The following is a 72,089-nucleotide window of genomic DNA, read 5'->3' as shown; positions in this document are numbered from 1 at the left end:
TACAACGTAGGCTTTAAACCTAGGATCGAGCACGGTGGCCAAAATGTAGTGCTCTGATTTCAACAGATTGACCACCCGTGAATCCTGGTTAAGCGAATGAAGGGCTCCATCCACAAGTCCCACATGCCTAGCGGAATCGCTCCATTTTAGCTCCTCCTTCAATCTCTCCAGCTTCTTCTGCAAAAGCCTGATGAGGGGAATGACCTGACTCAGGCTGGCAGTGTCTGAACTGACTTCACGTGTGGCAAGTTCAAAGGGTTGCAGAACCTTGCACAATGTTGAAATCATTCTCCACTGCGCTTGAGTCAGGTGCATTCCCCCTCCTTTGCCTATATCGTAGGCAGATGTATAGGCTTGAATGGCCTTTTGCTGCTCCTCCATCCTCTGAAGCATATAGAGGGTTGAATTCCACCTCGTTACCACCTATTGCTTCAGATGATGGCGGGGCAGGTTCAGGAGTGTTTGCTGGTGCTCCAGTCTTCGGCACGCGGTGGCTAAATGCCAAAAGTGGCCCGCAATTCTTCGGGCCACCAACAGCATCTCTTGCACGCCCCTGTCGTTTTTTTTAAAATTCTGCACTACCAAATTCTATGTATGTGCAAAACATGGGACGTGCTGGAATTTGCCCACATTTAATGCACGCACAATATTGGTGGCGTTGTCCGATGTCACAAATCCCCAGGAGAGTCCAATTGGGGTAAGCCATTCTACGATGATGTTCCTCAGTTTCCGTAAGAGGTTGTCAGCTGTGTGCCTCTTATGGAAAGCGGTGATACAAAGCCTAAATCACTTTTCTTTCCTAAACATATCCAAGGCCCTTTCATTGAAAGTTTTGGTGCCATGGTCCTTGGAGATTTGGAAAAACTCCAGATTAAATCAAAGAAGCCCCAGAATTTTTCTTTTAAAGAAAGAAAGGCTCTACAGGAGTTAAAACAATTGAAAGAAGTAGTTATTAAACCTTCGGACAAGGGGGGGGGGGAGTAGTACTGATGGATTTAGTCAACTATGAGAATGAAGTCCTGCAACAATTGAACGATGAAGGAACATATAAAAAACTTAGGAGTGATCCCTCTAGCACCATATTATCTAAATTGAAAATCTATATTGACAAATATGAAAAAATGGGCACCATTAGTTCCATAGAGGCTAAGTTCAGTATGATTGATGAACCTATGGTACCAGTTATGTATATACTGCCTAAAGTACATAAAAGTATCACCAATCCTCCAGGACGACCGATAATATTGGGGGTACAATCTGTGTCATCGAATCTGTCCAGATTTATTGACCATCTTCTACAGCCCCTGGTGACAAAGAATAAATCCCATCTTAAGGATACCAAGGATTTCCTTAGACTCCTGGAATCCATACAATGGGAGGAAGGGGATGTTTTGGTGACCGCGGACGTGGGCTCCCTCTACACCATCATCAATCATGATGATGGTGTGGAGACAATTACTCATTTCTTGGATGGATCTGACTACACTAAAGATCTCAAGGATATGGTAATAGAGGGCATAAGGTTCATTCTTAATAATATTTTTTTTTCTTTTTCAGGATCAGTTTTTTATCCAGAAAACTGGCACAGCTATGGGCACCAGATTCGCTCCTAGTTATGCGAACTTGTTCCTCGGATTGTGGGAACTTAATACCATCTGGTCCAACAATCCGTATGGAGCGAATCTGGTGTCCTATGCTCGGTACATAGACGACATTTTCTTCCTTTGGAGGGGGATGTCGTCATGCTTGATATGTTCTGTGCCTTATTAAATACAAATGACAAAAATATTGTTTTGACGTTCGAAAAAAGCACAGAAACTATTAATTTTTTGGATATAACAGTCTACATAAAAGAAGGTAAATTACATACTAAAACCTATTCCAAACCGATCGACTCGGGATCTTACATAGAAGCGAGCAGTTGCCATCATAACAACTGGCTTGACTCAATTCCAATGAGCCAACTAAAAAGGGTAAAAAGGAATTGTACTGAACAAGATGTTTTCGAGTCGCAAGCTCAAGAAATGAGCGAAAAATTTACGGCATGTGGATACAGTAAGAATACAGTCGAAAGAGCTCTAGTGGAAGCCAAAACAATTGAACGCAGTGATCTTTTAAATAAGATGCCAGGGGAAAAAAAAAATAAAAATGGTTATGAGTGGGCGTTCATCACTGAATTTAATCAACATCATCGAGAAATCGAAAATATCCTTAGAAAACACTGGGATTTAGTGAAGAAAGATCCGATTATTGGATCTTTGGTTCCCAACAAGCCCATCCATATTTATCGGAAAGCCCCTAATTTGAAAAACAAATTGGTCTCTAGCATGTTGCCTTCCACTAAAACCACATCTAGAATAACCTCAAAAGGGTTTTATAGGTGTGTGAATTGCATTGGTTGCAGATCCATCAAGAGTGAAGGGAAAAGTAAAATTGAAAATGTAGAGATTAATGGCAAAAAGCACGTTATTAAAGATTTTATAACATGTGATAGCAAAAATGTAGTGTATGCCATTAAGTGCAGCTGTAATTTATTTTATATTGGACGTACTAGCAGGGCATTAAAAGTCCAACTTGGAGAACATGTCAGGAACATAAAAAAGGGTTTGCAGACCCATTCACTCTCTGCCCACTTTCAATCAAAACACAGCTGTTCTATCACAGGTATAATAGGATTTTATGGGATTAAACAGGTTCAAGGGAATAAACGTAACAAAGACCTGGCCTCCCAGCTTGCTAAATCTGAGATGCATAGCATCTTCACATATGGTACTTTGATCCCTCAAGGTTTAAACTGCGATTTTGAATTGAAATGGTTTCTTTAAATATGTTTGTTTTTTTATTATGTTTCTGTAATATGAAAAACCTATGAACAATGAATGGTAATTGTTGTTTATTTATGTCATTATTGCATTAGTTCAGTATCTGGGAATGGAAACAAATATGTCATTATCTGTGGAAGACCAATACAAATCCGTACAGCGGTGCCGTCAGACTACACATCCCATGATCCTCCAGCAATAATATTAAATATGCTCCATGTCATTTCCGGACTTTTTTACAAGCGGAACTCGTGAGACGATTCAACTGGAGGGTTTTCAATAAGACTACCGCTTGTGACTTCCGGCGGAACTCCATACATGGCCGCCGGAGTCCTGTTAACGGACTACATTTCCCATGATTCATAGCGGTCTCTCTCGATTGTGGATGAGACCGGGAATATTGGCTAAAACAAGTGTGGTCTGGCAATGTAGAGTTTTGAGGGCTAAATACCCCTTTTCTATTATTCTTGATTATTTGTCTAAGGATCTTTGGTCTCTATTGACAATTGGGACTTCCGGCAAAACTCCATATGGTCGCCGGAGTCCCGTAAATAGACTACATTTCCCAAGATACATAGCGGTCTTTCTAGATGGTGGATAAAATCGGTATTTCTCTAACGTCCTAAGTGGATGCTGGGACTCCGTAAGGACCATGGGGAATAGCGGCTCCGCAGGAGACTGGGCACAAAAGTAAAAGCTTGAACTAGCTGGTGTGCACTGGCTCCTCCCCCTATGACCCTCCTCCAAGCCTCAGTTAGAGAAGGGTGCATGCTAGGTGGCTCTCCTGAGCTGCTTAGAGTAAAAGTTTATTTTAGGTTTTTTATTTTCAGTGAGTCCTGCTGGCAACAGGCTCACTGCATCGTGGGACTAAGGGGAGAAGAAACGAACTCACCTGCGTGCAGAGTGGATTGGGTTTCTTAGGCTACTGGACATTAGCTCCAGAGGGACGATCACAGGTTCAGCCTGGATGGGTTCCGGAGCCGCGCCGCCGGCCCCCTTACAGAGCCAGAAGAACGAAGAGGTCCGGTGAAATCGGCGGCAGAAGACGTTCCTGTCTTCAACTAAGGTAGCGCACAGCACTGCAGCTGTGCGCCATTGCTCTCAGCACACTTCACACTCCGGTCACTGAGGTTGCAGGGCGCTGGGGGGGAGCGCCCTGAGACGCAATAAAAACAGAAATACCTTAGTATGGCAAAAGAAATACATCACATATAGCTCCTGGGCTATATGGATGTATTTAACCCCTGCCAGTTTTCCAGAAAAAAGCGGGAGATAAGGCCGTCGTGAAGGGGCGGAGCCTATCTCTTCAGCACACAAGCGCCATTTTCCCTCACAGTTCCGCTGGAAGGACGGCTCCCTGACTCTCCCCTGCAGTCCCTACAGAATCAGGGTAAAAACGAGAGAGGGGGGGCACTATTGGCAGCTAAATTATAAACAGCAGCTATAAAAGGGAGTAACACTTATATAAGGTTATCCCTATATATATATATAGCGCTCTGGTGTGTGCTGGCAAACTCTCCCTCTGTCTCCCCAAAGGGCTAGTGGGGTCCTGTCCTCTATCAGAGCATTCCCTGTGTGTGTGCTGGGTGTCGGTACGATTGTGTCGACATGTATGAGGAGGAAAATGATGTGGAAGCAGAGCAATTGCCTGTATTAGTGATGTCACCCCCTAGGGAGTCGACACCTGACTGGATGGTTGTATTTAAAGAACTACGTGACAATGTCAGCACTTTACAAAAAACTGTTGACGACATGAGACAGACGACAAATCAATTAGTGCCTGTCCAGGCGTCTCAGACACCGTCAGGGGCGATAAAACGCCCGTTACCTCAGTGGGTCGACACAGACCCAGACACGGATACTGAGTCCAGTGTCGACGGTGAGGAGACAAACGTAATGTCCAGTAGGGCCACACGTTACATGATCACGGCAATGAAGGAGGCATTGAACATTTCTGACACTACAAGTACCACAAAGAAGGGTATTATGTGGGGAGTGAAAAAACTACCAGTAGCTTTTCCTGAGTCAGATGAATTAAATGAGGTGTGTGATAAAGCGTGGGTTTCCCCCGATAAAAAAGTGCTAATTTCTAATAAATTATTGGCACTATACCCTTTCCCGCCAGAGGTTAGGGCGCGTTGGGAAACACCCCCTAGAGTAGATAAAGCGCTCACACGTTTATCTAAACAAGTAGCGTTACCGTCTCCTGATACGGCCGCCCTCAAAGAACCAGCGGATAGAAGGCTGGAAAATATCCTAAAGGGTATATACACACATACTGGTGTTATACTGCGACCAGCAATCGCATCAGCCTGGATGTGCAGTGCTGGAGTGGCGTGGTCGGATTCCCTGACTGAAAATATTGATACCCTGGATAGGGACAGTATATTACTAACTATAGAGCATTTGAAGGATGCATTACTATATATGCGTGATGCACAGAGGGATATTTGCACCCTGGCATCAAGAGTGAGTGCTATGTCCATTTCTGCCAGAAGAGCGTTATGGACGCGACAGTGGTCAGGGGATGCGGATTCCAAACGACATATGGAAGTATTGCCGTTTAAAGGGGAGGAGTTATTTGGGGCCGGTCTATCGGACCTGGTGGCCACGGCAACGGCCGGAAAGTCCACCTTTTTACCCCAGGTCACCACTCAGCAGAAAAAGACACCGTCTTTTCAAACTCAGTCCTTTCGTTCCCATAAGTACAGGCGGGCAAAAGGCCACTCATTTCTGCCCCGGGGCAGAGGAAGAGGAAAAAGACTGCACCAGGCAGCCTCTTCCCAGGAGCAGAAGCCCTCCTCTGCTTCTGCCAAGTCTTCAGCATGACGCTGGGGCTTTACAAGCGGACTCGGACACGGTGGGGGCCCGTCTCAAAAATTTCAACGCGCAGTGGGCTCACTCGCAAGTGGACCCCTGGATTCTGCAGGTAGTATCACAGGGGTACAAACTGGAATTCGAGACGTCTCCCCCTCGCCGGTTCCTGAAGTCTGCTCTACCAAAGTCTCCCTCCGACAGGGAGGCAGTTTTGGAAGCCATTCACAAGCTGTATTCCCAGCAGGTGATAATCAAGGTACCTCTCCTACAACAGGGAAAGGGGTATTATTCCACGCTGTTTGTGGTACCGAAGCCGGACGGCTCGGTGAAACCAATTTTAAATCTAAAATCCTTGAACACTTACATAAAGAGGTTCAAATTCAAGATAGAGTCACTCAGAGCAGTGATAGCAAACCTGGAAGAAGGGGACTATATGGTGTCTCTGGACATCAAAGATGCTTATCTCCACGTCCCAATCTACCCTTCTCACCAAGGGTACCTCAGGTTTGTAGTACAAAACTGTCATTATCAGTTTCAGACGCTGCTGTTTGGATTGTCCACGGCACCTCGGGTCTTTACCAAGGTAATGGCCGAAATGATGATTCTTCTTCGAAGAAAAGGCGTTTTAATTATCCCTTACTTGGACGATCTCCTGATAAGGGCAAGGTCCAGGGAACAGTTAGAAGTCGGAGTAGCACTATCTCAGTTAGTGTTACGTCAGCACGGGTGGATTCTAAATATTCCAAAATCGCAGCTGATTCCAACGACACGTCTCCTGTTCCTAGGAATGATTCTGGACACAGTCCAGAAAAAGGTGTTTCTCCCAGAGGAGACGGCCAGGGAGTTATCCGAGCTAGTCAGGAATCTCCTAAAACCAGGCCAGGTGTCACGAGGGTCCTGGGAAAAATGGTGGCTTCTTACGAAGCGATTCCATTCGGAAGATTCCATGCAAGAACGTTTCAGTGGGATCTTCTGGACAAATGGTCCGGATCGCATCTTCAGAGGCATCAGCGGATAACCCTGTCGCCAAGGACAAGGGTGTCTCTTCTGTGGTGGCTGCAGAGTGCTCATCTACTAGAGGGCCGCAGATTCGGCATTCAGGATTGGATCCTGGTGACCACAGATGCCAGCCTGAGAGGCTGGGGAGCAGTCACACAGGGACAAAATTTCCAGGGCTTGTGGTCAAGCATGGAAACATCTCTTCATATAAACATTCTGGAACTAAGGGCCATTTACAATGCCCTAAGTCAAGCAAAACCCCTGCTTCAGGGTCAGGCAGTATTGATCCAATCGGACAACATCACGTCAGTCGCCCACGTAAACAGACAGGGCGGCACGAGAAGCAGGAGGGCGATGGCAGAAGCTGCAAGGATTCTTCGCTGGGCGGAGAATCATGTGATAGCACTGTCAGCAGTGTTCATTCCGGGAGTGGACAACTGGGAAGCGGACTTCCTCAGCAGACACGACCTTCACCCGGGGGAGTGGGGACTTCATCCAGAAGTCTTCCAAGAGATGGTAAACCGTTGGGAAAAACCAAAGGTGGACATGATGGCGTCCCGTCTCAACAAAAAACTAGACAGATATTGCGCCAGGTCAAGGGACCCTCAGGCAATAGCGGTGGACGCTCTGGTAACACCATGGGTGTACCAGTCAGTGTATGTGTTCCCTCCTCTGCCTCTCATACCAAAAGTACTGAGAATCATAAAAAGGAGAGGAGTAAGAACTATACTCGTAGTTCCGGATTGGCCAAGAAGGACTTGGTACCCGGAACTTCAAGAGATGCTCACGGAGGACCCGTGGCCTCTACCTCTAAGAAAGGACCTGCTCCAGCAGGGACCTTGTCTGTTCCAAGACTTACCGCGGCTGCGTTTGACGGCATGGCGGTTGAACGCCGGATCCTGAAGGAAAAAGGCATTCCAGAAGAAGTCATCCCTACCCTGATAAAGGCCAGGAAGGATGTAACCGCGAAACATTATAACCGCATTTGGCGAAAATATGTTGCGTGGTGTGAGGCCAAAGAGGCCCCTACAGAGGAATTTCAACTGGGTCGCTTCCTACATTTCCTGCAAACAGGACTGTCTATGGGCCTAAAATTAGGGTCCATTAAGGTTCAAATTTCGGCCCTGTTGATTTTCTTCCAAAAAGAACTGGCTTCAGTGCCTGAAGTCCAGACGTTTGTCAAAGGGGTACTGCATATACAGCCTCCTTTTGTGCCCCCGGTGGCACCTTGGGATCTCAATGTGGTTTTGGGGTTCCTAAAATCACATTGGTTTGAACCACTCACCACTGTGGAATTAAAATATCTCACATGGAAGGTGGTAATGCTGTTAGCCCTGGCTTCAGCCAGGCGTGTCTCAGAATTGGCGGCTTTATCTTATAAAAGCCCTTACCTGATTTTTCACACGGATAGGGCAGAATTGAGGACTCACCTATTGTGGTGCCTGCGGCTACTAGGGACTTGGAGGACTCCAAGTTACTGGACGTAGTCAGGGCCCTGAAAATATATATTTCCAGGACGGCTGGAGTCAGGAAATCTGACTCGCTGTTTATCCTGTATGCACCCAACAAGCTGGGTGCTCCTGCTTCTAAGCAGACGATTGCTCGTTGGATTTGTAGTACAATTCAGCTTGCACATTCTGTGGCAGGCCTGCCACAGCCAAAATCTGTAAAAGCCCATTCTACAAGGAAGGTGGGCTCATCTTGGGCGGCTGCCCGAGGGGTCTCGGCTTTACAACTTTGCCGAGCAGCTACTTGGTCAGGGGCAAACACGTTTGCTAAATTCTACAAATTTGATACCCTGGCTGAGGAGGACCTGGAGTTCTCTCATTCGGTGCTGCAGAGTCATCCGCACTCTCCCGCCCGTTTGGGAGCTTTGGTATAATCCCCATGGTCCTTACGGAATCCCAGCATCCACTTAGGACGTTAGAGAAAATAAGAATTTACTTACCGATAATTCTATTTCTCATAGTCCGTAGTGGATGCTGGGCGCCCATCCCAAGTGCGGATTGTCTGCAATACTTGTATATAGTTATTGTTACAAAATTCGGGTTATTATTGTTGTGAGCCATCTTTTCAGAGGCTCCTTCGTTTATCATACTGTTAACTGGGTTCAGATCACAGGTTGTACGGTGTGATTGGTGTGGCTGGTATGAGTCTTACCCGGGATTCAATATCCTTCCTTATTATGTACGCTCGTCCGGGCACAGTATCCTAACTGAGGCTTGGAGGAGGGTCATAGGGGGGGGAGCCAGTGCACACCAGCTAGTTCAAGCTTTTACTTTTGTGCCCAGTCTCCTGCGGAGCCGCTATTCCCCATGGTCCTTACGGAGTCCCAGCATCCACTACGGACTATGAGAAATAGAACTATCGGTAAGTAAATTCTTATTTTTCAGTTAAAATAGGTGCTGGTGTTTCATCTTGCGGCCTGATAATATAGTGGCCTGCGGGATGATACCTTTTTATCATTTTGATTAGGGATTTATGGATTTTACTGGTATCTGTAACTTCCAGCAGATTTCCATATATGGCCACCGGGGTCCAGTTTCTTCTAACTACATCCCCCAGAATCCTTAGCGATTTTGTATAATCGGAGGTTAATTTGAGAGTTTAAGCGTTTTAACTCATTTGGGATTCTCCTTTTGGGATCTAACAGTATATTGGAGTTTCAATATGTAATATCTTTATACGTTTTAACCATGTTTCAATAAAAATGTGATATGTGTTCAATTAATGATGCAATTTCCTGCTACTCATGGATTGGATGTTTGTACCATAAATATGGAGACTCCTCACAGTACAGGCAGTTCTTGATAAAGGTCCTGTTAAAGACCGAAACGCGTTGAACGAACAGTACTGTGAGTAGCCTTGGATGTTCTAATTTGGAACTATTTTTATTAACTGGATTTTTGCTGTTTATTTTTTAAATTTTTTTTATTATTGTACATTCTGCAAAGCACTTTGTGATGCACTTTGGAACTTTTCTGGAAATAAATTCCCCCTTTTTTAAATTATATAATGAGGAACTTCCATTTTTTATCCTGTATACTCTGTGAGGAATAATTTCTTGTTGGATTTCATACAACCTCGGCAAAAAGATACCTTGATAGGAGTCGACCCTCGATATATCCAGTGAGTTGTGGTACGCATATCCTTTAGAGACCAAAAGATACCTTTATATGTTTTTCCTAACTACAAATTGTGTAAGTTGGGGTACGCATCTAACAGATTTTAAAGATACCTTTATGTGATTTGATATTGCATCTCCAGTGTGAGTCTTGGGTACGCCCCTAAAATTTGCATCGTACTGTCATAAAGACATTGATTTATCAAAGATACCTTTATGGGATTCCACTCACTTGTTTCTGTGTGAGTGGGGTACGCCCTCTTTTTTCTTTGAGTTGTGAAAGTATCCAGAGTGGTGTGAAACTATTCTACACATTTGTTCTTTTCCTTTGTCTTTTATGAACACTGGAAGTACTATATGACACTCCGAGAGAGGGGGGGGGGAAAGTCACATATCAGAGAAGATCTCAAGTTTCCACACGAAGGATACCTGTATTCCTCTTCAAAGAAGGGATGTATTTCATATGTTGAGTATTTCATATGCGCCCTGTACACAAATAGGCACCACCCCATATTTTTACAAAGCGTAGCCTGCCTAGGAACGAGTTGGCGTTTGCGAGATGCTGCTACTGGTGCCGCCGCTGCTGTTCTTGCTGCGGGAGGCAATACATCTACCCAGTGGGCTGTCACAGTCATATAGTCCTGAGTCTGCCCTGCTCCACTTGTCCACATGTCCGTGGTTAAGTGGACATTGGGTACGACTGCATTTTTTAGGACACTGGTGACTCTTTTTCTGAGGTCTGTGAAAATTCTCGCTATCGCCTGCCGGAGAAGTGGAACCTAGATGGTATTTGGTACCGGGGACACACTAACTCAATAAATTGTCTAATTCCCTGCGAATTAACGGTGGATACCGGACACACGTTTAACACCACCCAGGCTGCCAAGGCCTGAGTTATCTGCTTTGCATCAGGATGACTGCTGTGATATTTCATCTTCCTCGCAAAGGACTGTTGGACAGTCAATTGCTTACTGGAAGTAGTACAAGTGGTCTTCCGACTTCCCCTCTGGGATGACGATCGACTCCCAGCAGCAACAACAGCAGCGCCAGCAGCAGTAGGCGTTACACTCAAGGATGCATCGGAGGAATCCCAGTTAGGAGAGGACTCATCAGACTTGCCAGTGACATGGCCTGCAGGACTATTGGCTTTCCTGTCTAAGGAGGAAATTGACACTGAGGGAGTTGGTGGTGTGGTTTGCAGGAGCTTGGTTACAAGAGGAAGGGATTTAGTTGTTAGTGGACTGCTTCCGCTGTCACCCAAAGTTTTTGAACTTGTCAATGGCTTCTGATGAATGCGCTCCAGGTGACGTATAAGGGAGGATGTTCCTAGGTGGTTAACGTCCTTACCCCTACTTATTACAGCTTGACAAAGGCAACACACGGCTTGACACCTGTTGTCCGCATTTCTGTTAAAATAATTCCACACCGAAGAGGTGATTTTTTTTGTAATTTGACCAGGCATGTCAATGGCCATATTCGTCCCACGGACAACAGGTGTCTCCCCGGGTGCCTGACTTAAACAAACCACCTCACCATCAGAATCCTCCTTGTCAATTTCCTCCTCCTGGACTGCGGGAGCTTCTTCCAGCACTTGCAGGGGGCGTGCAAATGGTGGAAGGCGCCACCTCTTCCCGTCCAGTGTTGGGAAGGTCAGGCATCGCAACCGACACAATTGGACTCTCCTTGGGGATTTGTGATTTAGAATAACGTACAGTTCTTTGCTGTGCTTTTGCCAGCTTAAGTCTTTTCATTTTTCTAGTGGGAGGATGAGTGCTTCCATCCTCATGTGAAGCTGAACCACTAGCCATGAACATAGGACAGGGCCTCAGCCGTTCCTTGCCACTCTGTGTCGTAAATGGCATATTGGCAAGTTTACGCTTCTCATCAGATGCTTTTAATTTTGATTTTTGGGTCATTTTACTGAACTTTTGTTTTTTGAATTTTTCATGCTCTCTACTATGACATTGGGCATCGACCTTGGCAGACGACGTTGATGGCATTTCATCGTCTCGGCCATGACTAGTGGCAGCATCTTCAGCACGAGGTGGATGTGGATCTTGATCTTTCCCTATTTTACCCTCCACATTTTTGTTCTCCATTTTTTAATGTGTGGAATTATATGCCAGTAATATATATCAATAGCAATGGCCTACTGTACCGTACTGCTATATATTTACTGGTGGTCAGCAAAATGCTGCACTGTCCTCCTACTATATACTGTGCACAACTAAAATGCAGCACAGGTATAGATGGATAGTATACTTGACGACACAGAGGTAGAGCAGGGGACTACTGTACCGTACTGCTATATATATACTGGTGGTCAGCAAAATTCTGCACTGTCCTCCTACAATGCAGCCCAGATATGGAGCATTTTCAGGCAGAGAACGTAGGTATTTGCAGCACACTGAGCACAGATATTTGCAGCACACTGAGCACAGATATTTGCAGCACACTGAACACAGAAACTGAGAGAACGCAGCCACGTCCTCTCGCTATCATCTCCAAAGCACGAGTGAAAATGGCGGCGACGCGCGGCTCCTTATATAGAATACGAATCTCGCGAGAATCCGACAGCAGGATGATGACGTTCGGCGCGCTCGGGTTAACCGAGCATGGCGGGAAGATCCGAGGCTGCCTCGGAACCGTGAAAAATCGGTTAAGTTTGGGGGGGTTCGGATCCTGATGAACCGAACCCGCTCATCACTACTTTTGACACTGTTGACCATTTTCTTCTCATACAAACACTAAAATCCCTAAGTCTTAAAGACACAGTCCTCTCTTGGTTCCTATCCTACCTATATAATCACTCCTTCAGCATTCCAAAACAGAGCTACTTATATTTCCACTGGCCAATAGTAGTTACCAACCTGATATCTCTATCACTGTTGAGAACTCAACAATCAATCCTACCCCGCAAGCTCGCTGTCTAGTTGTCATACTTGACTCATAACTGTCCTTTGCTCCCTGTCACGATCCGGGTATCTGGACGCCATTTCTTACCCATCAGATGCCTCCTAAGGCTGGCTCAGCGCTCCAGGACCGGATCCCATCTGTTATCCTAATGTCCACATTCCTGCATCCTCTCCTGTCTCTCTGAGACGCTGTCACAGTAACGCCTTATTACATCTGTCTGTTCTTCCTCCCCCAGGTCGTCTGATGTTCCACCTCCTCCATATCAAGATTTCACGGATGTGTTCAGTAAAGCTTCTGCTGATATCCTTCCTCCTCATAGAGAATGGGACTGCCCGATTGATCTCGTTCCAGGGAAGGTTCCACCTCGAGGCCGAACTTATCCGTTGTCTCTGCCTGAGACGCATTCTATGGAGGAATACATTAAAGAGAACCTAGCAAAGGGGTTCATTCGACCTTCTTCTTCCCCAGCCGGCGCAGGCTTCTTTTTTGTAAAAAAGAAAGATGGTGGTCTGCGGCCGTGCATCGACTACAGAGGTTTGAACGACATTACCATCAAGAACCGTTATCCTTTACCCCTGATTACTGAGCTCTTTGACAGAGTTAGCGGAGCTACCATCTTTACAAAGCTGGACTTGCGAGGTGCATACAATCTCATCCGGATCCGTGAGGGTGACGAGTGGAAGACCGCCTTTAACACCCGTGACGGACATTATGAGTACCTCGTCATGCCCTTCGGATTGAGCAATGCTCCAGCTGTCTTCCAGCATTTTGTCAATGAGATCTTCAGAGACATTCTATACCGTCATGTCGTGGTCTATCTAGACCAGGCATGTCCAACCTGCGGCCCTCCAGCTGTTGTGAAACTACATATCCCAGCATGCCCTGACACTGTTTTGCTGTCAGAGAATGCTAAAGCTGTGTCAGGGCATGCTGGGATGTGTAGTTTCTCAACAGCTGGAGGGCCGCAGGTTGGACATGCCTGATCTAGACGATATCCTCATTTTTGCCAACGATTTAGAGGAACATCGTTTTTGGGTTAAAGAGGTTCTGTCCCGTCTCCGTGTCAATCATCTCTATTGCAAATTAGAAAAATGCGTCTTTGAAGTCAAGTCCATTCCGTTTCTAGGGTACATTGTGTCCGGTTCCGGACTAGAGATGGATCCTGAGAAACTACAAGCAATTCAGAATTGGCCGGTACCCTTAACCCTCAAAGGGGTCCAGAGGTTCTTAGGGTTCGCCAATTATTACCGAAAGTTTATACGAGACTTTTCCACCATTGTGGCGCCTATTACTGCTTTCACCAAGAAGGGTGCTAACCCGTCCAAGTGGTCTGAAGAAGCCATGCAAGCTTTTCATCTTTTAAAACAGAGGTTCATCTCTGCGCCTGTCCTGAAACAGCCTGACATCGACTCTCCTTTCATCCTAGAGGTGGATGCCTCCTCCGTTGGAGTAGGAGCGGTGTTATCTCAGAGGGCTAAAGATGGCCATTTACATCCTTGCAGTTTCTTCTCCCGGAAGTTCTCCCCAGCTAAGCGCAACTATGCCATTGGCGACCAGGAGTTGCTAGCCATCAAGCTCGCTCTAGAAGAGTGGAGGTATCTGTTGGAGGGAGCTTCTCATTTAATCACCATACTTACAGACCACAAGAACCTTTTATACCTGAAGGGCGCACAATGTCTCAACCCTCGTCAGGCCAGATGGGCACTTTTCTTTTCCAGGTTCGACTTTAAACTCCAGTTCTGTCCGGGCTCTCAGAATTGCAAGGCCGATGCCCTTTCCCGCTCATGGGAGCAAGAAAATGAGTCAGAGTCTTCAGACAAGCATCCTATTATAAATCCGTTGGCATTCTCCACGGTAGGGATGGACTCTACTCCCCCATCAGGGAAAAGTTTTGTGAAGCCGATGCTAAGGAAGAAGCTCATGCATTGGGCCCATGCTTCCCGTTTTGCCGGACATACAGGTATCCAAAAAACCCTGGAGTTTATCTCTAGGTCCTATTGGTGGCCAACTCTGAAAAAAGACGTCTTGGAGTTTATTGCATCTTGCCCAAAGTGTGCCCAACATAAAGTATCCCGCCAGTCGCCTGCGGGGCAACTGGTTCCACTATCCGTTCCCCGTCGACCATGGACCCACTTGTCGATGGATTTCATTACAGACTTACCCATGTGCAACAAGTTCAATACCATCTGGGTGGTAGTTGACCGGTTCAGCAAGATGGCACACTTCATTCCTCTCACCGGTCTTCCGTCAGCTTCCAAGTTGGCTCAAGTATTCATACAAGAGATCTTCCGACTCCACGGTCTTCCTGAAGAAATTATCTCAGATCGAGGAGTTCAATTCACAGCCAAATTCTGGCGAAGTTTATGTCAAGTCCTCCAAGTCAAGCTAAAGTTTTCCACGGCTTACCATCCTCAGACCAATGGTCAAACCGAGAGGGTGAATCAGGACTTGGAGGCCTTCCTCCGCATCTATGTGTCCTCCTCTCAAGATGACTGGGTTCAATTACTTCCCTGGGCCGAGTTCTGTCATAACAACTAGTATCATTCTTCATCTGCTTCAACACCATTCTTCACTAACTTTGGATTCCACCCTAAAGTCCCTGAGTTCCAACCGCTTCCAGCAACTTCTGTTCCCGCAGTGGATATCACCTTGCATCAGTTTGCCAATATCTGGAAGAGCGTACGATCAGCTCTGCTCAAGGCATCGTTCAGGTACAAGAAGTTTGCGGATAAGAAGCGTCGAGCAGTTCCTGCTCTCAAGGTGGGTGATCGGGTATGGTTATCCACGAAGAATTTGAGGTTAAGAGTTCCCAGTATGAAGTTTGCACCTCGCTATATCGGTCCTTTCAAGATTGAACAAGTCATCAATCCTGTTGCTTACAGACTCCAGTTGCCTCCCTTCTTAAAAATACCCAGGACATTCCATGTTTCCCTGTTGAAACCGCTGATCTTGAATCGGTTTCATTCCTCACTTCCTCCAACTCCGAAAGTCCAAACTCAACGAGGCGTTGAGTATGAAGTGGCCAAGATCCTGGACTCACGTCACCGTTACGGTCAACTACAGTATCTTATTGACTGGAAGGGTTACGGCCCTGAGGAACGTTCATGGACCAATGCTTCTGATGTCCATGCTCCTGCCTTGGTCCGGAGATTCCATTCCAAGTTTCCTCAAAAGCCAAAGAAGTGTCCTGGGGCCACTCCTAAAGGGGGGGGTGCTGTCACGATCCGGGTATCTGGACGCCATTTCTTACCCATCAGATGCCTCCTAAGGCTGGCTCAGCGCTCCAGGACCGGATCCCATCTGTTATCCTAATGTTCACATTCCTGCATCCTCTCCTGTCTCTCTGAGACGCTGTCACAGTAACGCCTTATTACATCTGGCATGGCGTCTCCCGCGGCCTCCGCCGCCGTCCCTGAGCTTCTGCATGCAGAGTGTCAGAGTGGCGATTACGTCAGCCGCGGCCTCCGCTGTGTCCGCGTGGTTGGATGTGCACTTGTCAGCCTGGCGTCTCCTGTCTCCAGTGGCCGGCGCCGCCATTACTGTTTTCATTACCACATGGATTACAAACCAAACTTCCCTCCAAGTGTCTGCATGGGCGCAGCCATCTTGGATTCTGTCAGCTGATCATTTCCTCCAATCTGTTGTCAGTATTGTTAATCTGCATAATTGCCTAGCCAATCCCTTCCTTGCTGCAGGTATAAATACACTGTGCCTGAGCAAGGAAGGCGTCAGTGCTTTGGTTGTCAAACCTAGTTCCTGTTTGTCTCTCTCCTGTGATTGTCTTCCAGGTTCCAGCTCCTGTCTCAAGACTTCCACCATAGAGACCCGCACCAGCATTCCACCTGCGGTGTAGCCTGACTCTCCAATCCATTGTGGATTCATCTGTTTCCAGCTACAACATTACCTGCTTCCAGCTCAGCTTTCAGCAGAGTACAGCTTCCCTTAAAGGGCCGGTGTCCTTTCTACACTTTACCACTCTCCACCGGTATTATTATTTCTCCGCTCTCAAGTTCTACATTTCAGTTCATATTTCATCGCTCCCAAGTTCATCTATTATTTAACTGGTTCCAGCCAGTATCCACTCCGTGCTAACAACAGTCTGGTTCCAGCCAGTATCCACAGCAGCTGTTTTACCTTCAGCAACCCAGCTTTTCCTGGAACACCAGCTGGCACAATCCTGGGTTATCTCCATTGCTACAGTCGGGCCTGGTAAGGACTTTCCATCTAGAAGATCATAAGAACTATCTCACACTACCAGTGCCCTGTGGCTCCTGCCATCCTGTAGTACCCAGGAACTGTATTTATTATTTGCTGACTTTTACGTTTTCTTTTACTGCTGCTGTGTTGCGGAGTTGTCATAATAAACATCATTGACTTTTATCCAAGTTGTCGTGGTCACGCCTTCGGGCAGTTATTATTCATGTTACTTACATGTCCAGGGGTCTGATACAACCTCCCAGGTTCCGGTACATCTCAGCCCCTACAACTGAGGCTGCCTCCCGTCAGCTCAGGCCCTCAGTTGTGACACTCCCCACATTGAATCTGTCTCAAAATCATGTTACATGCATCTAAAAAACATATCCAAAATACAACCATACCTTACACAAGACACTGCAAAAACTCTAATCTATGCTCTCATTATCTCCTGCAATGATTATTGCAATAGTCTTCTTACTGGTCTTACCAAAGAGAGACTCACCAAAGAAAGACTCTCACCACTGCAATCCATTCTGAATGCAGCTGCGAGGCTAATCTTCCTTGCTAGACGTTCATCGTCTGCAGATCCTCTCTGTCAGTCCCTCCATTGGTTACCTGTATTCTACCGTATTCAATATAAAATACTTTAACTCACACATAAGGCCATTAACCATACAATACCAATGTACATCTCTTCGCTCATCTCAAAATATCTCCCAACCCAACCTCTCCGCTCTCCATAAGATTTGCATCTCTCATCCACACTAATTACTTGCTCCCCTTCATGATTGCAGGACTTTCTTCGGGCTGCACCCACTCTGAATGCCCTGCCACGCACAATAAGACTCTCCCCTAGTCTCCAAACCTTCAAACGTTCCCTAAAATCCCACCTCTTCAGGCTAGCTTATCACATTCCAGAACCGCTCACTCAACCTTCATAAGCTTTCCTATCCGATTATATCCCCACTGTACAGTCAGCACATATCCTCCACATATTTTCTCTATCTGCACTTTCCCTTCTTTATGACCATGGTTCATCATTGCTGTGATGTGATATCATGCAACCCACCTAGAACCTTTGCAATCCGGTGGACAAATAAGCAATAGATAGTGCCTTTCCTTGTGGCTCAATGCCTATTTCCATATAGATTGTAAGCTTGCGAGCAGGGCCGTCCTACCTCTATGACTGTTTGTTTATTACCCAGTTTTGTTTAATCATTGTGTCCAATTGTAAAGCGCAATGGAATTTGCTGCACTATATAAGAAATTGATAATAAATAAATAAACTACACATACCAGCATGCATTGCTACAGTTTTGCTATTTTGATATTCTAAAGCTGCTGCAGAGCATGCTGGGAAGTGTAGTTTAACAACAGCTGGATGGCCAAAGGTTCCCCATCGCTGCTTTAGATCATGGCCAGAGGCAGGTGTTACTGTAGCTCATTGCCAGAGTGGTGGATGCTGTATGTGTGTAAGAGAGAGAGAGAGAGGTCTGTATCAGTGGCACAATTCCCAGTGGGGACATGTTGTAGTACATTTTATCATATAGTGAACGTTAAGATTTTTTCTTTTTTTTCAATGTGATAAATTGTCACCAATCCATGTCCAATTTAAGCATGATATGCTGTGGTGCCATGCTGTGTGCATATCAGTAAATTACAGTAGTACTGACATCGCAAGTTTTCCCTTGCACCCTATAAACTTGTGTGTGATGCCTGCAGGACACATTGAGACATCACGTCCATGGGGTTTATTTACTAAAGTCCCAATTTTGTTGGAGTTTGTTTTTTTTTCTAAGTGGCAACATGGGAATTTACTAAGGCCAAATCTTGGGAGTGTTTGTCGTATTCGTAATGGTTTTTACGGCAGAGTTCAGAAATACGAATGAATAGACTATCGGTCAAACGCGCCTGTTTGTTCATACAACGCAGGAATTTACTATTCATTCGTATTTTGGTGTTTGTCTCTGAATGGTCAATTGCGGTCGTATTTTTTTACGATTCGTTAAAAAAAAGCAGCAAAAAAATAGACCGGCTTTTTGCAACTTAAAAATCAATCACACCTGAATTAGGATGCCTATAAAAGGATCTTAGGCCCATTTCAAACAACCTACACTCAGAAATGGCTGCTGGAGTATGGTGCAGTGATCTTTTGTGTGCTGTGGGATTCCTGAGACTCAGATATCAGCCTGGAAGTAACCAGGGCCAAGAAACTGAACATGGTCAGCAGGATGTACAGGTTCCACAAAGGCTGCGCAGGCCTAGTTTTTTTTAGGGGGCGTTTAAACTTGAACACATTGTCCAATTATAGGGTCATACAGATGTTCCGTCTAAATCGTACCAACATTTTCCATCTGTATGACCTTGTCAAACTGGGCCTAAACCCTGAGACAGCACGCTCTCGCCCTGTCTCAGGCCTGCACAAACTCCTGGCTGTTTTGCACTTTATGGCTACTGGGAGCTTTCAGGCTGTGTCTGGGGATGTCATTGGAATCTCACAGCCCTCCTTTTCCAGAATACTAACACAGTTGATGTATACCTAATAACCTCATCTGGTTTTTTTTTCTTACTGTCAGTGGCCAGTATTGATGTTATGTAATTTAATCTCAGTACCCTTTTTTCACAAATATACACACAGGTGTTGGATGTTTTGCAGCCCCACATCGATGCCTTAATCTGCTTCCCTACCCAGGAGTCTCAGTGGCATGCCGTCAGGGTAGCTTTCTATGTGCTTGCTGGCATGCCCAATGTGCTGGGAGCCATAGATTGCACACACATGAAGCTGAGACCACCTAGGGGCAGGCAGCACATATATACAAATCGTCATCTTGATCACTCCACAAATGTACAGGTGGTTTGTGATGCAAAACTAAAAATCATGAGTGTTGTTGCTGGTTACTCTGGGGGCTGCCATGACTCCTTCATCCTCAGTCAGTCATCCCTCTTTGATAAATTTGAGGACAGACAAATGCCGGATGGATGGCTGCTGGGTATGTGATTTGATATGTGTAGGAGTTTGTATACTAGGCACAAATACACTGTGTTAGTTATGTGTTGCTGTATCTGAACTTTAAACACGTTACTATATCTGTCTTTCAGGTGATGGAGGATATGGCTGTTTCTCTTGGCTTCTGACTCCATTGTCCCGCCCTGATTCCCCTGCTGAACACAATTACAATCATGCACATAAGTCCACGCGGAATGTGATAGAAAGATATTTTGGTGTGCTGAAATCTAGGTTTCGGTGTCTGGATATGTCTGGTGGTCTTTTGTTGTATAAGCCCTTGAAGGTGACCCAAATTGTGTTCTGCTGCTGCTTTCTTCATAACATGTGTTTGCAACAACATCTGCCACATGTTGATGAGGAGGAGGATGAAGAAAGCAGTCAGTAAGCAGATGAGTTAGATACATCTGGCGACACTTGGAGTACAGATGTAGGGATGCAGGTAAGGCAAGAACTGATAAATCTACATTTTTAAGGTAAGTATATGTGTATAATTCTTTTTTATATTTACAACAGAAAGATAGTTTTTTACTCCAAAAACATGTTACTTAGTCAGAATGTGTCAGAATCCTTTAGACATACAAACATACCCTGGCTTCATGCCATACAAATGCAGCATGTGTATTGTGTGTTTGTGTTTTCACTAAACATCATATTCTAAAGCACATGTATGAAGTCTGGATAAGTCAGTAAGTAATGATAAATGTAAGGTATTAAACCACTACATAATCCTGATTGTTATTGAATATGTTATTTACTTTCTGAATGTGTACTACATTTTAACGTAACACTTCGCCAGATTTTCTATATTATCCATGCTGAATACGTGTCCCTATGTGTGGTGTTCCATGGGATTTAAGGGACACAAACTTTGTCTCATATAAAATGTTTTATTTGTTTCTGTTTGCTTTATAAAATCTGCATATATGTTAGCCACAACACAGTAAACAAGATGTATCCATTATTACACACAATACTTTGCCATTAGAATTTTTTTGTATTTGTTTTGTGAGGCTTCATGAATTTTAGTCATATTCGGCCTTTTAACACACACAAACATGGTGAAACAATAATGTTAAACCTACTAAAAAGCAATGTTAACAATTTAGCTACAACATATTAGGCCACTCTCTTGTACGACAATACTGTTATTATCCTAAAGGCGTCTATTTTAGATCAAATTACAGTATCACATAAAGTAAAAAAAATTGGATGTATGAGACATGTGTTAATCTGTTAATCTGCATGGCTGGCCAATAGTGAAGCTGCAGGATATGAGACTGATTAGAATCTGGAAATATTAATTAGAAAATCAAAGACTGCTGACTAATTTCTGCATTCTAATGAAAATCTGCATGGCTGGCCATTAGTGAGCTGCAGGATATGAGACTGATTAGAATCTGGAAATATTAATTAGAAAATCAAAGACTGCTAATTTCTGCATGCTAATGAGAATCTGCATAGCTGGCCATTAGTGAAGCTGCAGGATAGGAGACTGATTAGAATCTGGAAATATTAATTAGAAAATCAAAGACTGCTGACTAATTTCTGCATGCTAATGAGAATCTGCATGGCTGGCCATTAGTGAAGCTGCAGGATAGGAGACTGATTAGAATCTGGAAATATTAATTAGAAAATCAAAGACTGCTGACTCATTTCTGCATGCTAATGACACAGATAACATTTTCCCTTGTAAAAAATGTTCCAAGTATGTAAATAACCAGTGTCAATTAGAAATACACTACATTTTGTTTATCAGATATAATTAATGATGTTGCATAAATGAATAATCTGCTAAGTGCTATATATATACTGACAGACACTTACTAACTACGTTTTGTTTTTTGTCCTAACAGAAATCAGTACCTATATTATTATTATTATTATTTTTTTTGGGGGGTGGCTGCTTTGACGGGCCTTTACCTTTACCACTGTCATGTGGGCGTGTTCTGGTGGAGCGCCTTGGTGGTGAGGACACAGGCGATATAAGTGGAGTTGTCGTACCAGAACTGTTGCTTTGTTGCTGTTGGTGCTGGGAGCTGAGTGTTTCATTGAGGTTAGTGAGGTTGGCATTGAGTTCACGCGTTGCAGCATTGTGATTTTCCATGATTCGGCATATAGATTCAATTAGCATTTGATTGGTTTCTAAAATGTTGAGGTAGCTTTGCTGTTGTCTGTGATGTTCTTGCATTAGGCGTTGTAAGTTGCCCATGACATGTGTCATGTCTGCCCGCATGATTTCCATGGTGTTTGCCATTCACGTGGTTGGTTCATTTTGGCGGCTGATATTTCTGCTGATTCTTCTAAGGTGAGATGGTAGGCTTGCGAAAATTTGTGTCTGTCTACGCAGGCAATCCTGATTAGTGATCTGCTGTGTAGCCCAATTGTCCCAAAACACTTGATCAGGGCCTTGTGCTACTGGTGTTGTTTGGCTGTGTTGTGGTGGTGGTGTGTGTTGCGGTGGTGGTGTACTCACAGGTGCTGGGGGGGGGGTTTCCTTCAATTATTGGCTGCATTTGTAAAATGATTGTCTCATCCATGTCACTGTGTTGCTGGTGTTGCGGAGGGATGCTGGTAGCATTACTTGATTCTGGGAGGACAATAATTTTTTGGTTAGTTATCCATATGTTATTAAAATTAATCCAAACCAAATAACATTGTACACATGTATTTGAATGCTGATTGTACATATACTGCATTGCAACAACATCACTCCTAACTTAAATTAAACCGTATGCCTCTTAATTTAAAAATGTTGCTGGTTACCTCATTGTGAAAGCAAGCACATGATTTGTCTGGTATATCATACATACTCCACGAGAAATGTGTGTGTTTTTACATAAAGTGTTGGCTTTTACTGTGTTAGCCAAAAATATAGTAATGTTGTTGCATGTTGGAGGCAATGTTTGGTCTAAAACACATGTAAAACCGAGGATTACAGCCTTACTCTTTGGCAAGCTTACATATCTGTTTATGTTGCAGCATCTTCAAGACAATCTGCGATTGTATGGCTGAAGTGGACATACATATCTTTACTGGATGCGGAAAAGGCAAATTCACTTTGTTTCCATTTGATGTTTGTTGTTGTTCTTCGGTAAGTATGGGTGCTTGGCAGTGGCGTAACTAGAAATTTTTCTCCCCCAAGCCAAAAAATTCTTCGGCACCCCCCCCCCCCCATACCCCCCATAATTGGCACTAGTAAAGGGACACATATGCGCACGCCCACGGCGCGTGCCGCCAAAAAGGGTGTGTGGCTTTGTTGAAATGGGCGTGGCTTTGCGTAAAGGGGCGTGGCATTGCAGGAAAAGACTACCTTATACCCCAGTTTTGCAACCTGCACGCCCAGACGTTAGCCACCACAGTGAGCGAGTGAGAGAAGCTGGGAGCCGGCCGGAGTAGTGGAGGAGACTGACACACGCCGGCATCCAAAGCGGCTTGGAGCGGCGTTGGGTAACATACTGTCTCGCACCTTATAAATACTTACTCACGGCGGCATTCACCTCGCTTCCCCCTCCCTCTCTCCACAGCGCACCTCAATCTTTGAGGACAAATAGGGATTTTCCACATATATCCTTTTGCAGGACTAATGTATCAATACATATATCTAGCAATCCTATTAGTTTACACTATCCGCCTGCTGTCCCTATATAAAATTAATAATAATGAGGTGCACTTTTACATTTGATTGATTTATAGGTTGCAATTTCTTCTTCTGCAGAAAGCACCATTCCATGTTTGTTTATATCCGCAAATGAATGCTTTAGAATTTTATAGACTCAATTGTCAGCAGTGTCAGCAGAAGACAATTGATTCTTTGAACTAATTGATTAGCATAATGATGTCTGATATTATAGCTTCTGCAGTACTGTGCTATTTAGTGAAGGTTTAATTCACTGACTCTTTGAATTAATTCTGCAGATTTTGTACTTGAAGCAACATTGTTTCACTTTACTTTTTTGTTGCACTTTCTTCTTCTGCAGAAAGTACTACTCTATGACTGTCAGTGGCGTAAGTTCGTCCCAGTCGCCCGGAGGCATGATAAATGTTGGTGCCCCCCTACATATACACATACACACACATACCATATGTAGCTATCCGGCACTAAGGGTGAACAGTAGCAGCGTGCTCAGGTACCTTTCCCAGTAGTAATATAGATACACATACAAAGTGGATGCACACCAAGTCAGTTATTACAATAAAACAGACACCAGCATACCATTATAGTACACCTACAGTGCTCCCTCACCCGCCAGCAGGTCTCGATGGAGATGCTTTGGCGCAGTGGTGTGCCGATATAATTAGTGTTCACTGTAGGATTTTTTTTACGGCAGGGTGCTGATCACGGGGAGGGATGGGCAAACTTAGGTACATACTATAATGCTTGGTGCTCCCATACCTATGGGCCAAAACATGGACAGTCCGCGCCGAAGGCGCGCTCCAAAAATCTAGCGGCGTTGTTTCATAATAGTGGCAATTCACATTACACCACACGGTAGTGCACCTAATACACATTGCACCAGATAGAACCTCCTACACACTGCGACAGATAGAGCACGTTATACACATTGCGCCAGGTAGAGAGCACTGAGGCACACTGCACCAGGTAGAGAGCACTGAGGCACACTGCACCAGGTAGAGAGCACTGAGGCACACTGCACCAGGTAGAGAGCACTGAGGCACACTGCACCAGGTAGAGAGCACTGAGGCACACTGCACCAGGTAGAGAGCACTGAGGCACACTGCACCAGGTAGAGAGCACTGAGGCACACTGCACCAGGTAGAGAGCACTGAGATTGAAGTTTACAGCTGCAAAATACTTACAAGGTTAATTTAGCCCAGGGGGACTCTCATGTGCTTACCGGGTCCGGCGGCGCACGGCTGGGTCTGGCGGCGTGGCGGGGTACGGCAGGCAGAAAACGGCGGGTTGGTAGGGCGCACAAAAACGGGCAGGGTGGGATTCATCTGTCTAAAAAAAGGTGCAGACACCTAGCGTGAACACTAGATATATATATAAAAAAAACACAAACGCCTCATTCACTTAAACACACACACACACACACGTCTCTTTCACTTACACACACAAGTCTCTCTTACATACACATGCCTCCCACTTACACACACATACATGCCTCTCACTTACATACACATGTCTCTCACTTACACACACACACATCACTCACACACATGCCTTTTACTTGAATGCACAACTTTCATTAAAAACACACACACACCTCACTTAAAAACAAGCACACACAAAACACAGTGCTTCCCCCCAAATACACCTCTCCCCTACCCCCCACACAGTGTCTACCTTTGGCTTTCATCATCAGGCTGACGGAGCAGAGAGCTTCCCTCGGCTGGCTAGAAGAGGAGCTGTGCTCTGGAGCTCCCCCTAGCTGCAGCCAGTGCCATCTCTCCCTACAGGAGGCAGCTTCCGTGTCAGTGACTGCTCCTCCGTCCACAATAGCAGCGCAGTTCTCAGGCTGCGGGAGACAGTGGAGGAGATGCGCCCCCTTGTGGTCAGGAGCCCGGCGGCAGCCGACTCCACTGCCTCCCACAGTTCCGCCCCTGATGACTGTCTATATCAACAAATGAATGTATCAGAATTTTTATAGATTCAATTTTCAGCCATGCCAGCAGAGGACAATGATCCCTTGAATTAATTAATTAACATAATAATGTTTGATGATATAGCCTCTGCAGCACTGTGCTATTTTCTCCTGCAGAAAGTATTAATCTATGACTGTTTATATTAATTAATGAATGTGTCAGAATTTTATAGATTCAATTTGCAGCTGTGCTAGCAGAGGACAATGATCCTTCGAATCAATTAATTAGCATACAATGTTTGATGATATAGCCTCTGCAGCACTGTGCTATTTAATGAAGGTTTAATTCACTGACCAATGAGTCTTTGACCTTATTCTGCAGATTTTTTGCTTGAAGACTTTTCTGCAACATTGTTTCATTTATATTATACTATTATTCATTTTTTTCATGTGAGAGTCCAGTGTTTTTTTGTTGGTTTTTTTGTTATTCAACGATCCACCTCCTTAATTGTTTTCTAGATGAATATGATCTTGTCTATCCCCACAGATTTTGCTAATTTAATCTGATTGTTTCTAATTGGAACCACTATTATATGCAGATTGATTAATGCCTACATAACCTAAGTGTGTATTTAGTCGATCTAGTTATATCAGCTTAATTATTGCTGTCCCTGTGCATACCTGCCTAGTAAACTTAGAGGTGATCAGCTATAATACAAAATTGGGATGGTTTTTGAATGAAGTATTCCAACTAAGTTACTCAGTATTGACTCTCCCCATACTCTATTTCGAGCTGTACCTCTTTCTACCACTCTCTCATCTGGCTGACAGCAGTGTTGACAAGGGCTCTGCCCTTTTCAACTTATATTTTGCCGTCACAACAGAAAGCAGAAGTGGTTCTTTCTTTTCTTTTTTCTGTCCTATACCCAAGGGAAAGGACTATTTATTCCAATATAAGACAGGTGATGGCTCTCTTTTCCAATAAGCCGTCCATTGATTTTATTAACGCCCTCGCCGTTCACCCCCTACCCCCTTTTCTCCCCAATAAACACTCGGACAACTGCATTGCGATTTAAAAGGTCACAGCCAAATTTATTGATCGAATTAGAATTGGAACTCTATAAGTGGGTGGCGAGAAAGCAGTGCGTACCCCCGGCTACAGCCTACATATTAATTTCTTCTAAATTAAACAACGGGGCGGAACCTAAGTCCCGCCCTTGCGCAAGTTAGCTGAGCGGTACCACTTCCCACCATTGGCATAGCACCGGTCCACCCTTAAGATGACGACCGTGTCGGCCCTTGAGGCCACGACAAACTCACCGAGTATCTGGGGGAAGTGCCGGCCAACCGACGTTGCGCTACTACAGACTGCCGAGGAGCACTGCTTGCCGCGCCTGCTGGACCTCTTTTGCCAGACCATAATTAAAGACCGAATTGGCCTGACGGTGCCTCCACCGGACGTAAACTTAATTTCAAATTCCAGTTACCTCACCTTTGCCCTGGTGATAATGAAAATTCTGGACTGGCCTACCGGTGCCACCACCGAAAATAACAAACAAATCTTAATTCCTAATCACCAGGGCCAATTGCCCTACCAACTGGGCGGGAGGGTGGGTGCCTTCTTGGATCCTTGATCAGCATGAAAAGAGGGAGCCTGCCTGGCATTCCTGGTCTTTTGTACCTCCCAGGTAACTCTCCTCCCCTTTTTCCTATAGGATGCTGCTATGCTACCTGCTCTATCTCCCCCCCCCTCCCCCTCCCCTCCCCCTTTCTCCCATTCCCTGTCCCAGGCTTCCTTCTTTTAAAAAACCCAGGACGCTTATTTATTCTCGGGCCTATTCGTCCCTCGAATTCTTTAAGCCGTCCATTGATTTTATTAACGCCCTCGCCGTTCACCCCCTACCCCCTTTTCTCCCCAATAAACACTCGGACAACTGCATTGCGATTTAAAAGGTCACAGCCAAATTTATTGATCGAATTAGAATTGGAACTCTATAAGTGGGTGGCGAGAAAGCAGTGCGTACCCCCGGCTACAGCCTACATATTAATTTTTTCTAAATTAAACAACGGGGCGGAACCTAAGTCCCGCCCTTGCGCAAGTTAGCTGAGCGGTACCACTTCCCACCATTGGCATAGCACCGGTCCACCCTTAAGATGACGACCGTGTCGGCCCTTGAGGCCACGACAAACTCACCGAGTATCTGGGGGAAGTGCCGGCCAACCGACGTTGCGCTACTACAGACTGCCGAGGAGCACTGCTTGCCGCCATAGCCTGGTTCCTAGAACCCAGGCCCGCCACCCGCTGCTACCTCCTGCCTCCCACTGACGCTTTCTGCTATGTCGCCCAAGAATAAAGCTAAACCCTTCTCGGTCAGGTGTACCCCGTCTTGCCTGAACAGCCCTTCCTCTCCGTACCTCAACAACGGGTGCCTGGCGATCGTATCGCCTTCTCCCGTTAAGAGACGGGCTACCGCCTTGTTCACCTTTCTTCTGACCCTTTGTAACCCCGGGCCCCCCTGTGCCCTTAGGACTATCTCGGACCATGTGATCCGTGTATTAGGCCACCGGCCCTTCATCCATTGTATGTCGGCTTGAATTGCCGTAATCAGCTCGCTCCCCTTGCTTTTTCCTAGATCGCTGCCCCCTAGACCTTTTGCACTCCTGAAAAGTAGAATTACAAATAATCGTTACCCCCTGTTGTATGCGGACCTATGGTGCGAACTTTCGCGCGACCCATATGAAGGTGAAAACCACAAAACCTCTTTTTGTTTGAGGGCAAAATTGGAAAAAGTCCTTCATTCCCCCATTTATGGCGGGCAGCTTAAGGCCTTGGGTTTCGCGAAAGACGCCGAGCTGCCTTCTAGTCTTGCTTTTCCGCGCGTAAGTATACCTTGTACGCTCTTGATTTCTACCTGCCCAGCTTTTTGATCTCGCCCGCTGGCAACCCCTTACGTGCCAATACTGCCATGTCTTGTCAGTTGATAATTACACTTTCAAATGGCCTGACGGTGCCTCCACCGAAAATAAAAAATTTCTACATCCTAACGGTGCCACCACCGCAAATAAAAAAAAAAAACAATTCTACATCCTGACGGTGCCTCCACCGAAAATAAAAAATTTCTACATCCTAACGGTGCCACCACCGAAAATAAAAAATTTCTACATCCTAACGGTGCCACCACCGAAAATAAAAAATTTCTACATCCTAACGGTGCCACCACCGAAAATAAAAATAAAAATTTCTACATCCTAACGGTGCCACCACCGAAAATAAAAAATTTCTACATCCTAACGGTGCCACCACCGAAAATAAAAAATTTCTACATCCTGATGGTGCCTCCACCGAAAATAAAAACAAATTCTACATCCTAACGGGTTCAATCCGGTTAGGTATACTCATCATATAGCGCCCTATGATCTATACCTAGCAACTGTCATATGAAATAAGACACCCGAGAGTGCATACAAACTCCACAAAGAATGCTCTTAACTGGATTGAACCCATGACCTAAGCACTGTGAGGCCGTAATACTACCCATTGCCACATAACTGGTGCGTTTACGCTGAATTGATATTCATGCCTTGCGCCAGACTATAGTTGTCCTACGTTATCCCGTATACCGCTAAGGCACATGCAGCCTTGACCCCTACTTTATGCAGAGATGAGGTACTATTCAGCCCTTAAACCTTCGCTTTGCGCCTGGACCTTTGGCTTTCCTTTTCCTTCTGTCCTGTTTACCTTATTATGATACCATAAGTGACCATCATATTGCACGTTCACTAAAGTAGCTTTGATGGGTTTTTACTGTGATCGCTACGGCTACTTGCTTTGCCTTGCATTTTGTATGACCGTTTGGTTATGGAACAAACTTATTCAGCGCTTAAAGACATAGCTAGTAAATGTAATATGAATTAAGAACTGGGATTGAACCCATGACCTCAGTGCTGTGAGACCGTAATGCTAACCATTGCCCCATAAATGGTGCGTTTCTGCTATTCTGCTACCTAAGTGAACATAATACTGCGCATTCCCCAAAGCAGCTTTGATGGTTTTCCTATTGAGATCGCTATCGCTACTTGCTTTGTCTCCCAGGCCTGCCTTTTGTATGACACTCAGGTTATATAACACGCTACTTTGTACTAAGCGGTTATCATTATAACTATATACCACATAATACAATGCCAGGGGATTAAACCATGCGTTTAGCACAGTGGAAGTTGTACTGCGTAGCGCTGGGCTGTACCGCGCTATGCAAATCGTGGCCTGTCTATTTTTTATTTATTTTTATTTATTCATTATTATTATTATTATTATTATTATTTTTGGTTTTTGTTACTGCATCGTTACGCTCTGTGTACCCAGGCATTTTTCTAATGTATGGACTGTGCCAGGCATTGCAAATCGCCTGTGACGCCTTCCCACTAACTGCAATACAATAATAATCGAGCTAAGGCCACGGGTAATACCGAAAAATTTGCTAATATGAACGTTATGGTGCGTGACTGTCCCACACTGATCTGTATTATACTGTTCTTATATACCTACTATCAATGCAATAATACATGTTCACGGCAATGCGATGACTGTTCTGCCTTATATTGTATAATTTATCGCTATTCCCCTCTATAATCTGCAAAATACCCCCCGGCCATTCGATCCGGTATTAAGCTTTATATTAGCCCGCTAGTATACCTATGATGCTGAAATATGCTCTTGCCGCAATGCCCTCAGTAATCATTACGCTGTATACCTAGTACGACCCGTACCCTGTAATATACCCATGCGGCAATGACATCGCTGATTTGCTTTATCTCGTATACTTCCCCTTTCACACCGCAGCCCGTACCTGGTATTTTGCCGTTTTAACTGGCTTCCTAAACGGGTCAAACTGCGATGTGAAAGGGTCCCCTTCAATTTACCGTTTTCAAACTACAGGTATTTTGAAACGGTAAAAAGAAGGGTCCTACCCGTTTCAGTCCCATTTCACTGTGCAGTGTGAAAGGGTCTGAAACGGTATTTGCAAGTCCCAGCAGGTCATAGGCTGTCTCCATGTGTGATGTCTGCAGCCACAACCAGAAAACAGCTTGGAAAACACAGGAGACACATGTGAGAGTGGCTTTATAAACTTTTAGACTGCAAAGCCATTATAAAAATGTCTAATTGGAGTGATGAAGAGGTGAGGGAGCTGCTTTAGGATCAGATGGGATGAGGAAATCTGCTGCCAAATTACTGGGACAGTCAAGGATACCCTCATATATAAAAACATAGCAAAATGCTTCAAGCTGCTGGGTTCCATCGTACTACTATCCAAAATTATTAATAATTAATTAATTAATACTTATTAATAATGTGTGGGCTAGAAAAGTCCATTTATAATGACAACCACTGTTTTTTATGGGTGAAACGGGTTCAGTGTGAAAGGTACCAAAAAGGTAATGAAATGGTAATTTGCTGGTTACAACATGAGATGTGAAAGGGGTTTAACTGCTCAGACCCGTTTTAAGAACCGTTTCAATTACCATTTTAAAAGCAGGTTTTGCGATGTGAAAGCAGCATTACTAGTACCTATTCTACCCTGCAATATATACATGCCGTTGCACTTCTGCGACCTTGCATCAATCGCATACTATAACCCTATCATACTTTATCCGCTGTAATTTAATACTGACTCTGCAATGTAACCACTGACCCATGTTATACTGTCTACTATGACACTATTACACACTATGCGCTGCAATAACTCCCACAACCCTGTAATTCTACCCAGCACCCCCTGCCCTTTTATTTCATTTATTTATGTATTTTTATTTTTACACCCCCTCCCTCGTATACTGTACACTGGTCACACTGCTGGGAGGGGTTATGTGCAGGGGAGAAGATGAAAGGGAACCACCACCATTGTTGGAGGAGGGGAGATAAGATAACCCCCCAGCCAGATAGCGTCTGCTGGACATGCTATCAGTAATTAAGAAGGGGGAAGCTAGTGTATTACTGTGAGAGCAAAGCTTTTATGAGGGAAGCATTAGCAACGGGGAAGGGGAGTGCTGCTTAGATGTGGGGTTTGCTCTCCCTGCAGCAGCTGAATGTCCCATCCTGCTATTATATGATCTGCTTCCCATGCGTTTGTCTTTTAAAACAAACTCCCAGGCTGGAGTGATTATCTTAGGCTTCCACATACAATTTATTTGCAGTTTACTGGAGAACGTATAGTAAAGTTCCTGCCCTAACGTCACGATTATACTGATGGACAGTGCTGGACTTTTCACTCATTATGTTCATTGACCATTGAGGCCTGCTTACCAGACATTCGCTTTAACCCACTAAGCCACAGCGCAGAAGCCATACCCCTAGCCTGTAAATACATGATACTTATCTGGGTGGTCCCTCTGCGTGCATCCTAAGGAATCATTAGATTGCCAAGTTTCGCGTGGGCTCCCCCCGAAGCTAAGCCGTAAGGAGAAACGAGACGAGTAGTCTGATCATCTGTAAGTAAGTACAGTAAGTGAAAGGGAAAAGTACCATATTACAAAGTAACATGACAGAAAAGGGAAAATTTATGGAAATAAATGATTAACTAACAACCCAATAAATTGAATTAATAAATAGGCTGGCTGATTGATATGGGTATTGGTACTGGCTAGCGCCCGCGCAGCCTTGCGGATATGGCGGGGCTGATACCCGGTGGAGTGGGCTGCGGTGGGCCAGCAGCTTGCCCACTGCGGATAATGGGCTGTGGGGAAGTGCTGTCCTGCCTGCCACCAGAGGGGGAGGGGAGCGCTGCAAGCTGCTGCCCCCATCCTACTTGCTCTGGCTGTGCAAACACAGCCTGTGATGCCTGCGTGTGGGAGGCGGGGGGGGTGGATGCCTCGTGTAAGCTGTGGGTGGAAAGTTTGTGTGGGGGGGTGTGCTCACGGGCTCCGGCGGTGGGGTCTGTCCCGCCGGAGCCGTGCTATACTGCTGCTGCTGTGCCCGTCCCATCATGTGTGGGTACGTGCTGTTAGTGTGCCGTGACGCGGGGGGTGTGCGTGTGAGCTCCGGCGGCGGGGCCTGTTCCGCCGGAGCTGGGACATCCGGCTGCTGCTGCGGCGGCTGGGCGGCGCCGAGCGTGACGCGATCGCTCGGCGCCTGAAGGGGCGGGGGTGTGTCCTGCGGCTGGCTGTGGGCTGGCGCGCCGGAGCCTGTTTCGGGCCCGCCGCGCGCCAGCCAGGAATGAGGGGTGAAGCGGGCGGCGGGCGCGGGGTGAAATCGCGGGCTCCGGCGGTGCGGCCTGACCCGTTGGAGCCGGGATGTGCGGTTGCTGGGCAGCGCCGAGCGTGACGCGATCGCTCGGCGCCGGAAGTGGGGGGGGCGTGCCCTGCGACGGGCTGTGGGCTGGCGCGCCGGAGCCCGCCTCGTGCTAGCCACTTATGGAGGGGTGAAGCGGGCGGTGGTCCCGCCGTCACCGGCCGGGGCCCTTGGAGCTGCAGTTCCGCGCGCTGGCGTGGCCGTGATTGCGTCCGTTTGTATGAGACGCCGGGGGGGGGGGGAAATCCTCTTAAGCCTGGGCATGCTGCGGGGTGGACGCTGGCTGTTATACAGCGTTAGTGTAAGGGTCTGTATCTATTTGCACTAAAACAGTGTATGGAGGGTATTTGATGTGGATTGCGGGGTGCGCCTGCAGTGTGGTTCTACCTGCAGTTCAGGCGAGGGGGAGCGCGGGGAGGATTAATAATCAAAGTGTACTTATTCCTTCCTTGATTCCAGGAGCTGCCTTCTTGGATCCTTGATCAGCATGAAAAGAGGGAGCCTGCCTGGCATTCCTGGTCTTTTGTACCTCCCAGGTAACTCTCCTCCCCTTTTTCCTATAGGATGCTGCTATGCTACCTGCTCTATCTCCCCCTCCCCTCCCCCTTTCTCCCATTCCCTGTCCCAGGCTTCCTTCTTTTAAAAAACCCAGGACGCTTATTTATTCTCGGGCCTATTCGTCCCTCGAATTCTTCACTCTCTCATCTGGAAAAGCCTGGGGCCATTTGATTCAGTAACGTGTAGCAGGCAGAGTACAGACAGCAGAAGTGGGTTCTCTCTTCCTTCATATATCATCTTTACTATTCAAGGTCGTACTATCCTGAAAGTAGCCCGATCTTCTATCTCGGAAGCTGATAGGATAGACCTGGCTAGTACTTTGAAGGGGGACCACTTAGGAATACCAGGCACTGTGGATATCACCAAGATGATCACCTATCTTTCAATCTGAATAACACTGGTGGAGCAGTTCTATGCTGCTCACTCTCACTATTCTTTATATTTCACCTTTCTATCTCTTATTTACAAACTAAGATAGAGATCATAATCACATTGGACCGTACCGGTCGATATTTTAATGGGAACAGAATAAATGTTAAGTTTTAGATTATTCATTATCACATCATCCTACTATATACTGTTCTGATTGATCTTTATTAATTACAAATAAGAGTGCTCCCAAAAAGGATTTCTTTTGTCTCTCCTTTCTTTTCATATGTGTAGTTAGCCACCACAGGAAAGAAAAATAATCCTGATTCATGCCCCTTACATTATTTGTCATTTTTCCTCCTTATAGTAATGCCCAGTATACATTATTCCACATACTGCAATGGCCTTAGCCATTATGCCACACACAATAATGCACATGACACAATATGCACACACTGTAATGCCCCCGACACATTATGCCACACACCGTAATGCCTGTGACACATTATGACAGGAATCGCAATGCCCGTTATACATTATGCTACACACTGCAATGCCCCTGATACATTATAGCACATACAATGTCTGTGACACAGTATGACACACACCACAATGATCCTGAGACATTATACCACATACCACAATGCCCGTAATATAGTATACAACACACCGTAATGCCTGACACATTATGACACACACCGCAATGTCCGTGATACATTATGCCACACATCGTAATGCCCATTACACATTAAGTTCTACAGTAAGGCTTCTAATTACTTTTCTCTGACGTCCTAGTGGATGCTGGGGACTCCGTCAGGACCATGGGGAATAGCGGCTCCGCAGGAGACAGGGCACAAAAGTAAAAGCTTTAGGATCAGGTGGTGTGCACTGGCTCCTCCCCCTATGACCCTCCTCCAAGCCTCAGTTAGATTTTTGTGCCCGGCCGAGAAGGGTGCAATCTAGGTGGCTCTCCTAAAGAGCTGCTTAGAGTAAAAGTTTTGTTAGGTTTTTTATTTTCAGTGAGTCCTGCTGGCAACAGGCTCACTGCATCGAGGGACTTAGGGGAGAGAAGTGAACTCACCTGCGTGCAGGATGGATTGGCTTCTTAGGCTACTGGACACCATTAGCTCCAGAGGGAGTCGGAACACAGGTCTCACCCTGGGGTTCGTCCCGGAGCCGCGCCGCCGACCCCCTTGCAGATGCCGAAAAGTGAAGAGGTCCAGAAACCGGCGGCAGAAGACTTTTCAGTCTTCATAAGGTAGCGCACAGCACTGCAGCTGTGCGCCATTGTTGTCAGCACACTTCATAGCAGCGGTCACTGAGGGTGCAGGGCGCTGGGGGGGGCGCCCTGGGCAGCAATGATAGTACCTTATTCTGGCTAAAAATACATCACATATAGCCCCTGGGGGCTATATGGATGTATTTAACCCCTGCCAGGTCTCAGAAAAACGGGAGAAGAAGCCCGCCGAAAAGGGGGCGGGGCCTATTCTCCTCAGCACACAGCGACATTTTCCCTCACAGAAATGCTGGTGGGAAGGCTCCCAGGCTCTCCCCTGCACTGCACTACAGAAACAGGGTTAAAACAGAGAGGGGGGGCACTTATTTGGCGATATGACTATATATATTAAAATGCTATAAGGGAAAAACACTTATATAAAGGTTGTCCCTGTATAATTATAGCGTTTTTGGTGTGTGCTGGCAAACTCTCCCTCTGTCTTCCCAAAGGGCTAGTGGGGTCCTGTCCTCTATCAGAGCATTCCCTGTGTGTGTGCTGTGTGTCGGTACGTGTGTGTCGACATGTATGAGGACGATGTTGGTGAGGAGGCGGAGCAATTGCCTGTAATGGTGATGTCACTCTCTAGGGAGTCGACACCGGAATGGATGGCTTATTTAAGGAATTACGTGATAATGTCAACACGCTGCAAGGTCGGTTGACGACATGAGACGGCCGGCAAACCAATTAGTACCTGTCCAGGCGTCTCAAACACCGTCAGGGGCGTTAAAACGTCCTTTTACCTCAGTCGGTCGACACAGACACGGACACTGACTCCAGTGTCGACGGTGAAGAAACAAACGTATTTTCCTTTAGGGCCACACGTTACTTGTTAAGGGCAATGAAGGAGGTGTTACATATTTCTGATACTACAAGTACCACAAAAAAGGGTATTATGTGGAGTGTGAAAAAACTACCTGTAGTTTTTCCTGAATCAGATAAATTAAATGAAGTGTGTGATGATGCGTGGGTTTCCCCCGATAGAAAATTATTGGCGGTATACCCTTTCCCGCCAGAAGTTAGGGCGCGTTGGGAAACACCCCTTAGGGTGGATAAGGCGCTCACACGCTTATCAAAACAAGTGGCGGTACCGTCTCCAGATAGGGCCGCCCTCAAGGAGCCAGCTGATAGGAGGCTGGAAAATATCCTAAAAAGTATATACACACATACTGGTGTAATACTGCGACCAGCGATCGCCTCAGCCTGGATGTGCAGCGCTGGGGTGGCTTGGTCGGATTCCCTGACTGAAAATATTGATACCCTTGACAGGGACAGTATTTTATTGACTATAGAGCATTTAAAGGATGCATTTCTATATATGCGAGATGCACAGAGGGATATTTGCACTCTGGCATCAAGAGTAAGTGCGATGTCCATATCTGCCAGAAGATGTTTATGGACACGACAGTGGTCAGGTGATGCAGATTCCAAACGGCACATGGAAGTATTGCCGTATAAAGGGGAGGAGTTATTTGGGGTCGGTCCATCGGACCTGGTGGCCACGGCAACACCTGGAAAATCCACCTTTTTTACCCCAAGTCACATCTCAGCAGAAAAAGACACCGTCTTTTCAGCCTCAGTCCTTTCGTCCCCATAAGGGCAAGCAGGCAAAAGGCCAGTCATATCTGCCCAGGGATAGAGGAAAGGGAAGAAGACTGCAGCAGGCAGCCCATTCCCAGGAACAGAAGCCCTCCACCGCTTTTGCCAAGTCCTCAGCATGACGCTGGGGCCGTACAAACAGCTGCGGTGGGGGGTCGTCTCAAGAGTTTCAGTGCGCAGTGGGCTCACTCGCAAGTGGACCCCTGGATCCTACAAGTAGTATCCCAGGGGTACAGATTGGAAGTTCGAGACGTCTCCCCCTTGCAGGTTCCTGAAGTCTGTTTTACCAACGTCTCCCTCCGACAGGGAGGCAGTATTGGAAACAATTCACAAGCTGTATTCCCAGCAGGTGATAATCAAAGTACCCCTCCTACAACAAGGAAAGGGGTACTATTCCACACTATATTGTGGTACTGAAGCCAGACGGCTCGGTGAGACCTATTCTAAATCTGAAATATTTGAACGCTTACATACAAAGGTTCAAATCAAGATGGAGTCACTCAGAGCAGTGATAGCGAACCAGGAAGGGGACTATATGGTGTCCCTGGACATCAAGGATGCTTACCTCCATGTCCCAATTTGCCCTTCTCACCAAGGGTACCTCAGGTTCGTGGTACAAAACTGTCACTATCAGTTTCAGACGCTGCCGTTTGGATTGTCCACGGCACCCCGGGTCTTTACCTAGGTAATGGCCGAAATGATGATTCTTCTTCAAAGAAAAGGCGTCTTAATTATCCCTTACTTGGACGATCTCCTGATAAGGGCAAGGTCCAGAGAACAGTTGGAGGTCGGAGTAGCACTATCTCAAGTAGTTCTACGACAGCACGGGTGGATTCTAAATATTCCAAAATCGCAGCTGTCTCCGACGACACGTCTGCTGTTCCTAGGGATGATTCTGGACACAGTCCAGAAAAAGGTGTTTCTCCCGGAGGAGAAAGCCAGGGAGTTATCCGAGCTAGTCAGGAACCTCCTAAAACCAGGAAAAGTGTCAGTGCATCATTGCACAAGGGTCCTGGGAAAAATGGTGGCTTCTTACGAAGCGATTTCATTCGGCAGATTTCACGCAAGAACTTTTCAGTGGGATCTGCTGGAAAAATGGTCCGGATCGCATCTTCAGATGCATCAGCGGATAACCCTGTCTCCAAGGACAAGGGTGTCTCTTCTGTGGTGGCTGCAGAGTGCTCATCTACTAAAGGGCCACAGATTCGGCATTCAGGACTGGGTCCTGGTGACCACGGATGCCAGCCTGAACGGCTGGGGAGCAGTCACACAAGGAAAAAATTTCCAGGGAGTGTGATCAAGTCTGGAGACTTCTCTCCACATAAATATACTGGAGCTAAGAGCAATTTACAATGCTCTAAGCTTAGCAAGACCTCTGCTTCAAGGTCAGCCGGTATTGATCCAGTGGGACAACATCACGGCAGTCGCCCACGTAAACAGACTGGGCGGCACAAGAAGCAGGAGGGCAATGGCAGAAACTGCAAGGATTCTTCGCTGGGCGGAAAATCATGTGTTAGCACTGTCAGCAGTGTTCATTCCGGGAGTGGACAACTGGGAAGCAGACTTCCTCAGCACGACCTCCACCCGGGAGAGTGGGGACTTCATCGGGAAGTCTTCCACATGATTGTGAACCGTTGGGAAAGACCAAAGGTGGACATGATGGCGTCCCGCCTGAACAAAAAACTGGACAGGTATTGCGCCAGGTCAAGAGACCCTCAGGCAATAGCTGTGGACGTTCTGGTAACACCGTGGGTGTACCAGTCGGTGTATGTGTTCCCTCCTCTGCTTCTCATACCTAAGGTACTGAGAATTATAAGACGTAGAGGAGTAAGAACTATACTCGTGGCTCCGGATTGGCCAAGAAGGACTTGGTACCCGGAACTTCAAGAGATGCTCACAGAGGACTCATGGCCTCTGCCGCTAAGAAGGGACTTGCTTCAGCAAGTACCATGTCTGTTCCAAGACTTACCGCGGCTGCGTTTGACGGCATGGCGGTTGAACGCCGGATCCTAAGGGAAAAAGGCATTCCGGAAGAGGTCATTCCTACCCTGGTCAAAGCCAGGAAGGAGGTGACCGCACAACATTATCACCACATGTGGCAAAAATATGTTGCGTGGTGTGAGGCCAGGAAGGCCCCACGAAGAAATTTCAACTCGGTCGATTCCTGCATTCCCTGCAAACAGGAGTGTCTATGGGCCTCAAATTGGGGTCCATTAAGGTTCAAATTTCGGCCCTGTCAATTTTCTTCCAGAAAGAATTGGCTTCAGTTCCTGAAGTCCAGATGTTTGTCAAGGGAGTATTGCATATACAACCCCCTTTTTTGTGCCTCCAGTGGCACTGTGGGATCTCAACGTAGTTCTGGGATTCCTCAAATCACATTTTAAACCGCTCAAATCTGTGGATTTGAAATATCTCACATGAAAAGTGACCATGCTGTTGGCCCTGGCCTCGGCCAGGCGAGTGTCAGAATTGGCGGTTTTGTCTCACAAAAGCCATATCTGATTGTCCATTCGGACAGGGCAGAGCTGCGGACTCGTCCCCAGTTTCTTCCTAAGGTGGTGTCAGCGTTTCACCTGAACCAGCTTATTGTGGTACCTGCGGCTACTAGGGACTTGGAGGACTCCAAGTTGCTAGATGTTGTCAGGGCCCTGAAAATATAGGTTTCCAGGACGGCTGGAGTCAGGAAAACTGACTCGCTGTTATCCTGTATGCACCCAACAAACTGGGTGCTCTTGCTTCTAAGCAGACGATTGCTCGTTGGATTTGTAGCACATTTCAACTTGCACATTCTGTGGCAGGCCTGCCACAGCCTAAATCTGTCAAGGCCCATTCCACAAGGAAGGTGGGCTCATCCTGGGCGGCTGCCCGAGGGGTCTCGGCATTGCAACTCTGCCGAGCAGCTACGTGGTCGGGGGAGAACACGTTTGTAAAATTCTACAAATTTGATACCCTGGCTAAAGAGGACCTGGAGTTCTCTCATTCGGTGCTGCAGAGTCATCCGCACTCTCCCGCCCGTTTGGGAGCTTTGGTATAATCCCCATGGTCCTGACGGAGTCCCCAGCATCCACTAGGACGTCAGAGAAAATAAGATTTTACTTACCGATAAATCTATTTCTCGTAGTCCGTAGTGGATGCTGGGCGCCCATCCCAAGTGCGGATTGTCTGCAATACTTGTACATAGTTATTGTTACAAAAATCGGGTTATTATTGTTGTGAGCCATCTTTTCAGAGGCTCCGCTGTTATCGTGCTGTTAACTGGGTTCAGATCACAGGTTGTACAGTGTGATTGGTGTGGCTGGTATGAGTCTTACCCGGGATTCAAAATCCTTCCTTATTGTGTACGCTCGTCCGGGCACAGTATCCTAACTGAGGCTTGGAGGAGGGTCATAGGGGGAGGAGCCAGTGCACACCACCTGATCCTAAAGCTTTTACTTTTGTGCCCTGTCTCCTGCAGAGCCGCTATTCCCCATGGTCCTGACGGAGTCCCCAGCATCCACTACGGACTACGAGAAATAGATTTATCGGTAAGTAAAATCTTATTTTAAATTACCTGCTCGTTGCCAGGGGTTTCATGCTCTTGGTTCCATGCATGGTGCCAGGGGTTTTCATGCTCAGGGTGTCATGCTCGTTGCCATGGGTTTCATGCACTGGGTGTCATGCTCGTTGCCAGGGGTTTCATGCACTGGGTGTCATGCTCGTTGCTAGGGGGTAGTGCTTGTTGCTAGGGCCGTGCTCCCAGTGCCACATATGCCCCCAGTGCCAGATATTCCCCCACAGTGCCAGGTATATGCCCCCAGTGCCAGATATTCCCCCACAGTGCCAGGTACATGCCCCCAGTGCCAAATATACCCCCCCCCCAGTGCCACATATGCCCCCTCAGTGCATGCTCTCCCCAGTGCCAGATATTTCCCCCACAGTGCCAGGTATATGCCCCCAGTGCCAGATATTCCCCCACAGTGCCACATATGCCCCCTCAGTGCCTGCTCCCCCCAGTGCCAGATATTCCCCCACAGTGCCAGGTATATGCCCCCAGTGCCAGATATTCCCCCACAGTGCCACATATGCCCCCTCGGTGCCTGCTCCCCCCAGTGCCAAATATTCCCCCACAGTGCCAGGTATATGCCCCCAGTGCCAGATATTCCCCCACAGTGCCAGGTATATGCCCCCAGTGCCAAAGTGCCAGATATTCCCCCACAGTGCCAGGTATATGCCCCCAGTGCCAGATATTCCCCCACAGTGCCTGCTCCCCCCCCCCCCCCCGCTCCTTTGTGTTGGAGGGACACGGAGCGCACAGCGCGCGCCTCTCCCGTGTCCCTCCTGGCTCTCCGGCCGGTCTAATAAAGGAAGTGCCGGTTCGTGAGCCAATCAGAGCTCACGAACGGCACTTTCTTTATTAGACCGGCCGGAGAGCCAGGAGGGACACGGGGGAGGCGCGCGCTGTGCGCTCCGTGTCCCTCCTTACAGCAGCGGAGGGAAGGAGACAGCAGATTGACATGCGGACGCTCGTCCGCATGTCAATCTGTGCAAAGTCAGTGGCGCCCCCGCAGCCCCTCGCCCCCAAGCCACCGCGAGGACTGCGGGGGCAGTAGTTACGCCACTGGTGCTTGGCCTGTGTGGCCAGTTTATGATTTTAATTTAATGGATAATTAAGAGATGACTATTATTATATTTGGTTATAGATTCTTAATCACCATCAAGATGAGGGGAGTGTGGTTGGCGTCTTGGAGTTGTGTCCAAAATTTGGAGTGGAGTAACAGAAGAAACTACTGACAATCTTCGTGGTGGTGTAGCCTGCTGTGGTTTGGACTGGACATCCGACCTTGCTTTCTTTGGTGGCACATGTGTCCATTTTTTGTGTGGGTCAGGAGGGCCTCTTGTGCTGCTCAAGCCTTGTATTGAGGGACCTAGGATTTAAGTGTAAAAATTTGTATGTCCATTCCTTTACAAACATAACCTGTACTACAATGGGCACTTTACCTGCTTCCGCAGCTTCATCATCATCAGATGTCATGGCACTGACTGTAGGGCGAGCAGTTGTGCTTTTTTTCAACACTGTACATCATGAAAAAAATAAAATAATTGGAATTTGGATAATGCATTTGTTCAACATTTGAGCCATTATGTTTATAAAGATGACCCCAACTTATTATTTTGTGTGCTGTATTATTATTTACTAAGACATTATTAGTTAATCTGAGATTGAGAACACACACACACACACACACACACACACACACACACACTCACACACACACACACACACACACACACACACACACACACACGAACACAACAATATTGCACAATAGCCATATGCACTCTGTAAAGTGCAACGCAGGAGATAATGTAGAGGCCACAAACATCGGCCTACATTACAAATACATACACTCACACTACAAATCACACACATATTGCTTTTATAATCTAATGTACTTAATGAAATATGATATATTGATAAACATCTGTGATGGGCCACAAAGAAAAACACACTAGCACAATATCACCAATACATTTAGGAAAGCATTGCAGATAATTATTAAACATCGTAATATTAATGTAACTGATTAAGCAGTGTTGTGGCAGGGTACAAATACAGGCTCCAAATGAGTCACAAAATAGTGTGTTTGCTGTTAACATTATTACATTATGTTCTAATTATGAGCCATATGTCACTGGTTGTGAATTGTCTTAGGACTACTCCAGCCTCTAACATGTAAACCACTGTTTTGTTAACATTGCACTTGGCTAACTGAAAAAAAAATAGAGTCCAAGTTTTTTTACAATAAAATGTGTTGAAGGACAATCTTGCTGCTTTAAAATTCAATGACACACAAACTAAATAATTCACATGCTATAATTACTTCTTTTAAAATTCCAAATCATCACATATAATACTGTTATATGCTACATTGGCTTTTGGATTAGCCATTAACAAAAACAATGGTTTTGGTAACGTGCACTTGAATATGGTAGTAATGCGCTACGTCACATGACACACATTTTCTAGATACATTCATACATAACTAATGTTTGACAATGTTATTAAGAAAACACATGCTCACCATCTTTCCTGAGCCGATCGGAATCACTGACATGGGTTGCTGACACTACTTCATGAGGTATTAAGCTCCGCATGGGCTCCTCGTAGTCCAGATTTCTGGCAATGAAGGGCTGTCCACCACCGGTCTGGCAAGCCGACTTCGCCTCCTTGGCCATTTTTGACTTCACACGGATCTTGATGTCGTAGTACCGTTTGCAGCACTTGTCCTCCATCCGCTTGACCACCCCCTCACTATTAACAGCAGCAACAACTTTAGCCCACAACAACGTCTTCTTCCGTGATGGCACCTTGGCGGACTCAGGACCAAATAGCTGACGCTGATATTTCATCAACTCAGGCACCAATACCACATTCTCTGCATAAGTAAATTTAACATTCCGCCCAGTCTTAGTAGTGGTGCGTGGCTGCAGAGCTGCATGACTGTCACTCGAGGCTGCAGCAGAAACCTCACCCACCTCCTCCACCTCACTAACCTCCTCACTCTCACTCACCTCCTCCACCTCACCAACCTCCTCCCCCTCACTCACACCCTCCACCTCACTCACCTCTGAATCAGACATAATTACGTGTACAAACAATTAACACTGAAAAATAATAAGACAAACAACACACTCCTCCACTACACAACACACACAAACAAACAAACACTGACAAGAGACCCCCCCAAAAAAACTAGGACAAAAACTAAGACAAACCAAAAAGAGACAAGACTACTTTCAAACACAATACTACACTCAGAACTCGCAAAAAATACTCCTCCAAAAAAACACTACTCACCAACCTCCACAGCTCTCCTCACCACTAACTAAACCCACGGTTTGGGGCGTATTTATATGGTTGAACACAGACACTCCTATTTCTGAAACACAACCAATCACGAACGTTGGTGTCAAAGTCGAAAAATATAGCGACCTATGATGCCTTGTACTAACCCCATGCGCTTGCCCGCTGCACGTGCACATTCTCTCCCGTGCGTGCGCATATTCGCAGTTGCGTGACGACGCCTCCACGGTCGTGCGCTCAGGCGCGTGGTATGTGCATTTACGGTAGAGTTTGTGTGCGTCTGGCGGGCGACTCGATCGTTACATAGTTAATCCAAATAGTGTATTTTATAGGTTATGGTCCCTTTAATAATATCAGTAAGTTTGTTTAGTGTAACTGGTTCATGGACAGAGAGATCCCTCTTTACATGATACGAAGGGTCAGACAGGCTTTGAGCAATGGTGTTTAGTATGTAACGGAAGAGTATATTATTAGTAACATTCCGGTGTTGGTTTGAAAGAGATTAATCGCTCCTGCGAATAGTTATGTTTATAAGAAGTTTATGGACATTTACTGTATTTGCAGTTCATTATCCATGCAGCGGGAATCCTGAGATTCCCTCCCACCTGAGCAACTTGAAATAGTCGCAGCCCACCTGTTCGAATCAACCTATGACCTTTTGTTATAATGTGAAGACAGATTCCTGTGTCCAATGAACAATGAGATTGTAGGACCCTTTGTAGTGTACTGTATGTAGTGTATATAAGAACAGCCAGCCAGGGCCAGCTCAGTCTACTCTCCACAACGGTTTTCATCATTGACTAACTAGAGAGCTGGTTCCAGGACTGCGCGGCGATCATTCCCCAGTGTGTAAGTTATTCTCTGTAACCAACTTATTCTCTGTTTGTATTTGCCATATTCTCTCTCTCTCTCTGTTATTGTTTAGGATTAAGACATTGTTGTATATTGTATATTTTCAGTTATTCTGTTTAGGTGTTTTATGTTAGTGCTGTAGTGTATAAGATGTTAACTGTTTTCCCCTTTTTACATAGCTAAATCTCGTTAGTAAAGGTGTTGGAACCTAAGCAAAGTGTGTTTCTCTAGCTAGTATAGAGGGTTTCTGAGCGTCTCAATCGCTCAATCAGCTTTTATGTAATAGAGGTTAATCAGCGTTACTTTGTGTTAACATTACAAGACCAAGGTTTACAGTATAAGCTAGCCTTTCAGTGTGTTTCATACAAGGTTTACTGTGTGTCATCCTGTGAGCGTCTGCGCCGCTTGTGTTCCTCTTGTGGGCACTGCGTCCGCTACGCTAGTAGCGTACCATTACGGTACCCCGTACGCCCATTGCGTACTGAGTCTCTTACCAATATATAGTGAATGTTATAAGATAAACAATTAGCTTTATCAATTGGCGGCTCGTCCGTCCTCCACATATCCGCTCTAGCGAACACAAGCAGACTTTATCTGTCAGCAAAGGGCGGGAAGGTGTATCCCTTCGTATCCGTGTTGGTGGTGAGGGATACGGTAGTGCTGACTAGATAAGCATCTGCATCGCTACGCTGTAGGAGTGCTGGTGGAATCCGGAACCGGAAGGTAAGAACAGTACGCTATTGTCTTTTAAAACTGTTTTATTTCTGTTTGATACACATTGCGTACTCAACACACGCACACACCTGCATTTTTCATTTGTGTAATTTCACATCTCGCCTTCCTGTTTGCCATTTATCATTGATAACGTGCTGAGAAAGATTTGTTGCTATTGGTAGTTAAAAGTAAAAATAATACGTAAGGGAGTAATTTGTAAAACACGCACACGGCTTTGCCTAAAATACAAGGAAGTTCTGTGTGGTGTTCAGTAAATGATTACAGTTAAATATCATTTGCATTGATAGAAACGTGTTACTTGTGTTACTGTGGACGTGTCTGGCCTGTGTACACGTGTCCCTAACAAAGGGCGGGACAAGCGTACACGACGCAAGGCCTTACACACGTAGCGTATATTACGCAATGGAGCGTATGGGTACGCCCACGTAATACAAATCACACGATAGCATTGTTTTAGTAGGCGATACGGAAGCAACGCGATAATAACGCAAGTCAATTTCAGTGTTCTAAATTTTAGCGTAATAAATCCTTCTCTAGTTGTAACTCCTTTGGGACTAGACTGCGATACTGAATGAAAGGGATTTCTGTACAGAAACGAAAGTAAAGAGTATATGAGGTGAAAGAGTGTGTGCATATATATATATAAGTTTCTCATTTTTGTTGGAACCCCTGGAAGTTGAGTTCTCGTGAGGTACACCCGTGAAAGTGACAGCGCGTGGTGGCTTGGGAGGCATCCCTTGTTAAATATTGAAATAAGAGCATTAGAGTATAGCAGATTAGGAGGTCTACTGTAGACACAGACCAGGAGGTCACAGACCAGGAGGTCCAGAGAGACAGACCAGGAGGTCTAGGTACAGCAGACTAGGAAGTCCGCTATAGATAGAGTCAAGGAGCACAAACACAGGAGGGTTGGTGCGGTACCCATATAGGCCATTAAGCTCTGGCTGAAGGAATTCGCAGCCACAATTTTCGATTCCACTGGTCGTTCTGCACATAAGATTAGTTGCTTATGTGCAGTACGATTGTACCGCATGTAATTGTGTGCATTAGTTTGTAACTTGACCCAGTACCATTTGCGTACGCTAGAGGGGTCATAAACGCTATTTGTACATTCTAACGTGATTTGTGTAAATTTTTTTTATTTTAAGGGAGGTTCGCTGGTCACTCAGGAATTCTCTAACAACCGATACTTGCTGGGGACGGGTAACCTACTCCCACAACGCCCCAGTAAATAAAGGTTCATAGGGGCCCTAGGTTGGGTACATCAGCTCTGAGTCAGTGATTGAAGTACTGGCCAACGTGGGCGAGAAGTGAGTGAAAGCACTCGGTCGAACTTTCACCGTCGGCCTACCCCGGACATCTTGGTTTTTGTAAGGGTTCGCTGAAGACCCTGATTTGAAGGTCAGAGGTAGTGAAAGCAACACCTGCAAAGATGGGGGCCAGTTGTTCAGGTAGGGGGCGATCATCCCTGGTTCAGGTTGATTTAGTAAGCCGGCCAATAGGGTCGGCAAGGTATATCATGTGTGAGAAATACGGTTCACACACAGAGGTTTTGTGCAATGAATGGGAAAGAATGACTGTGCATGACGGGGAAAAGTTCCCACGGGTAGGCAGTTTTAGCCCCGAGGTGTTACAAAATCTAAGGAGAAGGATATGTCTCATTAAATCTGCAAAGAGACGGATCAAACATTATGATTATTTACAATTATGGCAACAGGAAGGTGAAATACAAAGAGGATTGGCTCAAGCGGTTGGATCTAACCCTATCAGGAAACTGATAGCCACCGCACCACCACCACCATACATGACGGGAGAGGAAGTGGTTACAGAGAATGGCACACTGGTGTATGATAAACATGCACTTAGTAACTGTATAGATGTTAAGAATAATGTAACTAAGATTGTTGATGCTAATACTAACCCGTGCAAGCTGTACCCTGTTTTAAACTTTCCCCAGGATTGTGACCAAGAGGATGAGCCCACAACAATATCGGCACTCTCTCTAGCAGCCACCATAGCAGAAACAACAGTGGGCACGGCCCAACCAGTAAGAGCAGTATCAAAGGCCCCTAGTGGAGGGACAGGTGAGGTCGTATTAACTGGTAAGTACGGCACTGTACACTATGCTGAAACCATTACACCACATGTTGTAGAATCTACTCAGAATGATGTTATTGAACTTAATCCCGTTAGGGTAATTGCAGTCCCAAATGGGAAAACTGACACTTCAGGAGTCACTCCTGTTAGAAACATCGCCATGCACTGCCCCTTTTCCCGAACGGAATTAAGATCAATGGTGTCTGAATTCCCTGATCCTAGGAAAGATCTAGTCGCAAGCCAGAAGTACATTAGAGAGCTAGGAAATACTGTGGAGCCCAATAACAAAGATTGGCGGACATTGCTGAGGGCATGTTTACCCTCCAATGTCGACTCAGCGAAATTTATAGCTGACTGTAGACTAGATGAAGAGGTACCCCTTACTGAGGAGTACAATCAAGATAATGTGAAAATAATTAATTTACAGCTAGGAGTATATTTCCCAGCTGTTGCTAAATGGAACAAAATTTTCTCCATCAAGCAAAAAGAGGGAGAAATAGCTGCTGATTATTTTCATCGGGCACTGCAGGAAATGGCTAAGTATACAGGGATAGAAGACATTAAGACAAATGTGAATCATAGAGAAGTAGCAGTATCTGTGTTAATGGATGGTTTAAAGGAAGTATTGAGGACGAGGGTACAGACCACCCAACCATGTTGGCGAGGTTTGTCGGTGGTTGCTTTGAGAGAGGCCACTATTGATCATGATCGGAACATCACCAGACACAGGGAGTCGCAGAGTGATAAGCTGATGGCTGTAAGTATACAGGCCCTTACCACAAGGCCAACTCAGCATAAGTCTCAGACCCCTGTGGGTAAGTCAAATGTGGTAACTTGTTATTACTGTCATAAAGAGGGACATTTTGCACGAGACTGTAGATTGAAAGATGCACAAAAATCATATCAACCCCCTAGACAACGACATGACACACGAAATTGGGATCAAGGACCGCAGAGACGGAGTTATGAGCCACACGCAGGGGAAACAAAAAGGTATCCCCCAAGAAGAGACTGGCAAGTCTCTGATAGTTCCCATTTACCCCCTTCACAGGTAATAGCTGCCAGCGCAATGCAGGGAGGTCACCACATACAATAGGGGTGGGGCCACACCTGTAGTCTGCAGCCAGTGAAATTAATTGCGAGCCTTGGAAGTGAACCCGAGGTCACAATTGATGTAGCTGGTAAATTTCTAAATTTCCTTGTAGATACGGGGGCGGCCAAGTCAGTGATAAATTCGACCGTGGGCATGAGAACCACTAGTAAAACAATTCCAGCCATGGGAGTAACAGGAGTAGTACAACACTACCCTTTAAGCAAACCTGCAGAGATTACGATAGGGCCTTTGCATACCAAGCATTCTTTTCTGCTGGCTGCATCAGCTCCGACTAATCTCCTAGGGAGAGATTTACTGTGCAAAATGGGATGTGTCATATATTGTACTCCTGAAGGTGTGTTCTTGGACATACCCGAAAACCACGCTCAGGAAGTACAGGATATGCTAGACTCCCCAACAAGATTAATGTCACACACTGTTATTGTAAATAGGTGTCTGTCCAAGGTAGAGGAAATGATTTCCCAGATACCGGAATCACTTTGGACCAAGGATGGACAAGACACTGAATTAATGGCAAACGTAGCCCCAGTAGTTGTACAAGTAAAAGATGGTAGGATAGCTCCAAAAATCCCACAATACCCTCTAAAGCCAGAGGTGGAGTTAGGAGTTTACCCTGTAATAGAGCGCTTGCTACAACAGGGCATTCTGGTAAGGACGTTCAGCACTGCCAATAGTCCCATCTTCCCTGTTAAAAAGAGTGGGGGGAGGGGTTACAGATTAGTGCAGGATCTAAGAGGGATCAACAAAATAGTTGAGAGTCAATTCCCCGTAGTGCCAAATCCAGCTGTCATCCTTATGCAAATCCCTCCCACTGCCAAATTTTTCACTGTGATTGACCTCTGCTCCGCCTTCTTCTTGGTACCTCTGCACTCTGACAGCCAATACTTATTCGCATTTACATACAGAGGAGTTCAGTACACCTGGACTCGCTTACCACAAGGTTTCATTGACAGTCCAAGTATTTTCTCACAGGCCTTGCATGATTGTTTACAGTCTTTTCAACCTGAGAGTGGATCAATATTAATACAGTACGTAGATGACCTACTGCTGTGTTCAGATTCGCTTGAATCGTCCCTGAGAGATACGAAACAACTCCTGTTTCATCTTTCAGACACCGGACACAAGGTTTCCAAAGATAAGTTACAATTATGCCAGACCAGGGTGAAGTATTTGGGACACTGTCTGACACAAGGACTGAGACACCTCACCGCTGATAGAATTCAAGCAATTCGTGACATGACCCTGCCACAAACCCAGCAACAGATAAGAACGTTTTTAGGAATGTGTGGGTATTGCCGTAACTGGATCCCAGGGTTTTCTATACTGGCCCTGCCTTTGCAGGAGATGGTCTCATCAAACAAACCTGATCGGATTTCGCACACAGACGAGTCTGAGATGGCATTTGAGAGACTTAAACAGTGCCTAACGCAGGCACCAGCATTAGGTATGCCAGATTATGGAAAACCCTTTGAGGTGTACGGAACAGAGAGTGCTGGGTGCGCGGCAGGTGTCTTAACCCAGAAGCATGGTGATGCCAGCAGGCCGGTAGCCTACTATAGCACTCAGCTAGACACGGTAGCACGATCCCTCCCCACATGCTTGCGAAGTGTTGCAGCAATAGCATTGCTAGTAAGTAAAAGCGAAGATGTAGTGCTAGAACACAACCTCACAATTCATACACCACATGCAGTGTCAGCCTTACTGAATTCTGCCCAAACCAGACATGTCTCATCAGCGCGGTTTACAAGATGGGAATTGGCGTTAATGGCCCCGGTAAACATCACCATAAGGAGATGCAGCGCATTAAATCCTGCAACATATCTCCCAGGTGTGCCTGGACAGGCACAAAGGGTGGAGGATGAGAGTGATGGTGAAGGAGGATTTAGTAAGGAAAATGACACACATGATTGTATGGAATATTTGACCCAAAATTTCACGGCAAGGCCTGACATCAGTGACAACCCACTGGAAGATGTAGATTTTACTTTCTACACTGACGGCAGTTGTCACCGACAGACGGACTCGGGAGACTTGTGTACTGGATACGCAGTCGTAGATGACCAAGGTACCATAGAAGCGGAACCCCTAGGCCCACCACACTCAGCACAAGTTGCTGAACTGGTTGCCCTAACCAGAGCATGCGAATTGGCTAAAGGCAAGTCAGCCAATATCTACACAGATTCTAGGTACGCCTTCGGAGTAGTCCATGATTTCGGGGCCCTATGGCGCCTCAGAAATTTCATGACGGCAGCTGGCACACCTGTAGCGCATGCAGCCCACATCAAAAGACTTCTAACAGCGATACAAGAACCCGACAGAGTGGCTGTTATCAAGTGTAAAGCTCACACGTATAGCCAAGACCCGGTATCACTTGGTAACAGCCGAGCAGACAAAGCTGCAAAATCAGCAGCCAGTACCCCCATACAGACAGACAGCACACAACTGATGGTATTTAATACTGTAAACACACAGAAATTATATGAAATGCAAAATTTGTGTTCACCACAAGAAAAGGCAGTTTGGAGGTCAAAAGGATATGGCCAGGAGTCCTCAGGACTCTGGACAGATGGACAGGGTAAGCCAGTGGCACCCAGAGCATACCTTCCAAGTCTAGCGGAAGCGGCACATGGTCTGACTCATCTAGGCAAAGAAGGAATGTGTAAGTTGGTAAGAGCTTATTGGTGCGCCCCAGGATTTTCTTCCCATGCGGGTAAAAGAGCGATGACATGTCTCACCTGCTTGAGGAAGAATATCGGAAAGGCAATATCAACAGAGCCATCCCATATCCCTCCTACAGATGGTCCTTTCCAGGTAATACAAATTGATTTCATACAATTGCCACCTTGTAGAAATTTAAAGTATGTATTGGTTTGTATTGACGTGTTCTCAAATTGGGTGGAAGCATTTCCCGCGGCCACAAATACCGCTGTGTTTACTGCAAAGAAAATTGTGCAGGAATTTGTGTGTAGGTACGGTATGTATTTTACAGGTGAAGTTTTTCAAGGAATGTGTAAGTTGATGGGAATTAATAGTAAGCTGCACACTCCGTACCGCCCCCAGGCGAGTGCGAAAGTGGAAAGAGTAAACAGCACTATTAAAAACAAATTAAGCAAGGTAATGGCTGAAACAGGATTGTTGTGGCCCGAAGCTTTGCCAATCGTATTATACAGAATCAGAACCACTCCCAGGTCCCCTCTTAATCTGTCTCCTTTTGAAATTCTGTTTGGTCGACAACCCCATGTTATGATTAACCCCCAGGATGATTTGAAATGTAACAATGAAGTAACTGTAAAGTATTTGGTTAAGATGAGTAAGCAATTGAGGAATCAGAATGATAATCTAAAGTTGGTGATTCCTGATTTGCCAGACAGTAATTGTCATGACATTGAACCTGGGGATTATGTAATGATACGGAATTTTCTATGCTCAGGTTGCCTTATTGACAAATGGGAAGGACCATATCAAGTCTTATTGACCAGCACGACAGCATTGAAGGTTGCCGAGAGAGAGACTTGGGTCCATTCGTCTCATTGTAAAAAGGTTGCTGACCCAGAGAGGTCCCGTGATAAAAAACAGACGGTAGAGGTTGTACTAGAGTGTCTGTTCCGGGAAGGTTGAGACGACACCTGAGCGCTGAGAATAATAAGACCGGAGGCGTTTGTCGAGCCAGATTTCTTTTTCCCTTTTGTTATTTTCTCCAGTTCCCATCTCCCTCCTATTCTCCTTCCCCCTTCTTAATTTTCTCCTTTTCCTCCTATAAGATGGACTTGCCCCAAGAGACTGTGATCCGGATTTTCCTGTTGACCATGATGTTGACCAGAGCAGTCTGTTTCGGTGAGAGTACCATGGAGGTCGAGAAAGGATCTGGAATGGGTTCTGATGACCAGGATGGAGGCGTAGTTTTCCAAGAGCAACATAATCACAGAGAAAAGGCGAGTATCAGAAAACGATCTGGTAACATTGACAATAGAAGGAATTGTGAAGGATTGTTAGCTGAAGAGAACTGCATCTGTAGGCATTGTGACAATATAGTTGAGGATGGGTGCATCAAGAAATGTCAGTCCAGTTTTAATGTCCACATGGACTGGCATCCATTGGGTGACTATCACTCTTTAGTGGGTAAAGTGTTAAACCAGACAGACTGTTGGGTATGCTCTCAAGTACCTCAAGGTCATAGCAAATCAGGACTAGTACCATTCCCTTTAACTGTAGGAGAGGTACTTGAGTTAAGTGGTGGGAGGCCGGTGGACAAGAGGTTTAATATCTCTAGTCCTCCTAGTTTGAAGCTCCACCAGTATCATGTGGATAAGTCCTTAGTATGCTTTAACATTTCCAATCCCCGAAAGCTGGGAAATTGGGAAGTGTCATGGAGTAATCAAACCATGACATTTTCATATAGAGCCGATAGAATGCCCATAGACACAGAGCTTATACGCCAGATAGCCGACAGTGGAAAATATTTCCGGTATAGGTACACTCTAGGAAGTAGGACCATGCGAGTTGGAGAAGTATCACCAGGATACTGTGCACATATCGTACAACCTGATACGTGTACTAGACAGATGGGAGAGTTAGGGTTAGGAGATTTCACATGGAAAATTTGTAACATGGTTATGTCATACTCCGTCCCATATGTTCTCCCCGATGATGCATATTTCATATGTGGGAGAAAGGCGTATAAGTGGCTTGCCCCAAACTCAGAGGGATTGTGTTACATTGGAAAAGTACTGCCTGAAGTAATGACCGTATCCCATATCAAAATGAAAGACATTCACCGCGGTGCCCAAGCTCCTTATACTCACACTCATTACGAGCACGTTGTTAAAAGGCACCTGATAGAGAGGACAGAGCATCCGGCCTCTGATCTGATACATGAATCCACCGGGATTCAATTCCTACTCGCGTTAGATATCACTCGTACCACCAGAGGAGTGATAAATTATAGATATATATCTGCGCTAGCAAACTTGTTAGACAATATCACCGAAATGTATGACGACACGTTCAGGTACACAGGGAAAGAGTTACAAGCCTACAAAACAGAGCTGGTTCAGCATAGGATGATTCTCAATTATCTCACGGCAGTGACAGGCGGGTATTGTGTCACCCTAGCGACTCAGTATGGAGTAAAGTGCTGCATGTATATTACAAACAGCACTGAAGACTCGGCCGAGGTCATAGACCAAAAGATGGATGACATTTTGCAATTGAAGTGGGAGTTTCGAAGGAAACACAATCTCACACTCGCTGCTGTGGGTAATGAGCTGACCAGTTGGGTGTCATGGTTGAACCCACGAAATTGGTTCTCTGGTTTAGGAGAATGGGCCCAAGGTATTATAATGGATGTAGGGAAATTTCTCTTGTGTATTCTGGGAGTCGTCATATTGGTTGGCCTGATATTTAGATGCGTTCGGACTTTAACGAAGTGTAAAGGTAGTACCAGAGTGATGAGTCTGAGGAGCGAAAACACTGTAATAACAACAACTAATTTGATTTATGACCCAACGATAGAGACAATGTTGTGATGAAAATGTGATTCCACGGTCCGTTTCTTTCACCCGTTTCTCCTTTGTTTTCCTCCAAGGTACAAAGACATCCGCTTGGAAGAAGAATTTGACAACCTCTTTTATACAGACCATTGATGAACTATGTCACAGACCCCCAATATCCCTAGTGACTTTAACTTTTTACGAAAGCCCAATACTTTAGAGACTGTAATTTTATGGACACTGGACAAGCTTTTGTCGCCACCTATAGCAAAAGCACCGAGAGACATCAGACAACATGTACATCAAGACAAGACATCAGACAAGACCTCAATCGGCGACTGTTTATTTAAACTCACATAGTTTACGACTGCATTTATAACGATTGTTTCTTATCTTCATCTCTACAACCTCCAGGTAGTATCTCACATAGTAGACAGGTGATTCTCACATATTAGCATTCACATGTTCCCCCCCCTTCATGTATCCTCAACTAAATGTGCTCCCCCATTTGTTGCAACCAAAAGCCGAAAAGAGCTCGGTAGAGTTTGACAGCCCATCCACAGACCCGTAATACGGGATAAGAAGGATTCAAATGTATACTTCGCAATACCTCGAAGCTTGATTTAAAACACGTACGGCACGATGATACATGACCCCTCAAACATGGATTTCATACACACATGCTTTTACTGTCTCACTAGGTCATACTTTTCCCACCTTCTCCTCTCCTCCCTTTACCCAATCATAAAAAGGTATTTACATGATGACATATATTTTTCTGTTTGAACTGTTTAGGAAGTGGCAGTTATTGGTGACTGCCAAAGGGTGGACTGTCAAAGTCGAAAAATATAGCGACCTATGATGCCTTGTACTAACCCCATGCACTTGCCCGCTGCACGTGCACATTCTCTCCCATGCGTGCGCATATTCGCAGTTGCGTGACGACGCCTCCACGGTCGTGCGCTCAGGCGCGTGGTATGTGCATTTACGGTAGAGTTTGTGTGCGTCTGGCGGGCGACTCGATCGTTACATAGTTAATCCAAATAGTGTATTTTATAGGTTATGGTCCCTTTAATAATATCAGTAAGTTTGTTTAGTGTAACTGGTTCATGGACAGAGAGATCCCGCTTTACATGATAAGAAGGGTCAGACAGGCTTTGAGCAATGGTGTTTAGTATGTAACGGAAGAGTATATTATTAGTAACATTCCGGTGTTGGTTTGAAAGAGATTAATCGCTCCTGCGAATAGTTATGTTTATAAGAAGTTTATGGACATTTACTGTATTTGCAGTTCATTATCCATGCGGTGGGAATCCTGAGATTCCCTCCCACCTGAGCAACTTGAAATAGTCGCAGCCCACCTGTTCGAATCAACCTATGACCTTTTGTTATAATGTGAAGACAGATTCCTGTGTCCAATGAACAATGAGATTGTAGGACCCTTTGTAGTGTACTGTATGTAGTGTATATAAGAACAGCCAGCCAGGGCCAGCTCAGTCTACTCTCCACAACGGTTTTCATCATTGACTAACTAGAGAGCTGGTTCCAGGACTGCGCAGCGATCATTCCCCAGTGTGTAAGTTATTCTCTGTAACCAACTTATTCTCTGTTTGTATTTGCCATATTCTCTCTCTCTCTCTCTCTGTTATTGTTTAGGATTAAGACGTTGTTGTATATTGTATATTTTCAGTTATTCTGTTTAGGTGTTTTATGTTAGTGCTGTAGTGTATAAGATGTTAACTGTTTTCCCCTTTTTACATAGCTAAATCTCGTTAGTAAAGGTGTTGGAACCTAAGCAAAGTGTCTGTGTTTCTCTAGCTAGTATAGAGGGTTTCTGAGCGTCTCAATCGCTCAATCAGCTTTTATGTAATAGAGGTTAATCAGCGTTACTTTGTGTTAACATTACAAGACCAAGGTTTACAGTATAAGCTAGCCTTTCAGTGTGTTGCATACAAGGTTTACTGTGTGTCATCCTGTGAGCGTCTGCGCCGCTCATGTTCCTCTTGTGGGCACTGCGTCCGCTACGCTAGTAGCGTACCATTGCGGTACCCCGTACGCCCATTGCGTACTGAGTCTCTTACCAATATATAGTGAATGTTATAAGATAAACAATTAGCTTTATCATTGGTGAAAAACAAAACTAAAAGTGCAAATGCGGCTGTAGTTGCTTAAAAGCACTACGCAATAATCAAGTGGAAAAAAAAACACGAACGAAAAAGTGATTGACGGCTGTAAATAGAAGAAAAAAACACGATATACATCGACATTGGAAAATATGAAAACAAATAACTTGACAGCTTAGTAAATTATCGTAGATAGATTCAAAATGTTGCAGGAAAATGCGTCCGATAAAAGTTTAAACTCTACACAAACCGACTCAATCACGATTTTTAGTAAATTAACCCCCATGTCGGGAATTGAATTCCCTCCTATGGGGCATATGTTTCAGGCTTGGAGTGAGATAAACTTGAGTGATAAACGTGCCAACCAATCAGCTCCTGTAATTTTTGAAACACAGCCTGTAATATGCCAGTTAGGATCTGATTAGTTGGTTTCTCAAGGCAGTGACTGCCTTGAGAAAGAGTTTCATACTCAAAATGCTTTGGCGGCTACAGTGGGAACGATCGATGGAGGCCCCTGGGGACATCTGGTTTCAGTACCATACTGAACAGGAAACTTTATATGAGGATCTGGATTGGATAATAAATGTGTATTTTATTTGACTGTATTACACTGTTGTGGCACCTTTGCTTCTTTCCACATATATACAACATCTTTTTGAATAATTGCTATTGCTGGGATTAATTATGGAATTAGGCCCTCAGTGTGGTGTAATTTATAGAAAAGGCACTACTGTGTGGTCTAATGTGAATAAAGAGCAATATGGTGTGGTGTAATGTGAATAAGGATCAATTCAGTGTTATGTAATGTGAATAAGGGGCACTACTGTGAGGAGTAATGTGCATATGTTAAAGTGGTACTACTGTGTAATGTAACGTGAAGAAGGGACATTATCACATGATATAATATGAATAAAGTTGCACTACTGTGTGGCGTAATTTGAATTGGGGGTGCTATTGTGTGGCCATGCCCCTTCCCAAAAGAACACACCCCTTTTTGGGCTGCGCACCAAATGTGCGCAATGTTTCTATTTAAAATATAGGGAATAGGAGCACCAAAATGTGGACTGCTAGAACTGAGGGGTGATAGTGATGGGAAAAGGGTGCATAGCCAGTGGTGCTAGGGGGCATCAGCCAAAATCTTGCCTAGGGCATCATAATAGGATTTTGGTACTTACCAGGTAAATCCTTTTCTTTGAATCCATAGGGGGCACTGGAGTACTCTTGGGATATGGACGGTGCGTAGCAGGGAAGGCACATTTAAATATTTAAATGAGCAACCCTCCTCTTCCTTCCTCCATACTCCCAGGATCCTCAGTGTTTTTTACTGAGCCGAATAGGAGCGACAGAGAAGTGAACAATGGAGAATTACATATAACATTATAAAATAACGGACAACAATAAAGTTGACACAATGTTACTGACAACTAAACAGTTGACACCATAACCGATAGAACTTGAAACTTTGAACCAGTCGGTGAGAATGTGTTACTGTAAGATCCCCTGAACTTACCACAAACCAGGTAAAACTGCTCTGGGTGGGCGTCCAGTGCCCCCTATGGATTCAAAGAAAAGGATTTACCTGGTAAGTACCAAAATCCTATTTTCTTTTTCATCCACTAGGGGTCACTGGAGTACTCTTGGGACGTACCAAAGCTTCCCCCGTGGGCGGGAGAGCTGTTTGGCACCTGTAACACTTGGCGACCAAAGCTAGAAGCTGATGCCGCAAACGTATCAAACATGTAAAAGCGCACAAACGTGTGCACTGCTGACCATTGAGTCACACGGAAAAGCTGCATCGTAGAAGCCCCACGACCAGCTGCCCATGAAGTTCCCCCAGAACGTGTGGAATGAGCTGTTACTAATGTAGGCGGCTGTAACCTAGCATGAAGGTAAGCCTGACGTATGGTCAGTTTAATCCATCTGAAGAAGGTCTGCTTAGAAGCTGGCCAACCCATATTGGCAGTATTATAGAGAACCAACAACGTGTCCGTCTTACGAACTGTAGACGTTCGGGATACATAAACGCGTAATGCGCGTACCACATCCAAAGTTCCAGACTTTCCTGTTAACACAGGAACTACTATTGGTTGACTGATGTGAAAAAGATGACACTACTATTGGCAAGAAAGCAGGATTCGTCCGAAGTTCCGCTCTGTCATCATGAAACACCAGATACGGTGGCTTGCATGACAAGGCACCTAAATCTGAAACACGCCCTGCCGAAGCTAAGGCTAGAAGAAAAATAGTTTCCCCAGTGAGAAACTTAATATCCACTTGTTGAAAGGGTTCAAAATATGAAGACTGTAAGAAATCTAAAACCAGAATCAAGTTCATGGCGCTGTAGGTGGAATGAATGGAGGCTGTACTCTGAGGACACCATGCAGAAAAGTGTGTACAGACGGCAATAGAGCCCAAACGTCTTTGAAAGTAAATTGACAAAGCAGATACCTGCACCTTTAGTGTAGATAAACGCAGTCCTCCATCTAACCCCGTCTGTAGAAATAACAAAAGACGGAATAACTTGAAAGATGATGTCTGAAACTTCCGAGCTTCACACCAACCTATATAGGCACGCCAAATTCTGTAATAATGAGCTGCCATAACTGGCTTCCTAGCACGTAACATGGTTGGTATAACCGATTCTGGAATGCCGTCCCTTCTTAAGAGGGCGGCTCAACAGCCACCCCGTCAAACGCCGCTGCGCTAAATCGGGGTAAAGGAACGGACCCTGTTATAACAGGTCCGGACGTAGTAGGAGCGGCAAGGATCGTCTGCGAGTAGTCCGCGGAGATCCGAGAACCAAGCTCTCCGAGACCAATGAGGCGCTACTAGTATGACTGTGGCGGCCTATCTTGTGATCCGTTTTAGCAACCGAGGGAGGAGCGGAACGGTGGAAATAGATACACAAGGCTGTACGGCCACGAGATTGTGAGAGCATCCGCCGCCCCTGCCGTTGGATCTCGCGTTCTGGACACATACTGTGGCGTTTGGTGATTGTGGCGAGATGCCATCAGGTCCACTTGAGCGTAACCCCCCCTCTGGACCAGCATGTGAAACACTTCTGGATTTAATGCCCATTCTCCCGGATGAAAATCCCGACGGCTGGGATAATCCGGCTCCCAGTTGTCCACTCCCGGAATGAACACTGCCGACAATATCACTTGGTGATGCTCGGCCCAATTGAGGATTCGAGCTACTTCCCGCATTGCCATGCGGCTTCTCGTTCCTCCTTGTTTGTTGATGTACGCGACCGCCATCGCGTTGACTGACTACACCTAGACAGTCTGAGACCGAAGCATGTGCACTGCTTGCCGTAGCGCATTGTAAATTGCCCGGAGTTCCAGGACATTTATAGACAGCAATCTTTCGTGATCCGCCCAGAGACCCTGGAGCTGACAATTTTGAACTACAGCTCCCCAACCTCTGAGGCTCGCGTCCGTCAGAATTATCCAATTCCAGGCGCCGGATCGTTTTCCTGCGGTTAGATTGTGTACCTTGAGCCACCAGAGTAGAGATACTCTGACCCGTGGCGACAACCTCACCCTGTGGTGAGTCTGCAGATGCGAGCCCGACCACTGTGCGAGCACATCCAGTTGAAAAGGACATGAGTGAAAACTTCCGAACTGAAGCGCTTCGAAAGCAGTCACCATTGTGCCTAACAGACGAATGCACAGGTACCAAGACTGTGCGTGGTACCAGATGACGAATACTCTGTACTTTCTGTTCTGGTAGATAATTTCCTTGATCTACCGTATCGAGAATCATTCCTAGGAATTGAAGTCGTCGAGACGAATTTAGATGTGATTTCTTGAAGTTGACAATCCCACCGTGCTGAACCAGTACATTGTACGTTAGTAATGTATTTAGGTGTCTTTGTCGAACTGGAGCTGTGATGTAGAAGGTTATCTAAGCACAGAACCATTATCACCACCCGGGATCTGAGAATAACTTATCACAGACATCAGCCTTGTGACAACCCGAGGCGCTGATGAGAAACCAAACAGGAGAGCTTGAATGGTGGACTGCCAACGTTTAAGTATGCCAGATGTAGTGGCAACATTTTGAACGCGTAAGAACGCATCCTTGAGTTTTTAGGGAGAATATGATTTCAGTGGTTGTAAACCTGCAATCACTGATCGCATAATTTCCACTGATTGAGCCTCTTTCGGTTTAATATGGAATATAACAGTCGTCCGGCTGCGGTACTACAAACAAAATTGAAATAACCTTGAATCTAGGAGAGACTGAATAGCGGTCTATAGAGCTGCCCTTTGTGTCCTCTGACACAGGTTGGCTAGTTTTGGATCTAGCCTTGACAAACAACCGCAAAGGTGGTAGACAATGGAACTCTATGTGCGATTGACACTAATTATGTTACCGCAGATCTGTGGATTTGAGTAATAATGTCGAATGAGACATCAGAAGAAATGCTCGCCCAAAAGAAGAAACAAGGCAATTAAAAACTTGCCATGCCATTGGCTTGACAGCAGCCGTTGTGTCTGAACAACAATTAAACCACCTTCTCGACCACGTGTAGTCATGTCGTGTGTTGTAGGACCTACTGGAAAAGACTGAGGTTTAAAAGATTTGAACCCTGGTGCAGTTTTCCTTGTAAGAACTGTAAATAGACTCTCACGCTGGAGCGTGAAAACTTTAACTTCCTAATTTAGGAGTAAATAACACATTTTCGCGTAAGGCCACGCAAAGCGTCTGTCAACCACAAAGATTGATGGTGAACTAAGAGAACTAGGGAGGGGCCTTAGACTGCACACCTATAGCTGCCAGTAATGTGAGGTGCTACCTACTGAGACTTGTAGTTCTACAGAAGAAAAAAGGGGGGTGTTGTAGGTGCACTGTCTCTAGCATTACTGATGTCATATAGCTTAGCATATAATAAATAGTGGAGTTTAGTTATGAATTGATCAATGCATGAAGCTGCAGCCCCGCGGCAAGGGACTCCACTCTGCACCCACCCGCACCTGACCCTCATTTATTTTAACTAGGGTACCTAGCATGACTGCACTTGTGAATATGGCACAATTCTAGGTAAGTCCAATTATTCAGAACAATAGGTCAGAAATGGGGTGGCTCCTGGGGTACGGGGCCTCCTGGACTGCCGTGGCTGGGCGACAACAGGGCATCGCAGCATTACATTTAATTTGGCACTTTCACCGTTTGTTTATTGTACATGTTACACATTTTTTTCACTTATATTAATTCACCCCATAACACCCTTTTTTCTCACCTATCCCTTAATCCTTCTCACTACACACAATTATTACCTGCGATGCCCTGGGGTTGCTTGGCTGTGGTTTTTTGGGGGGTCCCGTGCCCTAGGTTTGAACCCCTATAGTGTTAGGTACTGCAGCAGAGTGGAGTCCCTTGCCGCGGGGCTGCAGCTTCATGCATTGATCAATTCATAACTAAACTCCACTATTTATTATATGCTAAGCTATATGATATCAGTAATGCTAGAGACAGTGCACCTACAACACCCCCCTTTTTTCTTCTGTAGAACTACAAGTCTCAGTAGGTAGCACCTCACATTACTGGCAGCTATAGGTGTGCAGTCTAAGGCCCCTCCCTAGCAAACTAAAAGTGTTTTGTATAGACACACCTGAAGGAGTGAGACACCTTCATTCTTAGACTTGCACCCACCCGCACCTGACCCTCATTTATTTTAACTAGGGTACCTAGCATGACTGCACTTGTGAATATGGCACAATTCTAGGTAAGTCCAATTATTCAGAACAATAGGTCAGAAATGGGGTGGCTCCTGGGGTACGGGGCCTCCTGGACTGCCGTGGCTGGGCGACAACAGGGCATTGCAGCATTACATTTAATTTGGCACTTTCACCGTTTGTTTATTGTACATGTTACACATTTTTTTCACTTATATTAATTCACCCCATAACACCCTTTTTTTCTCACCTATCCCTTAATCCTTCTCACTACACACAATTATTCCCTGCGATGCCCTGGGGTTGCTTGGCTGTGGTTTTTTGGGGGGTCCCGTGCCCTAGGTTTGAACCCCTATAGTGTTAGGTACTGCAGCAGAGTGGAGTCCCTTGCCGCGGGGCTGCAGCTTCATGCATTGATCAATTCATAACTAAACTCCACTATTTATTATATGCTAAGCTATATGATATCAGTAATGCTAGAGACAGTGCACCTACAACACCCCCCTTTTTTCTTCTGTAGAACTAAGAGAACTAACATGGCTGACATCTATAGCAGACATGCGTAAATCCTCAGGCGATATACCAATGTGAGTAACAAGCCGTCGAAACTGTTCTGAGGCCAGAACTGGCTATTAACTACGTTATTTATGCGACTATAACGTCGGTAACCCAAACACCAACTACAGCATAAACATTGCCTTTAGCATAGCTTGAATGTCCACTCTGACTAGTCATTAAGTGTAGTTGTAGGTGGGACCTGGAAAGATTTGACACCCAGAAATGCTGTCATAGACTCTGGTATAGTGAATGGCTTAATAATAGAATTAGAATAATGGACACACACACACACGCCCGCACAGGCGCTCACTGCGTTCTATCTTATAGAAACGCTTGCATTTGAAATAGGTTCCTTAGTGGCATTAAAACTCAGAACCTTGCGTCTGGCATGCGCCCTCTGATGGGTACTATTTATTTATATTTATCATCAGCCATTCACACAGCGCACACACACTCCGCAGCGCTCCCACAGAGAACACATGACCCTCCAGAAGAGTATGTGACTTTGTTATAAACAGTTAGATGTAGCCGCCCAAACAGGATTAGTATAGATGTCCGATGCGGACTGGTATTCCCAATGTGCACGTGGATTCCCTTAGATATCTTAAGTAACGTGTACATAAACTATAAAAGTATTGCTGCATACAGTACCTTCTTGTGACAGAAAATTCCTAACACCACCCCTGCTTCTCTAGTGGGGCAGTGTTGTAAGACCGCAGAAACATGTCCTGGATAAAGAAACAGGAAATTGAGTTAAAATGGTGTCCAGCCATGTGCGTAGTGCCATGTGCTTCCACCATATGTTATTTTATTTTAATTTTTTTTATTTTTTTTTAACTTCAATCAGATGGGGCATGCAAAAATTGAGATAAAACTCAGTTTTGCTCCTCTCCACGGAAATCTTTAGTAAAAGGCGAAAGATTTGTTCATTCTGAAGAGATACCAGAGCATAAGAAAAAATAAACAATACAAATCAATTTCCAACTTACAGTAATGTTAGTCACAACAGATCATACATTACATATTACCGCCTATATCTGCAAGATATACATATGTAATATACTTCCTACGTATATATGACATACTACAACATCTACATGCCATCTATACATCTGTAATAAATCACCATGCATATATTAGATACTACAACATATGCATATTATCCATAACATATGCATGCAATCGGGACCTGTGCATATGAGGTACTCTCCTGCTTACGAGACAGGCGCTTTAACCACTAAGCCACCACAACACATCGGGTATAATCATCCCCCCCTGTGTCCCGCGAATTCCCCATGTGCAGCCATAGTGCTCTCCCCTTTCCCACTGACATAGCTAGCGGAAGGGAGCCGGAGAGCAGCGGGGGACGGATGCAGAAGCCCAGCGGCGGCAGCCTGTCTGTCCGCGGCTGGGCTGAATAGCGGGAGCGCACTGTGATCAGTGCGCGACCGCTGAGCACAACGTGCGGCCTGACTGTATGTAGCGGCGGCCAGCGGGGAGCATGGAGCGGGCGGCCATCGTGGTGTCCGTAGCGGCGGCCAGCGGGGAGCATGGAGCGGGCGGCCAGCGGCGGAAGACTACGCTCCCAGCACCTGCTGTGTGTCTGGGAGCGTTCAGTACTGGGGGAGTGCACTAACCTTGCGGAAGCTGTGGAAGCTAACTGCATGTAGCCTCCTCCTTCGTCTTGCGGCAGCAGCGCTGAAAGCGCCTGTTAGAAAAAATATGACTCCTCTGAAATCTCCTCCACCCAGCGTGTACATGTGGAGGAGATGGCTGCTCAATCCCGGACCCTCACTTCTCTGTAAGTGGGGAAGGGACCGCATGCTGCCTGGCCAACACTGCCGTGCTTTTCCTACAAGCGCCCACGTGTCAGCAGCGGCTGGAGGCAGTACAATCCCGGACCCACACTTCTTAGTAAGTGGGGAAGGTATTGTCTTTAAAATCAAAATAAAAAATAAAAGTGTAAAAAGTAAAATAAAAAATTGAGCTTTCAGCTCATTATGTGCTTCCCTGAGGCACATAAAAAACACTGAGGATCCTGGGAGTATGGAGGAAGGAAGAGGAGGGTTGCTCATTTAAATATTTAAATGTGCCTTCCCTGCTACACACCGTCCATATCCCAAGAGTACTCCAGTGACCCCTAGTGGATGAAAAATAAATTGCTTAGGGCCGACTCTGCTACAGCCGGAAGTACAGGTGGTTGTGTTGTTGGGGGAGGAGGAGGCTGGGATCTGGGATTGCGACGTGGAGGCTACCTGCAGTCTGGTATGGAGGGGACAGCATGAGTACCGACAGCCGGAATGCCAATCGTAGTTACAGCGGGATGCCCTCGCATCCTGCTGCGCGCGGGGGAGGTTAGGTTAAGGCACTTTGCAGTTGGTTAGGATGCAGCGGGGGGGAAGGTTATGGTTAGGTTTAGGCACTAAAAAGGGGAGGTTAGTGTTAGGCACCAAGCGGGGAAGGTTAGGTAGCAGCAAAGGGAGGGTTGGGGTTAGGCACTATTGGGGAAGATTAGGTTTAGTCACCAAAGGTAGGGTTAGGGTAGGGAACAGGGGAAGGTTAGGCTCTTTTTTACCCGGGGCCTGTCGGGATTTTGATGGACAGGATGCCGCTGTTGGGATTCTGACCACCGCCATCCCATCCATCGAGAACTCATACCGAATCCGTTTGGGCTGCTGAACTTCTTGATTATTTATGCATGCCTTTATGCATTCGGTTGCTGCCATGTGTTTTCTGACCAGATATTACATCAACACAGGTTTACCTAAACCAGGCTTGCCTACCCTCCCGCATTCAGTGGGAGGCTCCCGATTTTTAGATGAGCCTCCCGCTGCCCCAGCATACTTGACAGCCCTCCTGGTTTTTAAAGGCCTTTACTGAAAATATTGACTGCGCATGCATGAGTACGGAGCGGCCAGGGGGTGGGGCCAGCACGGGAGAATTCATGCCTGGCCGGCCACCGCAGGGTTGTGTGTAGCAGTGGCCATCCTGTACACTGCAGGAGGCCTCTGCTTCCCTTTGGCTGGCCCCCTCCACCACACTCAGGGCTGCAGCGTCTGTGTGTCAGCCGAGCTGCAGATTCCTCTGCCTGCTCCTCGCCTGTCACTGGGGGTGTCTGCACTGTGCTGCCTCCCACACTGTCCCTTGGTTGGCTCCCAGCCTTTATAGGAAGGTAGATGCTAAAATCAAGTTGGAGAAAGGACCTCTGATGTCAAGGGGAGGAGCCACGACACCAGGGGGAGGAGCTAGGCCAGTGGGATAGAGCTTCTACTATCCACGCCCAGAGCCGTTTCTTTGGCGGACGAAAGGTGCCATAGCATGGGGCACCTGCCGCGGCTCTTTTGGTGGCTCCTTGTGCTCCCCCTCCTTCCCATCATTACTACCTCACTCGGGGGCAGAGTTTCGTGTAATGATGCGTTTGCATCGTAACATCACGACGCAAACACGTCATTATGCGAAACTCTGCCCCCAAGCAGAGTACTAATGACGGGGAGGAGGGGGAGAACCGTCTTGGTTCTCCCCCTCCTCCCCATCATTAGTACTCTGCTTTCACTAGGACAGAGATGCTGGTGGGCACTGTAAATACCCCTTACAAAGAGCATTACAAAGCCCTGGCAACTGGCATTACACAGCCCTGGCAACGATCATGACACCAGTCCCAGAGCATGAAACCCCTAGCAACCAGCATGGATCCCAGAGAATGAAACCCCTGGCAACCAGTATGACACCAAGCGCATGAAACCCTTGGCAACGAACAGGTCATTTAAAAGTAATTAAAAGCTTTACTGTAGGGCATAATGTATCAAGGGCATTGTGGTGTGTGGCATAATATGGTGCAGGGGGCATTACTCTTGTGGGGCTTAATATGGTGGAAAAAAAAATTTCCGCTGTGGTGGCTGTTATCTAAACAGTCAAAAAAATGGATATGGGGATATACACTTGGCGCTGTCACCTACAATGTGAAAAGCCGCTAGTCTCGGGACACTGATAACAGTTATCCCAAGAGTTAAAGAAAACCAAACAAGAAATGAGACAGCGCTATTTCACGTTGTATATAAAAAATAACTTTTACTTTATATTTTATGCAGAGTACATATAAAAATTTCCTACACATATAGTGTGTTATTTATATGTGTAGGACATTTTTATATGTACTCTGCATAAAATATAAAGTAAAAGTTATTTTTTATATACAACGTGAAATAGCGCTGTCTCATTTCTTGTGTGGCTGTTATCTGTTGGTGCAGGGTCAAAAATTGAGGTGTAAGGTAGACTTTTCAGGCGAGACCACGCCCATTTTAGCTTTGTATTTTTTTTATATCTATAGGGGGGGCATGCATTTTTTTAATGTCAATTAAGGGGGGGGGCGCATTTTTAAATCTTGCACTGGGAGCCAAATTGGCTAGAAACAGCCCTGTCCAAGCTACCAACTACTCCATTCAGTAACCCGGTGGCGAGTGAAGCGAGCCCATGAGGGTACATTTTGAGTACCCTGTTCGGGCATGGCTCCTTTCCCTGGTGACATGGCTCCTCCCCCTGGTGACATCAGATGTCCTTTCTCCAACTTGGTTTTAGCCATAACCTTTACAGGAAGGAGCAACGTAACCAGGTGGGTGCTGGGGAAACGTGGGGGAATGGAGGCTGTGTGTTATATAAAGTGATGTAATCTAGTATTGGGTCCAATGGGGGGGGGGGGGGAGCTTTGTATACTTCTATGCAGTGTGGTACTGGGTGTAATATGGGGGGGAGCTGTGTACTGTATGCTGTGTATAATGTAATGTGGTGGGCTGTGAACTGTATGCTGTGCAGAGGCGGAACTAGCGCCAGTGCAGGCAGTGCCTTGCACTGGGACCCGCCAATGTCAAGGGTCCCAAAGCCTGAGCGGCATGTAATGAGTCAAACTGACTCCTTACATGCCGCCTGGCTTCCGCTGTGTGCCGCCGCCGAAGCCGAGGAGAGGATGCGCACCGGCTACAGGGGGGTGGGGTGGAGGAGGGAGCCGCAGCAGCGCTGTGTAATTGGTAGAAGTGCTGCTGCTGCTGGCCGTCTCCTTTACCATAGGCTGCACTCCGCCGCTGTGAATGCTGGGAGCGCTGTGTAATTGGTAGAAGCGCTGCTGCTGCTGGCCCTCTCCTTTACTATAGGCTGCCCTCCGCCGCTGTGAATGCTGGGATGCGCATCGCATCCTCCTCCACCCTCCTCCTTCTCCCCTGCCAGAAGCTGCACGAGGAGCCTGAGCCAGCGGAAACGGTAAGTATACCTATTCTATCTATCTATCTATCTATCTATCTATCTATCTATCTATCTATCTATCTATCTAAAATAACGGTTGGGAACTACAGATTAAAGAAAAAGAAGGAACTGTGTATATATATTAGAACATTTTCCGTCTATTATGAGACCATCTAGATGTAACAACAGAAGTCATTGCCACAACATAATCAAAGGACACTGACAACCCACTAGATAAAAGTGGCCAGTAAGAGATGTCTCTTATATATCCTTTTAAAAAATTAAATTGAAAATGCTGGGAGCAGAAAGAACCTAAGGCATCCAAGAAAACCAGGAGGTGATGCGATAAGGAGATCCTAGTCACCATGGCAACTTAATGCTGGGCGAAAGGTAGTGGAGTTTCCTATGGGCGGAGCTACCAAACCGAAAGTGACGCGACGCAGGGAAACAATAACATACAAAGAGAATCCAGGCTACCATGACAACAAACGCCGAAGAAAGGAAGCGGAAAAGCGACGCGACGAGTTGATCCCGGTTACCACAGCAACACAATGTTGGGCTGTGCGCAGCGGAACTTGACGATGGGCGGAGAGATCCCGGTCGCCATAGCAACAAATGCCAGGGAGAGTTTAAAGTGCGGGGTAGGAGGTGCACTCGGCCATCCTGAGGAAGCCTGCTTAGACAGGCGAAACTAGTTGATCGCAGAGGCACTAACAACTGTCTGCCGGCAGACACCCGCACCTTTCTGGACCTGTGGCATTTAATACCTTTCTGGACCTGTGGCATTTAAGTAAGTTTATACATGACACACTCCCGGCTAAGAATGCTGATTTAACCATAGAAAGATGCTGATGTGAGTTAAGTGTAATGCCCAGGTATGTAAATTTACCTCTTTTCCACAGGTCTCTTCGCTTTTCCAAAGACGGGACAGTATTTGAAGCTTAAGCAATGGGAACAAAGGTAATGCTCTGTGCTGACCCTCGTATATCCCCGATACACTAGCAAAGTTCAAGAATGTTGTCAAGGATAATCAATAAAAATATTTTATTATACTGGAACAAACAGTTGAAGGCTTCGTTTTGTTTTCACGTATCCAATTCACCTGTATAGGCTTGAACTTCTTAATTACAACCTTACGATTACCTTATAACTATACTATGCAAAGTTGTTAGTAACTCTATAATGAATATTTTCCACAAATTATCGGTTAATATATTATTCACCTTAAATGTAAGCTCTATGTGCTTCAAATAAACAACTTGTTACAGCATATTAGAATCTTATGCTAAACGTTTCCCTTTTTATTTACTCAGTGTTATATCCTGACTCAATAATATAGTCTTCTCCCCTAAGTTCTCCCTCACCCCCAGTTCAGCTGATTTCTTTGACGGTGGTGCACGTTGGGTACCTTACTCTGCAGGGGTCTTGTAGGGTTAAAGACAATAAAAATGGTGACCGCTCAGACTCTGAAGACCTGTATTCTCTATCCAGCGATCCTTATAGAAAATCTAACTTCGCTGAGGGGTATCCTGATTTAGTCAGAGTGAATATATAGCTGTTGACTACCTCCTGGTAAACTGATCTGTATATGAGGTGTGACACAATCCCTTACGGGGATGTTAGGCAGTGCTCTGGTTTGTCTGGAGTACATACACTGAATTACTGTCTCTGTTCTGGTTTCCTCTCTAAGTTAACTTATTACTACAAGCGGGTTATTCCAGTACTTATGCACGCTTTGTAAGTCCATATGAGGTATGTCACAGTGGGCGGAGACGAGCTATGACTGTTTAGTACTGTCTCTGGTCCCTGCCTGTTTAATGCTAATCATGCATTTCTCTCTCTATATCAGCTGGCTGGTGTCCGTGGAGCTATTCTGCTGAGGCTTTGTTATTAATATTTACTTGATAACTCTCCTGCCTCACTTTCTCGGCTCTCTGTCCTCTGCTCCTGTTAACTAGGCTGTGGGACAATAGGCCTTGTCAGTGTGATGTGGTGAGGGGCAGTTACAATACCTCTCCCGACGTTTGGCCGGCTCCTCTCGGCGTACTTTGCAGCCTCTGGTACCCGAGACCGGGGCGGGTGCGGCGGATTCTCTGTCGGCAGCTCTACCCACCGCTAGTTTTCAGCACTGCCACACCATCACTTTTGCCTCGCCGCGCCCCAGAATCCTCCTCCTGTCAGGGACGTCTCTCTCTCCGAGATCAGCTGTGCCGCTCCGTCTTCACCACCGCTGCCTCCCGGTCACTACCGCCTCTCCTCTTTTGGCTCACTCTTCCTTTCCGGGCAGGATACGCAGCTCCGGCCGCCGTTCGGAGCTTCCCTCAGTCGCCTCACTCCCTCCTCCTGCTGCGTCACACCAGCTCGCTCTCTCAACCACCGACTCCTCTCCCCTTCTTATCTTCTTCGCTCAGGTACCCGGATCTTTCCCGCCGGGGCCACGAGTCCGCTCTCAGCAAGCACGACACGAAGCAGCCAGTGCTGGCGCGCGAGACAGTGTCCTAGATTGCCCCACGCGCCAGCGTAGTTCACACTGTCACCAATGTGTAACACCAGGGCACTTGGCCATTAATACATATTGGGGCACTTGGGCAGCATAACACTGGGGTTTTCATACTGAGGCATTACAGCCATTAATACATATTGGGGCACTTGGGCAGCATAACACTGGGGTTTTCATACTGAGGCATTACAGCCATTAATACATATTGGGGCACTTGGGCAGCATAACACTGGGGTTTTCATACTGGGGCATTACATAAGGACTAATTACTGCGGTGAGCAGAGCCATTTGATCCAGTTGGGCACAGCCTTTTTTCTGGAAACACAGAATCTATTTCCCCAGTAAAAATTCAATTCTCCAGCTAGGAATGAAAACATGCTTGGAAATTGTAACTGTGGACTTTTTTAAGTAAGCCGCTGAAATAAGCGTATCACCAATAGTATATGTTCTATGTTGGTTTGTTTTTTGTCCAAAGTATACCGGTATTAGGATCACAATTATATTGATTTTAATTGGACAGTAGAGTTAGATCAAATTCCCTTTTATGTGTTGTAAACACCATATTTTGAATAAAGAAAATATAATTATTTTTATAAAAACATTTTTATTGTATTTGTTTATAAATTTGAATACTTTGATTACTATAGTAGGAAATATATTGATACACTTGAGAAATATAAGCGCTGGGAGATATTTTATTTTACTTTTTGGTTTAGATTTTAAGAGGCTAGTGGAAAGCCTCTTCTCCATAGCAGCTTTTACCGATCAAGTGAGACGAACAAGCGCAGTCCTCAAATCCATCCCTTTTTGTTTAACGTATCTATCTATCTATCTATCTATCTATCTATCTATCTATCTATCTATCTATCTATCTATCCTGTTTGCCATAATGTGTAAAAAAAGGGACGCTGTTTGCTGTAATGTGCAAAAAATGGGACGCTGTCTGTCGTAATATGCAAAAAATGGGACGCTGTCTGCCGTAATGTGTAATAAATGGGACGCTGTCTGCTGTAATGTGCAAAAAATGGGACGCTGTCTGCCGTAATGTGTAATAAGGAGATGCTGTCTGCTGTAATGTGTAAAAAAGGGATGCTGTCTGCCGTAATGTGTAAAAAGGGGACGCTGTCTGCCGTAATGTGTAAAAAAGGGGACGCTGTCTGTCGTAATGTGTAAAAAGGGAACGCTGTCTGTCGTAATGTGTAAAAAGGGGACACTGTCTGCCGTAATGTGTAAAAAGGGGGACGCTGTCTGCCGTAATGTGTAAAAAAGGGGAAGCTGTCCGCCGTAATGTGTAAAAGGGTCTCTACGTGGTGTAGTGGTACTACCGTGCGGCGTAATTTGAATAATGGAGACTACTGTGCACCGTTATATGAATTGGTATTATTTTGTGGCCACACCCCTTCCCCACGAAGACAGGCCCCTATTTTTTTTGCGCGCGCACTGCGGCCGTGCACTGCCCCTGTTTTACATAGAGGGGCGGGCTCCGATGCCGTTTCTTACACACAGCACTAAAATGACTAATTACGGCACTGTTGCTAGGTATCCATTTCCCTGGCCCTGAGCAGGTCCCCCTCACCAGATCCTCTCCAGGGGTGAGGCGGTGGACTTAGATGGGGGGCCCCAAAGCATTTTGTCGCACATGGGCCCACCGCTCTCTAGTTCCGCCACTGATGTGTATAATGTAATGTGTGGGGCTGTGTACTGTATGCTGTGTATAATGTATTATGGGGGAGGGGATCTATGTATGCTGTGTTTAATGCAAGTACTGGGTGTAATATGGGGGAGGGGGCTGTGTACTGTATGCTGTGTATAATGAAAGGTGGGGGCTGTGTACTGTATGCTGTGTATAATGTAATATGAGGGAGGAGATCTATGTATGCTGTGTTTAATGCAAGTACTGGGTGTAATATGAGGGAGGGGGCTGTGTACTGTATGCTGTGTATAATGTAATGTGGGGGGCTGTGTACTGTATGCTGTGTATAATGTAATGTGGGGGGCTGTGTACTGTATGCTGTGTATAATGTAGTATGTGGGGCTATGTACTGTATGCTGTGTATAATGTAGTATGTGGGGCTATGTACTGTATGCTGTGTATAATGTAATATGTGGGGCTATGTACTGTATGCTGTGTATAATGTAATATGTGGGGCTATGTACTGTGTGCTGTGTATAATTTAACCACTTAACTGACACATTGTTTTCTCCAAAAACAGCTCAGAAAGTTTCTTTTTTTTAATGATTGATTTAGGTAAAGTATAGTTAATATATTATCCAAAATGATTTTCTTTAAAAAAAAAAATCCTGGAAGAGCATTGATGATCGAAACATTGCGACCATCGATGATCGGGCCAT

The 72,089-nt window shown here is 45.8% G+C and overlaps 1 long non-coding RNA gene and 1 other non-coding gene across 2 annotated transcripts; one reads left to right on the top strand and one right to left on the bottom strand.

Annotated features, from left to right (window-relative positions):
- The first annotated feature begins 22,866 nt into the window (after positions 1-22,866).
- LOC134911698 (uncharacterized) lies at positions 22,867-41,630 on the top strand. Its single transcript, XR_010176775.1, has 3 exons — positions 22,867-22,973; positions 33,173-33,249; positions 41,192-41,630. It is a non-coding gene; the product is annotated as an uncharacterized LOC134911698 (long non-coding RNA).
- Positions 41,631-62,840: 21,210 nt separating this feature from the next.
- Positions 62,841-62,956, bottom strand: LOC134913414 (U5 spliceosomal RNA). The gene has a single exon (XR_010177178.1). It is a non-coding gene; the product is annotated as a U5 spliceosomal RNA (small nuclear RNA).
- Between the last annotated feature and the right edge of the window lie 9,133 nt (positions 62,957-72,089).

This window comes from Pseudophryne corroboree, chromosome 4, assembly GCF_028390025.1.
Source record: "Pseudophryne corroboree isolate aPseCor3 chromosome 4, aPseCor3.hap2, whole genome shotgun sequence".
NCBI lineage: Eukaryota > Metazoa > Chordata > Amphibia > Anura > Myobatrachidae > Pseudophryne > Pseudophryne corroboree.
The sequence above is the reverse complement of the archived record's forward strand: the minus strand, read 5'-3'. Positions and strand labels throughout refer to the sequence as shown.